The following is a 72089-nucleotide window of genomic DNA, read 5'->3' as shown; positions in this document are numbered from 1 at the left end:
TCCTTCTGGCAAGGACTGAGTGCCCTCAGTCAAAGAATCTGTCCCATGCCAGCAACTAGTGGCACTATCCAGCGCTGACCATGGACACTGATGTTTCAGAGGTCTCTGTACCAAAACTCACAGCCACACGATTAAACCTCGCCTTCCTGGCCAGTGGAAGAAAAAGCTGAGGCCAAGGGCATTAATCTGTGCTTTTCCATCAGCTGCAACAAAGCCAGAAAAAACTTTTGTGGAAGCCTAACTGGAAAATCAAAATGTTCTCCTTGGGGAACACTGCTTCACTCCTCAGCAAGGAGATGGTTCAGGCAACAGCTGGATACTCACTGAACAGGGCTGTGCATGGGGTTTCTGTGCGGGGCTCTAAGCCTTGCACAGCTCTCCATGAAGATTGAACTTCTGCTTGAAGCAACAATTCCTGTGCATGCATTCTGACCTCATAATAGCTATGTAATAATCCAGGATCCCACTTATTTACATTACTCCCTGGCAGTTTAAAAATTCATTAAGGGCCCAGTAATATATTCTCAGCAGACTTCCCTGAAGAGATGAAAAATGGGGGGACATCAGCTAATGAATTATCACAGAAATACTCTGAAAGGAGAGCCTGCTCTCCTGTTCCACCCCATTCATACTGCTGAATGGAAAGAAGCTTGGGTTTTGTGTGTTTGTGCTTGGGTTTTTTTTATGATTTCTGCTTTTCTGCAGCATGTGGGAGGAACAGAGACGACCTTTCCATCTGCCACATGCAGTCCATATGGCAGACATATGATCTCCTCCCCTCCATTTCAGCAACCTCTGAACTGGAAGGGCAGCCTTGTCGGAGACCCAGCATGAGCACTCAGTCAATTCCAATTCCCATTCTCTTCTCCCTCCCTCTCGAGCAACTTATTTAACAGTGACAATTTACATATGGTGGTTTTACAGTGTGGAGTAGGATACCCCAGGGACTGATTTGAGACTCACACATCCATTTCAGAGTCTTTGCACTGAGGAGACAGCGGGGCAGAGCCAACGTTTAGCTGTGCTCATCTAAACCCAGAGGTGCTTCAGGGAAAGGAAGCCCTGCAGATTTACCTTGGTGCAGGAGAGCACTAGTGTGTACAGGAACAGTGTGGCCAGCAGGAGCAGGGAGGTCATAGTGCCCCTGTACACTGCACTGGTTAGGCTGCACCTTGAGTACTGTGTCCAATTCTGGGCCCCTCAGTTTAGGAAGGAGGTTGACTTGCTGGAATGAGTCCAGAGAAGGGCAACAAAGTTGGTGAGGGGTTTGGAACACAAGCCCTATGAGGAGAGGCTGAGGGAGCTGGGGTTGCTCAGCCTAGAGAAGAGGAGACTCAGGGGTGACCTTATTGCTCTCTACAACTACCTGAAGGGAGGTTGTAAACAGGCAGAGGTTGGTCTCTTCTCCCAGGCAGCCAGCACCAGAACAAGAGGACACAGTCTCAGGCTGCACCAGGGGAGGTTCAGGTTGGATGTTAGGAAGAAGTTCTATACAGAGGGAGTGATTGCCCATTGGAATGGGCTGCCCGGGGAGGTGGTGGAGTTGCCATCATTGGAGGTGTTCAGGAGGAGACTTGATGGGGTGCTTGGTGCCATGGGTTAGCTGTTTGGGTGGGTTGGATTGGTTGATGGGTTGGACGCAATGATCTTGAAGGTCTCTTCCAACCTGGTTTGGTTTATTCTAAATAAAGGTTTATTCTATTCTAAACATACCCAGCATACAAAATACACAGAACTTTTTAGCTAAAGATACATGACAAGCATGCATCACTCTGCATGCAAATACTGCAGAATGAAGGAGATCAAACAGATGGATTTGATTTTACTTTATTTTACTTTATTTTATTTTATTTATTTTATTTTAATTTATTTTATTTTATTTTATTTTATTTTATTTTATTTTATTTTAATTTTTACCTTTCCCATCTTCCTTATGAGGAGACACTGAAGGAGCTGGGGCTCTTTAGCTCAGAAAGGGGGAGCCTAAAGGGTGACCTCATTCATGTTTATAAATAAGCAAAGGGTGAGTGCCAAGAGAATGGAGCCAGGCTCTGCACAGTGATGCTCAACGACAGGACAAGGGGCAATGGGTGGAAGCTGAGGAAGCTCCATGCAAACATGAGGAAAACATCTTTAGAATATAGAATAAACCAGGCTGGAAGAGACCTTCAAGGTCATCGTGTCCAACCCTTCAACCAATCCAACCCACCTAAACAACTAACCCATGGCACCAAGCACCCCAGCAAGTCTCCTCCTGAACAGCTCAAATGATGTCAACTCCACCACCTCCCCAGGCAGCCCATTCCAACGGGCAATCACTCTCTCTTTTTCACTGTGAGAGTGGTGGAACACTGGAACAGGCCGCCCAAGGGGGTTGTGGAATGTCCCTCTCTGGAGATATCCAAAACCCACCTGAATATGTTCCTGTGTGATCTGGTCTAGGTGATCCTGCTCTGGTAGGGGTGTGTGTGGGGACTAGATGATCTTTCAAGGTCCCTTCCAACCCCTAACATTCTGTGAGTCTGTGATTCTGAAAAATGTGAGAGATTGAAAAAGAAGTGAAGGCTGAACTAAATGTCATCCTTGTCTTTCCCATGATGAAGTTATGCTGGAAGTCTTTTCCTATGTAATTCTTTGCTACGGATTGCACAGATGAATAACCCCCATGTAAACCACATTAATTTCTAAATTCACTAGGATTAAAGGGGAAACCTAGCTCAGAAATCACTGACAATGTGGAACTACGAATCTGACTGAAGGAAACAGTATTTTGTTAAAGTCGTGGAATGCTTTTTAGTCTGGGTTACATGGAGATAGTGAGAATGTGTGCTGGAGAAGGGAAGACCTTTCCCAAAAGAACTTTGCCAAGGAAAACTTTAAGCACCATTGCATTGGAGGCTGAAACAGCTGAGAGAGGGGAAGAACAGGAAAAATTTCATTGGCCTCTGTCACCTTCAAGCAGGCAATTAATTTTATATAAATCCTGACAATTAATTTTATCTAAACTCTGCTTTCTTTCTGTTGTGAAGGAGTTTGCAACAATGCCATGAAATTACTAATTAACAAGGGAGAAAAAGAGTTGACATACTGATGGTGACTCCATTTCTTTTCATGCATATAACTGGTTCAATTCCAGTCTCAGCAATGAAAATGGGAAGAAATTCAGATGTAGACAGCTTTGTCTAAAACCCAGCTATTTCCCTTAGGACAGTCACCCAGCTGTATCGTGCCATAGGCTGAAAAGAGCACTGGGAGCCATCTATTTTCATGTTGACAGCTTGATTACCATCAGGGGGCCTACAAGAAAGCTGGGGAGGGACTTTTGAAGGTGTTAGGTAGTGATAGGACTAGGAGGAATGGAACAGAAATAGGAATAGGTAGATTCAGATTGGATGTTAGGAAGAAGTTCTTCCCCATGAGTGTGGTGAGACACTGGAATAGGTTTTCCAGGGAGGTGGTGGAAGCCTCATCCCTGGAGGTTTTTAAGGCCAGTCTGGATGTGGCTCTGAGCAACCTGATCTAGTGTGAAGTGTCCCTTCCCATGGCAGGGGGGTTAGAGCTAGATGAGCCCTGTTAGAGCTAGATAAGACCAGCTCCCTTAGCCTTTCCTCATACAATGATCTGTGAGACTGCCCTGAAGCAGGAAGGCTTGAGGCAGCTTCATCTGTAGAAAATTACAGTGGCTTTTCTCCAGCATCCCCTGTACTCAGAGACCCACAGTTCTGCCAATGAACTTCCAGTTTCCAAGCTGCTCCCTGCTCAGATTCAGTTCTTTCTATCAAGCTGCAACCTGGAACAACCCTGAGATTACAAACTTTCAGCAAATGCCCTAAGCTCAACATCCAGACTTCAGTGGGACTAATTACATTCTCTGAGCTGGGTTTCTGGGAAAAGTTTTATGATTAAATAGGAAAATATTTTAAAACTACCTCTAGGTCAGATAAAAAAAGAAATCATGAACATTAATGCTTTCAGCAGATGTTTTCTAACAAAATTGCATCTGGGGAGTTCTATTTTCATTTTGCAGACCCATCAGGTGCTGTACACCTGTTGAACTCTTCATGTGATCCCAGCCCCCTCTCTCAGAATAGCCTAGCCTTACAAAAACACAATCCTAATTCCCCTAGAATGGGGCAGCATGGTGTACTCAGTGTGACCAGGATGCAGCAGAGAAAGAGGAAGGCAGCTGCTCAAGCAGTCCAAACTCAATTAGGTTGCATTAGTTCTTCCATCACTGCTACACGGTAGTCCAATTTAACAAACACAAAATCTCTGAGTCAGTGGAAAGGCAAAATAAAAAGCCATTTTCCATAGCTCTGTCATGTACTTAACAAGGTTATGTAACCAGCCATTAGTTTGCTCCTAAACTAGCCATTAATTTATTTTTTTCCCCCCTAAAAAGAAGTAGTGAGAGGGAGGGATGAATCATCTACCAACACTGAACAGTCTTCCTCCGAATCCTTGTGTCATCAGAAAATTATTTCTACTGGTTGGGTTCCCCAGTTCAAGAGAGACAGGGGTCTGCTGGAGAGAGTCCAATGGAGAGCCATGAGGATGATTAGGGGACTTGAGCATCTCCCCTATGAGGGGAGACTGAGAGCCCTGGGGGCTGTTTAGCCTTGAGAAGACTGAGGGGGGATCTGATCAATGCCTATAAATAGCTGAGGGGTGGGTGTCAAGTGGAGGGGACCGAGCTGTTTTCAGTGGTGTGCACTAATAAGACAAGGAACAACAGGTTCAAACTTGAACATAGAAGATTTCACCTCAACATGAGGAGAAACTTCTTTACAGTGAGGGTGAGGGAGCACTGGAAAAGGCTGCCCAGAGAGGTTGTGGAGTCTCCTTCTCTGAAGACTTCCAAAACCCACCTGGATGCAGTCCTGTGCAGACTACCCTAAGTGATGCTGCTTTGGTAGGGGCATTGGACTCAATGACCTCTGGAGGTCCCTTCCAACCTCTAACATGCTGTGATTCTGTGATGACTGGCCACGACCAGTTTTGACTTCCTTCATGACTTGCAAAAAATGTTCAAATCACTCAGTTCAGGACTAGTCCTGGTGAGTAGGAGATGTACAGGTTTGGAAACAAGAATTTCCACCCTCCTACCCCCTCCATGAATGTGCTTTTACACTGTCTCCTGTGAGAAGACACACACTGCTCACTACTCTTCAAAAGCCTGGGGACACATTAAAAAACCCTTAAAACAAACAAGACCTCCCATTCCTTAGCCTTGTAAGAAGCTCATTTGTCTTGGAATCTTCTCAGGTAATGCTTGAGGGTCCTTGTACTCTGCCTGCAAAATGCATCCTACCTGTCTTCTTTCAATTCTTTAAGAAATAAAATGTGTTTGTCAACGGTCTCACTGAAGCCATCCAAACGAGGAATCCACCTTACCCACGAATCCCTGCTCACTGCCTGGGGGTTGGACCTTTGAGGGTCCCCTCCAAGCCAATGCAATCTGTGAATCTGCAATCTGTGAATAAAGCACCAGAACAGGAGCCAAGAGACCTTCTCTCTGTCCCACTCTTCTGTTGATCCAGGAGGGACCCAGTCCTACTGGTGGGCATCTGAGATGGGCATGGTGCCTGGCTTCTCAGCCACAGCATAACAGTAATGTGGCTCTTGCGCATTCACCACCAGAGCACCCTCTGAGAACCAGAGGGCTTCTCCTCTCTAACCCTTATCTTCAAGTGGTTATCTGAGAGAAACAGGAACAGAAAGAATACCAAATGCTGTCCGTCATGTTATTACAGAAAACCATAGCTGGAGGCTTGTCCTTGTGCACAGAATCTACCACAGATTCAGATTGGATGTTAGGAAGAAGTTCTTCACCATGACAGTGGCTGCCCAGGGAGGTGGTAGAAGCCTTGTCCCTGGAGGTTTTTAAGGCCAGGTTGCATGTGGCTCTGAGCAATGTGATGTAGTGTGAGGTGTCCCTGCCCATGTCAGTGGGGCTGGAACGAGATGATCCTTGAGGTCCCTTCCAACCCTAACAATTCTGTGATTCTATGACTTGTGTCAATCATGACCCACCTGTACCACTCACACAAGCTACCAGGAAGCTCAGATCTTTGTGAGAAGGTTGGGGCTGACTTACAGGCTGCTCTTGGTCTATCTAAATGTCTTCAAGAAGTAGTAAACAAGGATAAGAATGTACAGGCTCTGTTTGGGGAATAAAACCAACCCTAAACTAAACAAAACTCTCCAAAGAAGTTGATTGTGTTTTGCTTTGTCTTCAATATGGAAATTTGGAAGGAATTAAATCTCTCCCCTGTTTCCTGGTCTGTGGTGTTTTGATACAGCCGTTTTGGAGCCCAACGATGGTTGTGCCAATCCAAACTCCAACATACTGGTATTTGGAAGGCTGAGGTTACTCTGATTTGCTGCTTTGCCATGCTGTTAGTAATAACACCAACAATAAAAGACAGAAGTCTGCTGTGCCATTCCTCAAATGCAGTGAGGAGGGTCTGCAGGGGTTACTCGCTCAGCCTGTATCATGGGCAGGAAGCTGTGACTGAAGAGACTCCTGCTAAATTGCAGAGTATTCCTGCTGGTGCCTGAATAATTGTCTGGTTAGAGAGGTTGCGAGGAAGGGAAGGAAGGAAGTATTTCTTTGCAGCTCAGAAAGTAGACATGCCCAGCATTACTAAAGTTCCCTATTGGGCTAAGAAGTCCAACACGGTCTACGTGAAGTTGCTGGGGGCTTTGTGCAGTGAGTCAATCTCCTGGGCTTCCCCCTCAACACTCCCTCTTGAGCAGGTAGATTAATTCTCTGAGTCAGCCTTGAATTTAAGAGGGTCATCATCAGGAATTTGTCTTACTGTGAATCGTGAGTTTTCTGTCCTCTTTGCATCCAGTTTTCCAAGGAATGGGACAGTTGAACAGGATTTGACAGAGCCCTTCACGAACATTGCCTTTGAGAAGCTTGAGAGGACAAGGAGGTGGAAGGCTGAGGTCTCTTAAGATCCATTTCCTTCTCTCCAAGTGATTTGAAAGTATCTTTGGGGGCTTTCTGCTAGCTACATCCCTTCTGTGGCAAGACTGGGAGGGGATGATCTGGCTTCGTGCACTTTTTAAAAAGCTTGAGAAGTAAGAGCATTAGCTTCTCCACGCTGGCCAAAAAAGGCTTGCTAAATCCCTCGAAACCAATTGAGGAGCAGAGCAGAGTTAATCCTGGAAAACGCTCGCACTAGCTCAGTGACGCACAACCGTGCCAAGGCAGAGCTGCTAGTGATCTGCTCAGAAAGGACTAGGAGAAGTTGCACTTAAATTCTGGGATGGGGGGTGGTCCTCAGGCTTGCCTGAGGGAAAATGAGGGCTGCTGCTCTGAAGCTTCTCATCCCAGAATCACAGGGGCTGGAAGGGACCTTAAAAGATCATCCAGTCCAACCCCCTGACAGAGCAGGACCACCTAGACAAGATCACACAGGAATGCATGCTGGTGGGTTTTGAATATCTCCAGAGAGGGAGACTCCACAACCCCCCTGGGCAGCCTGTTCCAGTGTCCTGTCACCCTCACACTGGAATAATTCTTCCTCATGTTTGCATGAAACTTCCTATACCTCAACTTCCACCCATTGCCCCTGTCCTGTCATTGGGCATCACCGAGCAGAGCCTGGCTCCATCCTCTTGGCACTCACCCTTTACATATTTATAAGCATGAATGAGGTCACCCCTTAGTCACCTATTCTCCAAGCTAAAGAGCCCCAGCTCCCTCAGTCTCTCCTCATAAGGAAGATGTTCCACTCCCTTCCTCATTTCTGTGGCTCTGCTCTGGACTCTTTCAAGCAGTTCCCTGAGGTCCTTCCTGAACTGAGGGGCCCAGACCTGGACACAATATTCCAGATGCAGCCTCACCAGGGCAGAGTAGAGGGGGAGGAGAACCTCTCTCCACCTATGAACTAGAGCCCTTCTAATACAACCCAGGATGGCGTTCTCATGCTGTGTCTTTACCATTGGGCATTTCTGACACTTTCCCATCTGAATTCAGGCTCATGGAGGACAGGCATAAAGTCCAGACACTCATTTACAAGGGCAGTCAGTTGCAGTCTCTTCTTGGAAAACCATTTGATCTTGTATTATCACAATTCATTGTTGCACAGTGGTACAAATAGCACCTGCAGATATGAAATGGGACTAAGGTCCTTCTATCCCAGACACTTACTTCCAAGGAATGAAAGGCAATCTCCATTTTCAATATAGTTTAAGCATCAGAAAATATATTTAAACTTGCAATAGCCTTCTGATTGGATTAAACATCTACCCTTCATTTACGGTGTGAGAAGTCATAAGCTCTTTATTAAGTTAGCTTGCTGAAGCAATAGCACCTTCCAAGCAAAACATGGGGTCATGAAAAGGCCCAAGTGAAAAAGTGTGAAGCTTCTGAGGAATCTGAATTGCCTGTAAGGATGAGGTTTGCTAGGCATAGTTTTAAGAGAGGGCTTTGTGTCTGTATGTATACAAATGCACAAGAGAAAGGTAAAATACAAATGAAGGAAAAAAAAAAAGAAGGAAGTGGAAGGCAAAACCTCAGAGATGGATACAGAATTGAAATATCTGAGGGAATGGATGTTTGGAGTTTCAAAGGGGCTTGGAAATTTGGCAAAGAGGTCTACTGACCTATCACAGTATCACTAAGGTTGGAAGAGACCTCGAGGATCATCAAGTCCAACCTATCAACACAGACCTCATGACTAGACAATGGCACCAAGTGCCACGTCCAATCTCCTATGGAACACTTCCAGGGATGGTGACTTCACCACCTCCCTGGGCAGCACATTCCAATGACGAACGACTCGCTTGGTGAAGAACTTTCTCCTCACCTCGAGCCTAAACCTCCCCTGGCGCAGCTTGAGACTGTGTCCCCTTGTTCTGGTGCTGGTTGCCTGGGAGAAGAGACCAACCCCTTCCCGGCTACAACCACCCTTCAGGTAGTTGCAGAGGGCAATGAGGTCACCCCTGAGCCTCCTCTTCTCCAGGCTAAACAGTCCCAGCTCCCTCAGCCTCTCCTCATAGGGCTTGTGCTCAAGGCCTCTCCCCAGCCTCGTTGCCCTTCTTTGGACACGTTCAAGTGTCTTGGTGAGTCTTTTGGGAACAAAGTCTTTGGGCAGTCCCTCTAAATTGAAGGAGTTGCATCTGAGAAGAAACTGTTGTGAATTCTTTTATCTGAGTCACCCCAAAGCTTTGTTAGTTAAAAAGAAATTATGAATCCTAGCATTAAAACCTACTATTTTTGCTCATGTACATTTTTAGTTCCAACAGCAATTCCTCAACAGGCACACTGAAGTGTCTGCAAGGGAAATTATCCTCTAGAAACTACACTGCTCCAATAACAAAGAGAGATCTTGCTCATGGCATGATGTATCCTATCAGAACTGTGCCATACAGCTTGAATTATAAGTTCCAAACAACTTAGCAACAGCAAGGAGAAATCTTCCACGTGGCATGATGTATCCCCATCAGAACTGTGCCACACAACTTGAATGTAAAATTCCTAATAACTTAGCACACCTCTGTTTCATTTTGGTTTCTTTCAATTAGTTTCTGTTGCTTTGCTGTAGAAGAATGACAGCCAGCTAAAGCTCACAAGAATCAAGCAAACATTATCCTGCCTATACAAACATCACTGAAATCCTCTGATGCTGTTTGTTCGTTGACATGGTTTCCACAGGGGCCACTCCTTCAAGTCTTTGTTTAATTTTCAAATTTGCCCAGGAACAAAATTATTCAATTATGTTTTGGCCACATGAGATTCTGCAAAGGCAGCTTAAGCCCAGAATTTCCCAACTCCAACATGGTAAGACACAAGGTGTCCTCTTCAGTGAGTCAGCTGCACATCTCAGTTCTCCATAGGTAATGAGGAGGATGATGACTCTGCAGCTTGGCTAATGGAGCTCTTAAGGATCTCAGCTGTCTTACTGGCATACTCAGAGATGCCAAGTATTGCTTCATATGTCACTTTGCCATAAATAAGACACCCTGAGTAATCACTAAATAGCCCTAACTCCCCACCAGGCTGACAGCTATAAAAAGCTGGAGCTCTGTCCAGTGTCTTGGAAAAGACTCCTCTTCTGCTGCTATTTCCTCCATATTTTGGGGTACAAGAGCTGAGAGGGCAAGATAGTCCTGACTCTTGCCACCTGCAGCATCACAAATGGCACAGACTTCGTGTAGCAGGGGCCCAGGGAAAATGGTCTGGCTGTTCGTGACACTGCCTTCTCAGAGGGTCAGGCAGTTTCTTCTGGCTCATTTCCAGGAAAAAAAATCACAAATAGAAGGAGGAAAATATAGCACTGAAATGACTATCTGATCAATGTCTGTACTTACTAGTCAGATGTGGTCTAAACACCACAGCTTGGACTCTTCTCTTCCTTTCTCTCCTGTTAAAACACTTCAGCAAAGAATAAATGATTGGTTCCTGTCATAGGTGACTCACTTCTGAAGGCAGCAGAAGGCTCCATATGCAGACTGGACCCCTTCCTCATGGAAGTCTGCTGCCTCCCTGGAACATGGGCTAATGATGTAAGGAGAAAGCTTCCTTCCCTACTATGGCCCTCACATTACTATCCACTATTGATCTTTCATGTAGGCAGCGAAGATGTAGAAACAAGAAGTCCAAGGACAATGAAGGGACACTTCAGGGCCTTGGGACAACTGGCTGTGAGAAGCGATGAAGGAGTAAATAGGAAGAGCCAGCAGATCAATGCCAGGCTCCAAGCTTGGTATCTCTGTCAGGACATTGTGTTCTTTAATCATGGGTTGATTTACAGGACACCAGCCTGCTGGCAACAGATGGGAGGCACCTGTCTTGAAGTGGGAAAAGGATCCTAGCACAGGGACTAGTAGGTTTCATGGAAAGAGCTTTAAACTAGATTTGAAGGGGGAAGGGCACAAAACTAGCTCTCTAGAAAGAAAAGAAATAAAACCATCCAGATGGGGCTTGGAAGTCTCCAGAGAAGGAGACTCTACAACCTCTCTGGGCAACGTGTTCCAGTGCTCTGTGACCCTCAGTGAAGAAGTTCCTCCTCATGCTGAGTTGGAATCTCTTGTGCTGTAGTTTATATCCATTACCCCTTGTGCTATCACAGGGTACAATGGGGAAGAGCCTGTCCCCTCCCCCTGATACTTATAAACATTTATTAAATTCCCTCTCAGTCTTCCCTTCTCCAGACTAAACAGCCCCAGGTCTCTCAGCCTCTCCAGTCCCTTAATCATCCTTGTAGCCCTCTGTTAGACTCTCCTGCATAGATCCCTGCCCTTCTTGAACTGAGGAGACCAAAGCTGGATGCAATATTCCAGGTGTGGCCTCATCATGTGTCCTGAAGGGACAAAAAGCCTCAAAAATGCTCTGAATCAGACAATGGGGCAGGAGCCATCAGGTCTGGTTTTTCAGGAAATTGCCCATGTTGCCCAGGCCTGTCTGAACGTGCCCTGGGGTCCTAGTGGGCCAGCTGTGTGTGCCTTTGGCCACATTTGGAGCAAACTCATTCTATAGGTTAAAGTGTCAGGGTTTTATCTCTTAATCTTTGTTGCCACTGGCCATCATTGTCTTGGGGAAATCTATAAATACCAGCCCAGAGAGTGAATGCCTTGCCTTGCAACTGTCCAAACTCTGGGAGAAGTCACAAACCTTGCTTGCCTGGCAATTTGGAATCTGAGCTGTGGTTCAGTTTATGCAGAAGGACTGCAAGACCCCTCACTGTAAGCGTTGTAAAGCCCAGAAGGAGCCAGACGTGTCCAGGAGCAGACAGACATGTCTTGCCGTGCCGAGAGATGAACCCCAGGAGGAGCTGAGAGTCCCTGGGACAGTTTCACTTTATTGGAAGAAGCAGCAAGCACTGCTGGGAAGGTTGCAGCTGAAGAACTTCTCCAAACAGGCAGAGATACAAAGCTGACAAGCCCTGCAAGCCTTGGCAGCAACCTCTTTTCTCCAATGCTTTCAGCTACAAAGCCTTTGGAGATAAACCCTGTATGTGCTACTGCAACAAGCTGCAGAAGCCAACACAACATGAATAGAATAGAATAGAATAGAATAGAATAGAATAGAATAGAATAGAATAGAATAGAATAGAATAGAATAGAATAGAATAGAATAGAATAGAATAGAATAGACCAGGTTGGAAGAGACCTTTGAGATCATCGTGTCCAACCTACCATCCAACACTATCTAATCAACTGAACCATGGCACCAAGCACCCTATCAAGTCTCTTCCTAAACACCCCCAGTGATGGCGACTCCACCACCCCCCAGGCAGCCCATTCCAATGGGCAATCACTCTATTTATGAAGAATTTCTTCCTAACGTCCAGCCTAAACCTCCCCTGGCACAGCTTGAGACTGTGTGCTCTTGTTCTGGTGCTGGTTGCCTGGGAGAAGAGACCAGCCCCCACATGTCTACAACCTCCCTTCAGGTAGTTGTAGAGAGCAATAAGGTCTCCCCTGAGCCTCTTCTTAACTGTGTTCCTGCAGCTTCCACGTGGTCGACGCCATTTTGGTTTTGTTTAAATCCCTCTGTGTGCTGGGTGGTACCAGGATCAGTGAGTAATTAGGAAAGCTGATTTTTATAAGCATCTGTTAAAGGTCTGTTGCCCTAGAGAATTCTAGAGTTCCCCCCTGCCCCCCTTGGGGGCAATCTCTGGCGTATCGTCGCTGCTCTCTTTTCTCTTTGCAGTTTAAATTACTGTTTGTTGTTTCTGGATTTTTTGCTCATATTGTTTAAGTTGTTACATGTTCCTGCTGCTGAAGTATCTGTTCCACCACTGACTATTTCGAACCAGTAAATAGGTTTTATTAATATTTTCTGCAGGGCTTTTTTTTTTTTTTTTTTTTAATCAATAAAGTTATTAATATTTTTATTACTCATTGTGCCTATTAAATATTAATAGCCTCCATATGCTCATAACACCAGGCCAGAGGAGAGGGGGAGGAGAACCTCTACTGATACAGTTCATCCATCAAGAGCAGCTAAACCAGGAATCTCAAATGGCCATAGGGCTATTGCCCACAGACTCTTTCTGCTGCCGTCCCTGTTGCAGAGTTAAAGGGCTCATTTTCCTGAGGTAGACATGGAGGAAGTTCCTCTAGGAGGCACAGAAGTTTTCCTGTTCTTCCCAAAGGAGGAAATACTCGTGAGCAGCCTTGGCAGGGCTGGCACTGCAGCACTAGTCCATCACATGTACTGCACAATGCCTCTCGTGATTGAGGAGCTTGCATACAGCTCTGTCTGAACCTAAAGAGCTCACTTGCTATGGCTGACTTGTACTATAAGATGTGGGCAGAGTAAGGCTGCAACCTGCCCTTCTTGCCCAGCAATACATACCCCGGACCTCTTTGCTGAGGCTGCTGACCTCTGTGGTGAGTGATTTTTCATCCACCATGAGAAGCCTGGAATGGCACAGATCCTGCTAGTGTAGGCAGGCAGAGACTTTTGTTAATTACTTGTAAATGTTCTCCTGGAAAAGCTGCAGCATGCTGGCAAGGTAAATATCGAATTCCCAGGCTAGCCAGAGGCTAGCCAGAACCCACACAAGACCAGGAATCTGACCAGCATGTTTAAAAGGAGTAAATTCACTCCAGAGTCTGCATACTAATGAGAACTTACTTACTAGTAAAGTCACCACTTAGTTTACTAGTAGTAAAGATACTACTTAAAACAGGATTGCCAGCAGCCCTGTCACTGGAACAATTAGCTGTCCTCCAGGAAGCAAAATAAATAAGCAGATGTTCATAAGCACTCTTTGAAAAGTGGTAATAAGTTCTTTTACAAATATGACCCTGGTTTAATCATCTAAACAGGAGGAAACTCCCTTGGGAAGTCTGGTTTATCAAAGTCTGGAAGAAGAGAAGGCTCTGAGACCTAATTGTGGCCATGCAGTATCTGCAGGGGGCACACAAGAAAGCTGGGGAGGGACTTTTGAAGATCTCAGGTAGTGATAGGACTAGGGGGAATGGAACAAAACTAGATGTGGGTAGATTCAGATTAGACGTTAGGAAGAAATTCTTCCCCATGAAAGAAATTCTTCCCCATGAGGGTGGTGGGACACTTTAACAGGTTGCCCAGGGAGGTGGTAGAAGCCTCATCCCTGGAGGTTTTTAAGGCCAGTCTGCATGTGGCTCTAAGCAACGTGATCTAGTGTGAGGTGTCCCTGACCATGGCAGGGGGGTTGGAAATAAATGATCCTTGAGGTCCCTTCCAACCCTAACAATTCTATGATTCTATGTGCAACCTGTGCTAGATTCTATGGTCCCACTCTGACAGGTTGGACTCGGTCTCTGGAGGTCCCTTCCAACCCTGACATCCTGTGAAAGCTGACACTAATCAGTGGTCACCACCAACTTGGACTGGCTTTAGCAATTTACCAAAAATTAAAAGATATGCACACCTGATCCATTGCATGTCTGTCTGACTCTCCTTATCACTCTCATTTCCCAAATAGCACAGATTATGCACCAGGACAAGATCTAAAGGCACTTGTTGGAACATAACACTTCATCATTGTCAGGCAGATAACTGAAAGCCCAATGCTGAGGTTACAGTGCACTTTTAAAAGGGCATAAACAATTTAGCACAAATGAAAAATAAATCTGCCCTGTCTTAATAGAGACCTCACAAATAAATTGATGAATTGCAATGAGATATGTTGGGGGGGGGGGGGGGCCCTCCACAATGGAGAAGGAGGAAAGATATCATTCTAATGCAGCTTTTTATTCATCACTGCTATTTTCCTACTTCAAACAAATAAGGGGAAGGGGGCAAATGTGTTCTTGTGGCCAAGAAGGCCAATGCTGTTCTGGGTTGTATTAGAAGGGCTGCGGTTAGTAGGTGGAGAGAGGTTCTCCTCCCCCTCTACTCTGCCCTGGTGAGGCTGCATCTGGAATGTTGTGTCCAGGTCTGGGCCCCTCAGTTCAGGAAGGACCTCAGGGAACTGCTTGAAAGAGTCCAGAGCAGAGCCACAAAGACGATGAAGGGAGTGTAGCATCTTCCTTATGAGGAGAGACTGAGGGAGCTGGGGCTCTTTAGCTTGGAGAGGAGGAGACTAAGGGGTGACCTCATTCATGCTTATAAATATGTAAAGGGTGAGTGCCAAGAGGATGGAGCCAGGCTCTGCTCGGTGATGCCCAATGACAGGACAAGGGGCAATGGGGGGAAGTTAAGGCATAGGTAGTTCCATGCAAACATGAGGAAAACATCTTTTCACTGTGAAGGTGACAGGACACTGGAAGAGGCTGCCCAAGGGGGTTGTGGAATCTCCCTCTCTGGAGATATTCAAAACCCACCTGGCTGCATTCCTGTGTGACCTGGTCTAGGTGATTCTGCTCTGGCAGGGGGGTATGGACTGGGTGATTTTCTGAGGTCCCTTCCAGCGCCTAACATTCTGTGATTCTATGAAATATGGCAGGTTACAAATATGAACAAGAGTAAACATTCTTAGTGGTACATCCTCTTTTTCAAAATAATCTTCTCCTTGATGCTAAAGAACATTGTTGAGGATCCTTGGAGATGCACATAAAGACACATTGAGGAATAGAGGCTACTCACTGTCCCTTAGAATTTGTGCATCGAACACCAGCATACCTACTTGCACATAGATACCCCTCTGTGTGTGTGTGCATGTAACTCCTGAGAGTCAGGGCTTCCCACAGGGAAAAGCAGAACCACCTTATCAATAGCTTCTTGCCTATCAATAGTTTCTCTTTGTTTCAAGGCAGGGAATGAGTGCAAGATGCCAAGACACTAATTGCCAGATCCATTTCTTTTTCTTCTTCTTGTGCTGGAAGGACAATGGGGGAAGGGGAAGATTGGCCACTTTGGTAATAGGCATCAACACCATCAAGCAAGAGAATCACTGCGGGGAGGTGTGTGTGTATCTAGACTTTTTGGGAAGTTAAAATGAGTCTGTATGAAAGAAACCAGCAGATAAACATCCTAGGGAATGCCAGCTCCATTCCTCAAGTGCTGCCCAGCCCAGGCACACACCGCCAATGCCTCATCTCCGTACAGCACTCTTCATGCAGCAAAGTCATGTGGTTTACAAGGAACAATTTTGCGAGACTCTACCCTCCAAATCCTATCTCTTTGTACAAAACAGATGGCAACAATTTTTACATGTTGATCAGCTTACACCACCAAGCCTTTTCTGCTAGCATCTCTGCAGCCAACCCTCCCTTGCAGCAGAAGCAAAAACTCCCTCAACAGACGTGAAACCCTCAGGTTTTAATGATCACATCATCTACTCCTGTTGCAAACAGCTCTACATGGTGTTTACAAATGGTAAAAACATTAAGGCATGGCAAAGCTTTACAGAGAGCTGTTGTATGCAGAAGTAGGAGCCTCCCAGTGCCAAAGCAAAAATTAGGTAGTTTACATGCAAGGTCTCCCTGGCGCAATGGAAGTGCAGATAAAAAATGAGAAAGGATAACATTAAAGTTTATTGCTTAATGCTAAGTTTGCATTCCTAGACCTTGACTGAGTTTGGTGTTGGAACAGGTCTTTCTTACAAAATCTACCAAGTATTCACTTGTGTTTCAGTTAACTTGCCAGCCATACCTTGATTCCAACACAGCATTGCTATGCTTGCTGAAGAAATTGATGTTGGGTTTTGTGTTTTATTTTTAAGTTCTCCTCGTGACCTATGCCTTGTCTTCCCACATAGGTCTATTGCTGAATCCTCACCTTTGGGCAGCTGCAACATTATGTGCCAAAGACATCGTGTGTCCTTCTACAGTGAAGCTAAGTAAGGAAGAGCTCCAACCATAAAATCATAAATTCATAGAATGGTCTGGGTTGGAATGGATCTCTGAAGGTCATCTAGTCCAACCCCCTCTGTAGTAAGCAGGGACAACTGGATTAGCTTGCCCAGAGCTCTGTCCAGCCTCACTTTGAATATCTCCAGGGCCCCAATCACCTCCCCAGGCAACCTGTTCCAATGTTCCACCACCCTCATAGTGAAGAACTTGTTCCTAACATCTAATTTAATTCTGCTCATCTCTAGTTTGAAGCTCCTTGTCCTATCACTGTAGGCCTTTGTAAACAGTCTATCTCCATCCTTCTTGTAGGCTACTTTCAGGTACTGGAAGGCTGTTAGTAGGTCTCCCCAGAGCCTCCTCTTCTCCAGGCTGAACAACCTCAGCTCCCTCAGCCTGTCCTTGTAGCAGAGCTTCTCCAACCCTCTGATGATTTCTGTGGCCCTTCTCTGGACCTGCTGCATCAGCTCCATGTCCTTCCTATATCGAGGGCTCCAGACCTGTACACAGCACTCTAGGTGAGGTCTCACCAGGGCAAAGTGTCAGAATCACCTCTCTGGATCTGCTGGCAACGCTTCTTTTGATGCAGGCCAGGATGTGATCTGCTATCTGAGCTGCAAGTTCACACTGCCTACTCATGTCCAACTTCTCATCCATCAGCACCCCCAAGTCCTTTTTTGTAGGGTTGCTTCCTGTCACCTCATCCCCCAGTGTGTATTGAGAGTGTTCCAGCCCAGGTGCTTCTCACTGCAGCTCTCTCCAATTTGACATAGTGGGGTTTTGTCTCTTTAGTTTACACTGGTTCCTCTTACCTGGTCACAGGAAAGATAAATACAATATGATCACATTTGGGAAGAATATGTGCAAGGAGATTTGACCAGAATTAGCACATAGTCCATAGAAACACACAATCCTTGTGTATCACTTCTTAATGGAGCAGAACCAATGGTGTAGTAGTTCTGGGAAAATAATCAAATTTTTAGCTATTGATGAGAAAGAGGAAGAAAGTGAGAAAAAGAGAGAGAGCATTCTTCTCCAGTGGGAAATAAGAAACTAATTGTTTTTTCCCTTAAGACCAAGCACTGACAATAACAATGTTTCACGAGGAGTATTTTCACATAAATATATATTGTGAATCAAAAACCTCCCACCTCAAACCAACTGCAGTGATTGAATCTCCCAAGCTAATTTTGCCTTAGAGATTTTGAGGTCCAGAAACAAATCCAAGACTTAAAATGGTAGAAAAAACCCAACAGTGCTAATTCATCACTTCTGAACTCATTTTCTTTTGCTTGTACAAACATCATTAGGTTTGCTTGGTTTGGATGCCTCCTGCATAGCAAATGCTGTGCTTTAAGAACCTTCCATTTCTACCACATATATAAGTTAACCCACCTTAAGATCTGGGGTGAGCTACAGTCATGAGGAGCCACCTGTATACCATAGTAAATAATATGGACCCTAGCAAGTGAGAAAAGGAGAGAGCAACCTATCTAATGAAAGGCAGAGAAGAGACCAGCATCCCTCTCATCCCTCATTAATGTGCAAAATGTACAAGCTTCTTGGATAGATTTTCATCAGATGAGTGAATTGGGGAAAAAATAATTGAATAACGTAAGGAAGGCTAGGAAGCTCCATGGGTTACATTTTGAGATTATAAACTACCAACAGTGCCTAATGAGGTTCTCCCTCATTTTTGAGAACATGGTGTATCATAGAGTGGCTTAGGTTGGAAGGGACTTTAGAGATCATCTGCTGTAACCTCCCTGCCATGGGCAGAGAAACCTCTCACCTAGACTTGGCTGTTAAGGCCCCATCCAACCTGCCTTGAACATCCCCAGTGAGGAGGCATCCACAACCTCCCTGGGCAACCTATTCCGGAGTCTCACCACCCATGTATTGAAGAACTTCTTCCTGAGATCCAGTCTGAACCTACTCTCCCTCAGCTTAAAACCATTCCCCTTGTCCTACTGCTAGACGCCTTTGTGAGAAGTCCTTCTGCAGCCTTCCTGTAGGATCCCTTCAGGTATTGGAAGAGAGCTAAAAGGTCCCCCTGGATTCTTCTCTCCTCTAGGCTGAACAATCCCCAACATACCTGCAATGTATCTATCTCTCAAAAATGAAAGGAATCAGCAAATTTTATGTGATGGGATTGCAGACAGGCATCTGAAGCATTACTGGAGGAAGCACCAGGCAGGACCTACAATGTCCTGTGCTGAGTAACAGTAGAATCTAATTTTATCTTTACAAACTTACAGGTGAAGTAAACAGGATAAACTTCTTTAGAGAAGCCCAGCAAGCAGATAGCCTGGACTTACTCACACACTGCACCTCTCAGGGTGGCTAGTTCAAATTAAATCATTAGCTGAGAAGGAATAATCTTGGTAGGTTCAGAAAACCAGTTTTAAATTTGGCCTGCTAGCAAAATTCTGAATGTATTTACTCTGGATTCCATTTCTCAACCCATATTAAAGCTCCATAGCATAATCAATTATGGGCTTATTGCAAAGTACAGTAGGATTCAATCTCCAGGAATGCCTCTGGGTATGTCTTAGAAGGATGATAAAGCTAACAGTAATGGGTCTACAGCTTCTAAGGCTAATTTCCACAGTTACAAATTTTATAAATAAATAGAAGGAATGTCAACTCTCACTCACTCAGCTTGAGGTCTCTCATGATGATAACTCCTCTCTCCTCAAATCCTCTCCTGTTTCTCAGATATATTCCTTTTTCTGTTCCAAAGCCCCTGGGACCTGTTCAAAGCACCTCCATTCCTACTTTTCACATCACAGCCAGGAATATGGAGCAAGCATGGGAGGAGTCCCTCAGGGATCAGTCCTGGGACCTGTCTTGTTCAACATCTTTGCGGGTGCCATGGACAGTGGCATTGAGTGCACCCTCAGCAAGTTTGCTGATGACACCAAGCTGTGTGGTGCAGCAGACACGCTGGAGGGAAGGGAGGCCATCCAGAGGGACCTGGACAGGCTGGAGAGGTGGGCACAAGCCAACCTCATGAGGTTCAACAAGAGCAAGTGCAGGGTCCTGCATCTTGGTTGAGGCAATCCCAGGCACAAATCCAGGCTGGGCAGTGACTGGCTGGAAAGCAGCCCTGAGGAGAGAGACTTGGGGGTGCTGGTGGACAAAAAGCTCAACATGAGCTCTCAATGTGCACTTGCAGCCCGGAAAGCCAATCAGATCCTGGGCTGCATCAGGAGAAGTGTGGCCAGCAGGTCGAGGGAGGTGATCCTCCCCCTCTACTCAGCCCTGGTGAGACCCCACCTGGAGTACTGCCTCCAGTTCTGGAGCCCCTATGACAAGAGGGATCTGGAGGTGCTGGAACGGGTCCAGCCCTGGAACGGGTTGTCCAGGGAGGTGGTTGGGGCGCCGTCCCTGGAGGTGTTTAAGAGCAGGCTGGCTGAGGCTCTGGCCAGACTGCTCTAGTGTGGGGTGTCCCTGCCCATGGCAGGGGGGTTGGAGCTAGATGATCCTTGCGGTCCCTTCCAACCCTGACTGATACTATGATACTATGACACTATGAGATGGTTCCCTCCCTGCTCTTGGAGCTGCATCTCAAGGAACAGTCACACAGCCCGCCACTATATCCTGGTCCTGGCTTACACTTCATCAGCCAACTCCCAGTGGTTTGATACGTGAGATCCCTTCTTGGCAGCCTGTTGTGGGCTGTAACAGAGAGGTTCAGGATTGCAATTAACCACTATTGCTTTGTGCAAAAGTCTGCAGGTTTTGGATTTGTAATTTATCATTATTTTTTTCCAAGGGTTTTGGGTTATGGGTATTTTTTCCCCCCCCTCACATGCACCAACTTCTCCATCCCCATCTCATGCTTTTTTGGCTGCACACCTGAGCAGGAGGCCGGAGGTGAAGGCAGCCACACTTTCCTTCAGTGCCTCACTGAGAGATTGGAGGTGGACAGCCCTTTGGTTTCATCCTTCATTGGCTTTTCCCAACCCCTTCAGTAGGAAATAACATCCCTACAGATGGGAATAGAGAGGTTTGGGGAGAAATTACGACTGTGCTTATCCCAAGAAAGGTTGGACCAGATGATCTTTGAGGTCCCTTCCAACCTGTGTTCAAGGATTCAAGGATTCTATGATTCCATCAGATCTCAACAGAAGCAGCATGAGGCAGGGGCCAGCTGGAGGAGAGGTTGCCTTGGAAAATTCAAGGGCTGCAGGTGGTGACACTGGTTGTTTTCCAGCAGTTTCTCTTCATCAGGCTAGATGACACAAGAAAAAAAAAACAATAATCCCCAATCCAGTGGCTATCTGCTGGAGTTCATGAGATTGTTTTATATCATATCAAGGACAAAACAACCCAGGCTTTCATGTCCCCTCCCTACCAAGACCTCCATGCCCTCCATACCACAAAGGCATTATGACACAGCAGGAAATTCAGCCTAGTACCTCCAGGTCCCAGTTAAACTGCCCCAGCCTAGTTGACAGCATCACCAAGGCTGACAACCAGGCCTGACTCCCCTGCAGGAGATAAGAACCTGGGCATCTCTCCCAGGAGTAAGGAGGAAGGCAAAATGGGAAGAAAATAACTTTGCAGCCAGATTTAGAGGGATTCAGAATTTATGGGTAGAAGTACACCATTTCCTGTGTCCACCCACTGGGCTGGACACTCTGGGCACTGGAGGTCTCAACTGCATGGCCCTCTTGAAAGCATCCATAGCCTCAAACTGCCACATTCAGCAAAACCTATGCCTCTGCATTTTGAGATATCTCTATGTGATAGTTTTAGGCTATGCCTTTAAAAATTTTTCACAGATCTTGAATAGAAAAGTAGTAAAATGTAAATAAATCACTATTGGGTGTCAAAAGGAAAAGAAAGATGATTCTAAACAATTCCATTGGAAGAGATAAGGGACTAAAAGTAGTTGTACCAAAACAATTTCCTCTCTCTTCTTGCTTCTTCTCTCTGGGAGAGATACTAACTTGATTCTGCTTGACATTGGCTGCATTGTTTTGGCTCAGTCTAACAGCAACTTTCTCTGCTCCTTTCTCTTCTCCCTTTTGTACAGGGGGGCAAGGGGGAAGCAAGGAGGAAGAAGCTGGCAAGTTCCCCTGGTCTTTCCCCTTGTGCTGTATATTAATTGTAAATATCTGTAAATATTGTAAATCCTGTATATTTTGTACCTATTCATTGCATTCCATTGTAGATTGTAGTTCTGCTTGTAAATACAGCTTTCATTTGCTTCCACCTGAACTGGTCTGGCAAATTTAATGCTGGGGAGGGAATTTCAACCCACCACACTCTACTATGTACACCTTCCAGCTGGAGGTACACAATGGTTGTGCATGGCAAAATACAGAACTGCCTGTTCATTACTTACAGCCTGTTTAAGGCAAGTTTCCAAAAAGAAAGAAAGGTAATTTTTTGCTTCTCTCCCCTTCCCCCCCCCCTTTTTTTTTTAAGAGATGAAAGAGGTGAGAGAGCATTCTAGCTGTTTCATAGCCTCCTAGTATCATGTTTGAAAGGACTGTGGGGTTGCAAGTCACAGTCAGCACCAAGGCTGATGAAAGAGTATTTTATGTGTCAGTCTACTACCCCACTGGATAGCCTTTTGGCTTCATTTTTAGCAGAACCCTACAGTCTGGGATTTGCTTAGATAAAGACTGATACCTGCTTCCCATCCAAGCAAACCCAGCTCCCTGCTAGTTCTGCTAAGCCAACAGCTGCATAAAAGGCACCCATTTGATTCTTCCTCCGGTTAATCCCTCCCAAACTGCCAATGGCTCTCTACAACTACCTGAAAGGACATTGTAGAGAGGCTGGTGCTGGTCTCCTCTCACAGGTAATTAGTGACAGAACAAGAGAGAATGGCCTCAAGCTATGACTGGGTAGGTTTAGACTGGGCAGGTTTAGACTGGGCATTAAGAAAAAAAAATTCATGGAAAGAGTGGTCAGGCATTGGAATGTGCTGCCCAGGGAGGTGGTTGAGTCACCAACCCTGGATGTGTTTAAAGGTGGTTTGGATGTGGTGCTTGGGGATATGGCTTAGGGGTGAACCTTGTAGAGTAGAGTAGGGTTAATGGTTGGACTTGGTGATCCTGAGGCTCTTTTCCAACCTGAATGATTCTGTGACTCTGTAATGGTAACATTTTGCATGGGAGGATGCAAAAGGTAGCACATTTTCTTCATGCCATTAATGTTGCTCTCAACTCTGGACCCAGTAGTTCCACCTTTGCTACAGAAAGATTGTCATTGCCCTAGGAGCAAAGTGTTACCCAGAGTAACTCCCTTTCAAAGGCTGCAATGGCCCTGCCAAGTACAAAGATCAAATCACCAAATTGCCCAGCATAATCAGTTATATCCACATTTATGGGGTCACCAGGAGAGTGAGAGGCAGTACAGGACAACATGGTGGTCCCTTGGGCCTTTAATATGTCTATCATGTGGAGTGTGGTAGAACTGAACAATACAGACCTTTTAATTAGAGGTGGAGACAGATACCTCATGCATCCATGCCAGAAATATCCAAGCTGCCTACTTTAAATAGCTTTTCACCCATGGCCGAGCTCTTTAAACTTTCTCCTTTTATTAAAACAGCTCAACTGAGACCATTTTAATGTGCCCCCATCTAGTTATTTTATTGGAAAATATTAAAAGTGTGGGCCAGGTGAAATTAAATGCTTTGAAAGTGGAAATCAAGCAGTACTTTCAGGTTTTAAAAGCAGCTTCCTTTCCTTGTGCTGATGCACTTAATATTATCTTCTTATTTAAGAGGTATTGTTTGAGCTGAAATTGTGAATAACACCATAATGGGCATGAACAAAGGAAAGGATAAGTAAGAAAAATATAGCTCATTAAAGAGAGTGTGATTAAAAGGATAAATGGACTTCTGAAGGCCTGGGACATTTTTCTCTGGTTATTAACCAAACCTCTTAGCATTCTTTTCACAATGTGCTAAGGGTAGATGGGAGTTTGGAGTTCAGTTTGGAGAAGTGAAGGCTCTGAGGAGACTTTATTGTGGCCTTTCAATATGTGAAAGGTGCCTAAAAGAAAGCTGGTGAGGGACTTTTTAGTGTGTCAGGTAGTGATAGGACTAGGGGGAATGGATCCAAGCTAGAAGAGAGGACATTCAGATTAGATGTCAGGAAGAAGTTCTTCACCATGAGGGTGATGAGACACTGGAACAGGTTGTCCAGGGACCGTGTTTTCAAGGTTAGGCTGGATGTGCTTCTGGGCAACCTGATCTACTGGTAAGCGTCTCTCCCCATAACAGGCAGGTTGGAACTAGATGATCCTTGGGGTCCCTTCCAACCCTGAAAATTCTATGATTCTATGATAATAAAGGCAGGAGAAGCCATAGCTAGTATACCCTCCCCCAACTGCTGAGACCAGCAGGCCACCTCCAGGGAAAGACTAAAAGGGACGCACAGAACAGACCCCTTCTAATTTGAGCAAAGTTGTGTTTCCTTTGTGGAAAAATACTATGCTGCTACAGATACCACTTTCCAGGCTGGCATGTCCTAGCTGAAAGCCTAGCCTGGATGGTTAAGACTTGTGTGTGGTGAGTCAGGAATCCATTGATGCGCTCATAACCATGTGGACAATTTAAAGCCCACAAGCAGTGCCAACATGCCTCTTGCCAAGGCAGCGAGGCAGCCAGCTTTCAAAGTATTTCTAATTTCAGATGAGAAGGCTAAGAGAAGAGGAGGATTTAGGACAGTAGTTGGCAAAAAAAACCCAACCAACCAACAAAACCCCCCAACTAAATGAAACATATACATTGAAAAGTTTTTTCATCCATGATAAAAATACCTCCTTCTAGTTCTCACTGAAGTACTGCTTGTGTTTGAGGTCCCATCTGACACTAATGCCATTTACAGAGGACAGGAACAAAAGCCATTATCATAGACACAGGATTGTCATCATGGCTGGACCCAGCCCTGTGCCATGCTGTGGACAAACCCAGGATAGGATTCCAACCATCACCCCAGTGAAGCCTGCCCCTGATTGGGCTTTGCCTTCTGGCATGAACAAGCACTGCAAGAGCTGTCTGGATGTTCAAACAGTTCTCCTAGGCCAAATAAGCATTCTCTTTGGCACAATTTTGAAGTAACTTGTGTATCAACCACTATCTACCACAGCTGACAGAACATCCCTTTCACAGTATCCACAGTATCAGAGTGCATTGGAGGTTGGAAGGGACCTCCAGATACCATCAAGTCCAACCCCCCCTGCCAAAGCAGCATCACTTAGGGTAGTCTGCACAGGAATGCATCCAGGTGGGTTTTGAAAGTCTCTCTGGGCAGCCTGTTCCAGTCTTCCATCACCCTCACTGTAAAGAAGTTTCTCCCTATGTTGAGCACAGGGCAACCTCATGAAGTTCAATAAGAGCAAGTGCAGGGTCCTGCATCTGGGTCGAGGCAATCCCAGGCACAAATACAGGCTAGGCAGTGACTGGCTGGAGGATAGCCCTGAGGAGAGAGACTTGGGGGTGCTGGTGGACAAAAAGCTCAACATGAGCTCTCAGTGTGCACTTGCAGCCCGCAAAGCCAATCAGATCCTGGGCTGCATCAAGAGAAGTGTGGCTAGCAGGTCGAGGGAGGCGATCCTCCCCCTCTACTCAGCCCTGGTGAGACCCCACCTGGAGTACTGCCTCCAGTTCTGGAGCCCCTATTACAAGAGGGATGTGGAGGTGCTGGAACGTGTCCAGAGAAGGGCCACGAGGATGATCAGAGGGCTGGAGCACCTCTCCTATGAGGACAGACTGAAGGAGTTGGGACTGTTCAGTCTGCAGAAGAGAAGGCTCCGAGGTGACCTAATTGTCGCCTTCCAGTATCTGAAGGGGGCCTACAGGAAGGCTGGGGAAGGACTTCTCAGGATCTCAGGTAGTGATAGGACTAGGGGGAATGGAATGAAGCTGGAGGTGGGGAGATTCAGGCTGGATGTGAGGAGGAGGTTCTTCACCATGAGAGTGGTGAAACCCTGGAATGGGTTGTCCAGGGAGGTGGTCGAGGCCCCGTCCCTGGGGGTGTTTAAGAGCAGGCTGGATGAGGCTCTGTCCAGCCTGATCTAGTGTGGGGTGTCCCTGCCCATGGCAGGGGGGTTGGAACTAGATGATCCTTGTGGTCCCTTCCAACCCTGAATGAAACTATGAAACTATGAAACTATGAAATCTTCTATGTTCAAACCTGAACTTCTTGTTCCTTGTCTTATGCACCTTGTCTGGTGCACTCCTTGTGCACCACCAAAAAGAACTTGGTCCCCTCCACTTGACACCCACCCCTCAGATATTTATACACATTGATGAAATTCCCTCTCAGTCTTCTCCAGACTAAACAGCCCCAGGGCTCTCAGTCTCTCTTCATTGGGCAGATGCTCAAGTCCCCTAATCATCCTTGTGGATCTCCATTGGATTCTCTCAAGCAGATCTCTGTCTTTCTTGAATTAGGGAGCCGAAAACTGGACACAGTATTCCAGGTATGGTCACACCAGGGCAGAGTAGAGGGGGAGAAAAGTCTCCTTAGACCTGCTGGTCACACTTTTCTTGATGCACCACAGGATACCATTTGCTCTCTTGGCCACATTGCTGTCCCTTTGTAACTAGAGGTGTGATATGGTGGTTGCAGCAGGATCCCAGCACTTTTTTGTTGTTCATGCTATCCAAAGGCTGAGAAACATTCCTCTAGGTAAAAGCACAGTTCAATGGCTGGAGCTGAAACTGCTGGAGGAGAAGGTAGAAAGTCAGTGAGGCAAAAGGGCATGTTCTGGTGTAATCAGACTGTAAAGGCTGTTTGTTAAAACATGCCTATCCTATCTACCCTGGCAGAGCACTAGTGTAAGCTGCATTGGTTCAGCTGGGAGGCAGGTGAGAGCTTCTTTAGTGGCATCATGACAAAGATATGACACCAAAGCTGGCCTTTCATGAACCTGATGCAATAGGCAGCAAATCCGTTTTACACAAGTCTCGCTGAAAGGACAGCTGTGTATGTTCCTAGCCCTGCACTTCCACACACACAGAGAGAAAAGAAAAGAAAAAGAAAATAAAAAGAAAGAAGTGTTATGGGAACAGTTCTTTAATGATCTGTGGTAGTTTTAGGTTATGTCTTTAAAATTTTGCCACAGATTTTGAGCAGAAAAGTAAAAGGATGTGAAAAAAATCACTATTGGTTGTAAAAAGGAAAACTAAAGATAATTCTAAACAATTTCATTGGAGAAGTATCTGCTATAAGACTGCTTCTACCAAAACATTCTGGGGGCTTCCCTTCCCTTCCCTTCCCTTCCCTTCCCTTCCCTTCCCTTCCCTTCCCTTCCCTTCCCTTCCCTTCCCTTCCCTTCCCTTCCCTTCCCTTCCCTTCCCTTCCCTTCCCTTCCCTTCCCTTCCCTTCCCTTCCCTTCCCTTCCCTTCCCTTCCCTTCCCTTCCCTTCCCTTCCCTTCCCTTCCCTTCCCTTCCCTTCCCTTCCCTTCCCTCGTGCTCTCAAGGGATACTAATCTACTTCTGCCTGACCTTGGCTGCATTGTTTTGGTGATGTCTAACAACTACTTTTCACTGCTCCTTTCTCCCTTTTGGACAGGGGGTGGAGGGGACAGAGGGACAGCTTCCCTGGTCTTTGACCAGGGGGGGTCTCCTGTGTTTGTTCATTGTAAATATCTGTAAACCCTGTATATTTTGCACATATCCATTGCATCCCATTGTTGTAGTTTTGCCTGTAAATACAGCTTCCATTTGCTTCCACCTGAGCTAGTCTGGCAAAGTTAATGTTTGGGGGGAAAATTTCAACCCACCACATGAACAAAGCGATAAAGACACAGCAATACAAATATAAAAAGGTAAAACATGACTCTGATTTGCCCTAAAGAGGACATGGGCAATAAATAAAATAGTTGTGAAACTGAAGAATAAATCTAGCTGTGGGAATTCTCAGGGAGGGGAGGGGAAAAAAAAGCATTCATAAAAATTCACTCCTCCCCGAGCCGCAGCCCTGAACCTCCCATGCACTAGATGGGAGACACTTGATAAATCTAGCAGGCCATACGTGCCAGCCAGCTCATATGTTTTCAGTGAGCAATGACAGGGAGCCAAATTGCTTTATTCCGATTAGTGAAGGTCCTCTGACTGCAAAACACACTGTGAGGAAAAAAAAAATATTGAGTTTTAGTTCGCTGACACATCAATTTAAGAGAATTATTGCTCTCACAAAGAGGCCAAAGCATGTATCTCCCTTCATGTATGTGCAGTAAAAACTAATTGTCAACTTTTATGTAGGGGTGAAAGGGAAAGGAGGGATGGGAATGGTAGCTCTCCAACCTGCAGCAGGGTGTTCCGACTCTCACGTGTTACCTCAGCGGTAAACTATTGGCATTTTGGTTTATTCCTAAGGATAAAACAAGCTCTCTGTTAAATAGCATAAGCATGACTCACAGGTTTTTTAGCTGTCTTCTATCTAAAGAAGTTTCTAGAAAGCTGTTTCATCCAGCTTCTTAGCCATAAAGTCTCACAGATGGCAAAAGAGACCACTAATGAAATCCACAACTAGACTGTCTCCTGCTGCGGCTTCTATCTTGCTTGCTTTGCTCACAGGAGTGATTTAACTGGGGGTGGGGGGGTGGGGAGGAGAGAGGAGGGGGAGAGAAAGTGAGATGCCAAGGTGCCTGGGATATGTGGTCATTTCAGAGCCACATCCAGGTGGGTTTTAAGCCCTGTCATGTGCTGGAGCCAATTCAATTATGTTATTTCCTTATTTGCCATGATGCTGCCCTCACTCTGAAGGAGGGGGTGGGGGTGGGGGGGCAGGTCCTAAGCAGACTAATACCACCCAGACAATAGGCATGCGAAATGGATGTTCATGCAATATCTTTAAGTCTCCAGAGATCTGTATTTTAGCTACTGCACTGAAAGCTTCCCTTTCATTGCCTCCTTCCTTCACCTTTGTTTCCCAGCTCACCGTCTCTAGCTTCCGCCTTGGCTGGGGGCTCCTTGGCTGCCGCGCGGGTTTCCTCATTGCATATGCAGGAGGTGGAAGCAGTGCAAAGCAACTCATTTTCACCACCTGAAATTCGCACCGTGAAGGCAGGAAAAAAAATAATCAAATATATTTTTTTGGGGGGGAAAAAAAAACCACAACCAGCAAAAAATCAAACCAAAAGCCAACCCACAACCCCAAACCTGCTGAAGCGAAATGCTGCACATTAATTATTGTGATCGTTATGGGATAATAACTAATTATTAATTATGCTTTCCAGCGATTCCTGCCGAGTATTTTGTTGAAATCTTCAGCTCAGCATTAAAATTGTTATTAATTTTTCTTCTTTTTTTTTTTTTTTTTTACAATCAAAATATGCAGTGTGCTTCCTTTTTTTTTTAATGTGGAATGTTTTTTCTCTGCAATAAAACAGGAACTGGCCTTTTCCTAGGAGGAGAAAAGGAATGTACCGCAGCTTGCTACTCTGGCACTACCTGCGCTAAAACCAGCGAAAAGCAAGAGAGAGAGCAAACCTGAGGTTTTGCTAATCCCAGCTTCCTCCTACCCCCCAGGCATTTCACCACTTTGCCATTTTTCTCACAAGAGAGAAGCCCTCGGTTTGCTTGCAAAATGAAGGCCTAGAGGACAAACTGTAAGAACAAAGAGGTCCAAAGAGGAGAGGGGACTGTGGGGAGGTGCTGGGCCTGGGGGAGGAGGGGGTGGCTAGGGAAAAAAATTTTCACAGCAAGAGAGGTCAGGCATTGGAATGAGCTGCCCAGGGAGGTGGTTGAGTCACCAACCCTGGATGTGTTTAAAGGTGGTTTGGATGTGGTGCTTGGGGATATGGTTTAGGGGTGGCCCTTGTAGAGTAGGGTTAATGGTTGGACTTGGTGATCCTGAGGGTATTTTCCAACGGGAATGTTTCTGTGATTCTGTGATTTTTGTGATGGGAGACAAGAGGGTTGAGGCAGCTGAGGGAAGGTCAAGCATTGTACACTGGCAAAAGGCAAATGAGAGATAATGGCAGGGAAGAGGGGGGAAAATGAAAAGCGAGGGAAGATTGGGGCAGTGTGTGGAGACATGAGATGTCTCATTGTCGAGCCAAAGGGAGGAAATGGAGAGAAGCATCATGACCTGCCTGAAGGAAGGAACAGCTGGGCCAAGCAGAGCTCCTTCTGTGCCTGCCAAGGATGAGTCCTGATCCACAGGGCTTGGTTTGATGTCCCTGTTGAGAGGGAATAAGATCAAGAAGGACAGCATGAAAATTACTTTGGAAGAACATCTTCTTCCTTTCTCTTGTATTTGAAAAGTGACCAGTGATGTGGGACGTGTACCCTCACAGCATGCTGCTCATGGAGGAGAATGCAGGGGAAGCATGAGAGTTCTCCCAGGCCACCCACTGATTCTGTCCTTTTGCCCAGGGCTGCTGGGCCAGTGCTTCCTTCTCTGGGGTCCTTTTAAAGACACAGGTCTCAGACTGGGGGTAGGTCACACAGGAGAACAGACACAGAGCTGAGGATGGGGAGAGAAGAGCTGGGGAAACACTACCAAGCCTTTACTGATCCTCCTGGCTCTTCCAGCTCTGGCAGCTGTTGACATCGTGTTCCTGAAGACAGAGGAGATCAGGATCAAAGGCTGCAACTAGGGTGGAGGTGAGTACCCTCGTGTGAGGGGTGTCTCATTCTCCTCATCTGCTGAGCTCAGCAGGGACAGGAACCAAGCTGTCGAAGGCTATGTCTGTATTTCATTTCCACTGGAGAAAACAGAGCCCTGCTGACTAGGACAGAGGTGAGAAGGAGCAAGTCCCCAGGCCACCCTGTGCAGAGGAACCATGGAAGCATGTCATAGAATCATAGAATCAATATAGGTGGGTTGGATTAGTTGATAGGTTGGATGAGATGATCTTGAAGGTCTCTTCCAACCTGGTTTATTCAGTTCTGTTCTGTTCAATAAGGTTGGAACAGACCTCAAAGATCAGTGTGAAAGTGACCTGGAGAGGATGAGGAGGCAGTGAGGTACAGACAGGGTGGAAAAAATCTGCCACGGGGGAGATTTGTGGGACAGCTCTGGACAGGAACAGGGATGACTGCTGGACTTTTGTTAGCTGCATGTTTGTGTTTCTTCTGCTGCTGGAGTTGCACTGATGGAGCCACACCTTGAATCTTGAGTTCAGTTTTGGGCCCCTCGCTCCAGAAAGTATATAGAGTGTCTGGAGGAGGTCCAGAGAAGGGCAACAAAGCTGGTGAAGGGTCTGGAGAACAGGTCTGGTGAGGAGCAGCTTAGGGAACTGGGGTTGTTCAGCCTGAAGAAAAGAAGGTGGAAGGGAGAGCTTCTCAATCTACTTGGCAGTGCTGGGTTAATGGTTGGACTTGATGATTGCAGAGATCTTTTGCAACCAAAATGATTCTCTGAATTCATGCTGGGATGCAGCAGTATTTTTGCTGGGCATTAGACAACATGAATTGTTCCATCTAGGGGCAACTGGTAGGAGCTGAAGCAGGCAGGCAAGTGTTTGGGAGAGATTAAAGCATATAAATAAAAGAAAATGAAATAAAATAAAATAAATTTTAAAAAACCCCAAATAAATAATAAATAATAAAAAATCTGAACCACTTTAGAGCAACTACTTGACATTGCTAAACAGCACACAAGCATTCAGACATTAATGGCTCTACCAGAAAGGGAAATTTCTTAATGATAGCATTTCCTACCCAGCCTTTTATCCACATAAGAGATGCATAACAGGAGCTGGGCAATCTAATGGAGATTAACTGCTCAAGAGAAATTAAAAACATAACAGTTCCACACAGCACTGGCTGCTGCCTCAGCTCCCCATCCCCTGGCAGCTTCCCAAACACAGAAGTTCACACCGTGAATGCTGAATCGGAAAAGCCGGAGGGCAGAGCTCCTTGTAGAAACCATAGGAGAGAGCATACACGAAGAAAAAGCTTTCTGCAGGATTTAAACTGGAAGGTCCTTCTATTGGGGAAATAGCCCCACAGTACCAAGAGTGAGCCAAGAAAAAATGGCCTTGCTAGAGCACTGTTGATTAATCCTACTGTGATCCAAAGAAGCAGCAATTTGCAACTTAATTGTAGCCAGCCACAAAGAGGAAAGGAAAAAAAGGAAACAGTAGGAGAGCATTTCCTCACTACACCTAGCTCAGCTCTTTAAAATTTTTGTTTGTGGTGATTTATTCCTCATGTAAAGTGTGGGTATTTATTTAAACAATAGATAGATACCCACCTCCAGGTACAGAATTGGGCGTGCTACAAAGTATGTAAACAAATTAAAGCTGGGCTCGGTGCCCAGATAATAAAGCTCCACAAAAACAAGCAAGCCAACCCCAAAAGCTCAGGTCTCAGCAAAAGAAAAGAGTCACAAAGTAATGTATAAAGCATGGAAGCAAAAAGCTGTAATGCACCTGACTGGAAATGTCTGATTAGTAGTATTACATCAGTCTATACATCAAGGCTTCCTTAAGATAAGCCCAGCACAACTATACAGTGAGAGATGATCCTTTCTGCATAGCAAGATGAGGCAGTCAAATCATGAAGGAGGAGCCTGAGATTTGAAGAAGATACGGGATTTGGCCCAAGTTGCATGCAGGGGTAGGATCAACTACAGACTGCTTTCCTTCCCAATTCCAAAACCAGAGATGGCAGCACTGCTGAGATTCATGGCTTGTCTCCTGAAATCCAGCATGGTATATCAACCGTAAGCCTGACCTTCTTTCTTTGACCTCATACTGTGCCTTCAGAGTTAGGGAAAGGAAATTGAGGGTTAAAGTCTGAAGCTGTTAAGGACAGGGTTGCGAGGAGGTGAGGAAAAAAAAACCCTGTAGAAGCCATGTCTAGTTTGAGAAAAATCATCTTGGACAGAAAGCAAGGACGATTCTCTATCTATCTCATTTGCCTTGGAAGGACATGACAAAGCAGCAGTCACTCAGCAGCCTCGGGCCCAGATAATTAAAACCTTTTTATAACATCAGGTAAAAGAGTAAACAGTCTTTCCACGGCATATTGAATTCAAAGCCCCCCTTCCCACTTTCAGCTCCGTGTTGTAGGTTGGGTTTTGGGTTTTTTTTACCTTTTTTTTTTTTCCCCCCACAGCATCTTGAACAGATAATCAGAGCGTGCTGACATTCAGCAGTAATCAATTAGCACCTACTTTAGATTAAATTGAGAATATGTAAATTGGGCTCCTCATCAGGCACCAGTCAACATTTCAGAGACACTCACCATGCTCTGAACATATCAAACAGATGAAATGCAGAAGTTGCTCCAAATTCTACTCCAAAATGGAAGACCAGGTGGGCTATACCGAGCATTTAAGATTATTTTTATCTGGTTTGGTGTGGGGCTTTTTAAACCTCATTACCTTGTGTTAAATTATCCTCTAAAAAGATTTTGCCAACCTTGGACAGCCATGACCTTTTATTTTAACGTGAATTGCTTGCATATGGAATATAATAAAACACACCACGTACAAATTAACACGAGGAACCTGATCCCCCCAAAAGGTGCATTACAGCACTCCCTCTAGTTGTGCTTTAGTCCTTGCAGTGAAAACGCAGCCCTGACCAAGTGTCAGGAGTTCATGCTGGTGCTGGCAATGGTGGGGATGATTTAACTTTTCTTATAAATAGATAAAAGAGAATAATCCTGGGTGTAGCTCTGCTCCAGCACCACAGCATCCACACCTACTGATTTGCTGAATTTCTGCTAGACCCAGCCCAGAAGTCCTACACTGAGAGATGTTCAATAGAAAAGGCTTGCAGGAGCCACTTCTCCCTTTAAAGTGAGCAAAGAGCTGCACTAGGGTGGTATAATTATTCTCATAATTGGGATTTTTTCCCTGTCTTCACAACAAACTTTCTGCCAGGCCCTATCTTGCATCAGTCTGCCTGATCTCTCACCATAAATTAAAAATGCTGATTCTTCACCACCTCACTTTCACAGCATCCATCCCTGGCTAATCACATGTCATAGAATCACAGAATTGTTAGGGTTGGAAGGGACCTCAAGGATCATCTAGTTCCAACCCCTCTGCCATAGGTAGGGACACCTCACACTACATCAGGTTGCTCAGAGACTCATCCACCCTGGCCTTAAAAACCTCCAGGGATGAAGCTTCTATCGCCTCCCTGGGCAATCTGTGCCAGTGTCTCACCACCCTCATGGGGAAGAACTTCTTCCTAACATCCAATATGAATTTACCAATTTCTATTTTTTTTCCATTCCCCCTAGTCCTATCACTCCCTGACACCCTAAAAAGTCCCTCCCCAGCTTCCTTGTAGGCCCCCCTCAAATACTGGAAGGCCACAAAAGGTCTCCTCGCAGCCTTCTCTTCTGCATACTGAACAACCCCAACTCTCTCAGTCTGTCTCCATAGGAGAGGTGCTACAGCCCTCTGATCATCCTCATGGCCCTTCTCTGGACACATTCCAGCTTGTTCAGATCCTTCTTGTAATAACGAAAGAGACAATACCTGGACCCCACCTAAAGTGGTTATTGTAGTTGGTGCTCATAAAAATTTGCATCTGACCTGTGTGAAGCTGAAGCAAAACACTGCTGTGTTAAAAACACGTACGTTTGAGTGAGCTTTTCATATCCTTTTTGCCTCTAGAGATCATCATCTCATACACGAGGGCTTTTCTTCTGGCCTCTGAATGCCCTGACTGGAGCGGTTTCGCATTTCATTCTGATTCAAAAATAAGTCATATGCTTCAGCCTCCTCTTCCCCCAACCCCCTTAGAGGTGAGATTGTTTCTCTAGAGACCAGTTGGTTTCCTCAAGCACATCCTATTTACATAACTCAGAAGGCATTAGCAAAAATGTACCCCTCGAACCCAGCCCCACACACATGCATCCGTGCCAAGCTGTCGTATTGCACCTACAACAGCACAACAATCTACAGCAGAGAGATTATCCTTGTCCCACAGTTTGTTTTTGCGATTAGCAGGCACGATGCAGCCCCGGCGGATATTAGCATGTCCGGGAAGCACTCACAATAAGCTGCAGAGCTACTAATAATTTAGATATTTTTATGACTGTTCAGTGGTGGCTAATTTCATCTAATAAAATCCCATTAAGTTGCTGCCTGGTCTTTTTCCTTCCTCCAAGTCCCCGAACGGGACTTATATGCTAATTGCAACCAGTATATGCTAATTAGACCTCATTTCCATTTCTTAAAGAGATAAGCGCTGTCTTGTGCCAACCAATCATTAAAACGTCCCACCTTTGCCGCAACCTTTCAGTCTGGCTCACGCAGAAGCGCGATAAAGCAGCGCTTCCCGCGCCGCGTCGGGGCGGAGGGGGGTGGCTGTCCCTGGGAAAGAGGGAGCAGGGACTGGGACGCCTCACCGGACAGCGCGGGAGGGCGGGCAGGGCTGCCTGGGGCAGGCAGCTCAGTGGAGCAGGCAGCACGGGGCGGGGGCGGTGTTGCCCGGGGCAGGGCAGATCGGGGGACAGGCTGCACGGGGCGGGGGCGGTGTTGCCCGGTGCAGACTGCACGGGGCGGGGGCGGTGTTGCCCGGTGCAGGCAGCGCAGGGGGCGGGCGGTGCTGCTCGGGGCAGGCAATGCTGGGGGGGGCGGACAGGGCTGCCTGCCCGGTGCTTTGTCGGCGGCTGGGGTAACGCGGCGCTCTCCTGCCCTTTCCGCGCTTTGTGTCGTTGCTGGGGCACTGGCAAGGGGTTGGGTCTGCGTGTGAGAAAGCAAGCGGGCCCGGGCTGGAGGTGGGTTTCGAGCCCGCTGCGCCTCCTGCCTGGCAGGAGCAGCCCCCTCTTCACCGCACCCCCCGGCTGGCTGCGGGCCGCCCAGGCAGCTCTCCATCACGGGCAGCCCAGGCGGGCTCATTAGAGCTTGGGGAAGCGATCAAGAGTTTATCATGCTTGAAGGGGCGGTGAGTCTCCTTGCGCTGCCTAATGCGATTCCGCGCGGCACTGCAGCGCAGTCACAACCGGATCCATATTAAAGATCGGTTAGTGGGGAGAGAGCGCGCAAGAGCGAAAGAAGCCAGCACTGCTCGGTCTCGACAAGCGCCAAGGTGCCTTTTCAGCTTTTGGCTGCAGTATCGTGCGCCTTGCTCTAGGGAGGGTGACCTTCAAATCCCCGGGACGAGACTCGTCAAGATTTTTGAGGCCGAGTACACCAGAGTTCACGCAAATGCCAGGCTGTGTTAAGCAGGCAGCCTGGCTTCGCCGTTTGGGGAGCAAAGCCTGAGCTCGTCGGCGCTGGGGTAAAAGCCCACCGGGAAGGAACCACGCGATGGAAGCTGGGAGGCCGGCTCCCAAGTTACAGGGGTTTAAATTCAGAGCAGTGCCACCAGCGCGGTGCAGCTCAATAGGGAGTTTAGGCGAGGGATTATCAGCACGTAGTTCTCCCTGTAAAAAGGGAAATTACTCAGAAATGACATTTCCCCTCTGCCCTCCCCAGAAAGCTAATTGTAACATTTTACTGTTTGAAAAAGACAATTGCAAAGTCAAAGGAGCTGGGAGCATTAGCGGTGCCATTGTTTGAAAAAGAAGCAGCCTTGAAACATCATTTGCAAATCCATTCATTATTCTGAAATGCTAAATGCAGTAAGAGCGGGCTTAGCATCTGTCTGCTAACAAACTCCCTTATTACCCAGTGGAAGAGCGCAGGCAGAGCATTACTTCAGGATACCCAAAAGCTGCAGACGCGAAGGGTTCCCCAAACACGCAGAGCCGTCCGCCCCCACCCTAGGCAAGGCTCTTCACAGCTTTTGTTTTGTTCTGCGCTTGACAAATGAGGGTAGCCCGGCTCCTTATTTTCGTGGCTAAAATGAATCCCCGGTGTTGTCTCCGGGAGCTCAGCGATGTTACGCCGGGGATGAATTTACCCACGAATGCCTCACACTAATGCAATTCCCCCCCATAACCAAAATCATTATCCACCCGATTTCCCCTCCAGCTCTCTTATCTCTCCCCTCAGTGCACGCACGCACACACACACACACACACACTCTTTCACTGGCACGTCAGTCACAGCTATCTATGCGGGATTGAACTTCATTCCTCAGTGTCTCTGGAGAGGTCACAAACGGCAGATGCAAATATCCGGCAGGTTGCTGGAATTCTCTGTCTGGGGCAACAGGACAAAAGGGCAGCAGCCCCCTTTGGTACTGGTACCAGGGCAACCATCCGCCGAAGGTAGCATTTAATCCCAAGGTGGGAGGGCAGAGCCAGAGCGGAGAAGTGTCAGCCATCCATGGTGTGATAGCCTGTGGCGGTATCAGCTGCACGCTGGTGCCACCAAGAAGTGTCGGCAGCGGCAGAGAGATGCTCTTAGGAGATGGAAGGAAAGAGAAAGGGTACGCCAGGCGAAAAATCCATCAACATGTAAAAAATTATCACAAAAGCTACTTTCTTTCAGTAAAATTAAATGGACTGGAGGGGGGGTTCCTGAAGAGCTGATCTTTTTATTGCTTGCACATCTTTCTTTATTCTTCTCCCTTCTGCTATTACTGATTATTTAACTTTGTAGCTGTGCTATAACTTTAGAAAGAGCTCCAGGATACAGTCGGTTTGAAGGAGGCCATACAAAATAAATTTTTATATTTTATTGCCTTGTATTGTTCAGCATTTTAAAGAGGTAAATTAATCACTAAACTGCTGTTCTGTGCTTTAAACTACCAGCTGTTCAGTGCTGTGAATTACAAGATTTATCCTTCAGGATTTTATTTTATTTTTTTAATCATTCCCCCCCCCCCCCCCCCCCCCCCCCCCCCTTTCATATGAAGACTTTATAGGGAAATAAGAACATGCCGGGGAGTGGAGGAGGGGATTAAGAGACAAAGAATCACACCGTGCTTTGGTCTTCATCCCACATCAGATGTCTTGGTGACAGCCCTTCCCCCGTGGGCTTTACAGTTTAATTACCTGGATTGTGGGATTTCCCATTTCCACTCCTTCCAATCACCCTTCGACTTTAGGAGCATTTAGACCATCTTGCTTAGTCTGTTTTCTTTTTACCCTGGCAGTTGTAGTGTTAAACACACACACAAAAGGCCTTTTGTGCACCCTCAGTGCTCTGAGCTGCGGTGAAATCAAACAACACAAAGTCTGACCACAGCAGGGACCTTTTTTCATTACAGGTGGAAGTGAGGCAATAAAAAGAAATGTGGGGGAGGGGTGTCACGTCTGGTGTGTGTGTTTGCAAATGCCTTCCAAGGTGTCCACGAGCCTCCTCCCTTTAAGAGATTGTGGAGGGCTGATAAACGGCAGGGAAGGGGGAATGTTGGAGTAGTGATTCTGTACATTCAAATTCTCATCTTTTCCTTTAGCTCTTCCTAGTCACTTCTCTGCCCTTTTCATTGAAGCACAACTTTGAGCCACAGGCTAAGTGACACAAGCCATTTGACCCCTCACCTTTCTGTACACCTAGTTGGTGGTTGCTCACCTGTGGTGTGAGCTCAAAGCATCTACATCATATTTAGGAAGTGTCAAGTTCAAGGTTTCTGCTGGGAAATGATGCCAGTATGTTGAGCTAAATTCCCAACCCATACAAATAGAATCAGAGAATCATAGAATTGTCAGGGTTGGAAGGGACCTCAAGGATCATCTAGTTCCAACCCCTCTGCCATGGGCAGGGACACCTCACACTACATCAGGTTGCTTACAGCCACATCCAGCCTGGCCCTAATAACCACCAGGGATGAAGCTTTCACCACCTCCCTGGGCAACCTGTTCCAATGTCTCACCACCCTCATGGTGAAGAACTTCTTCCTAACATCCAATCTGAATCTACCTGTTTCTAGTTTTGCTCCATTTCCCCTAATCCTATCATTTCCCCTAATCCTAATACCTGACATCTTAAAAAGTCCCTCCCCAGCTTTCTTGTAGGGCCCCTTCAGATCCTGGAAGGCCACAATAAGGTCTCCTTGGAGCCTTCTCCTCTACCGACTGACTAGGACTTCAAGGCGTGAGCTACAGCACAGAGTGTGGCTGGGCTCTTCACACAGTAGACAGGATAGACAAACTCTGAATCCTCTTTGCAGTTCCAACATGGCTTTATCAGCCATTCTGTCTCCACCAGTTTCTCTCTCTGGAGAAGACTTCTGTAGACAGTGGGATGTGAGAGGGAGGAGACCCAGGTCTCTGCCTCTGCACTGCTGCTCTGTTGTGCGTTGCCAGCCTGGTTTTGTGAAGTGCAAAGTCTGAATGGAAAGCCCTTGTACAAGTTTGAGGACTGGGTACTTTGCTACATAACAAGAGACACAAACACAACCTACATCCTATGACAGGTGAGAATGGAAGTGAATGGTTACAACATGTCTGGTAGCCAGAGCAAATACAGAAGATGGCAGTGTCTTGGTAGGGTCAGTCAAGAGACATCACACAGGCTTTCTGAGCATGAATTTGGCAGTATGTCTAGATTTATCACTAAGATACTGCCTTCAGATACCAGTGAAAAGCCCCAACTCTCAGCCACTGCCTTTTGAATCTCTTCTTACCCAGGGCTACCATCTTCCTTCTCCTCTAGCCAGAGACAGCTGGTAACTGAGTCCAGAGCCACCTTCTCGCTGCAAAGACCCCCTGAGGGCAACACCACTTCCTCCACCATCTTGTGGCTAACAGCTAAGGATGTACTCTGGTTCTGAAATGTCTGCCCAAACATCTTTCCTCATACACATCCGCAGAAGGCTTCACACGCTGGTTTCTTCATGCCTGCATAGAGCATCCTTCCAGCCATCTTCTCAGCTTTTTAGGCAGTTAGATCCAAAGCTGCCAGTTTCTCCTTTCTGTGCTTTGAAAGGGCTCACAGGTTTTGCTTTTAGGTGGCACTTGACTGTGCAGCTGTGTCAGTGCTGGGTCAGCAGACAGGCACAGGCACTGGACACTAGAAGATATCTACAAACCAAGCCAGAGGAATGCCGAAGGGAATACACTTTTCCTCAAGATAACACTTCTCCTCCTTCTCAGCATTTACAAACCCAGCCTTTTTCAGGGGAAGAAAATGAGCATTTTAGTACAATGCAGATCATCATTTTACATCTACCTGAAACCAAGGCAGAGGAGAAAGAAAAAACCAAAACATTACCAGTTCTTTTCATGTGCCAGACATTTATATTAAACAGAATCCACTATGTTTATTTAACATAACAAAATATAATCTCCTCAGGAGAATCTTTGTTTCCTTTACACTGGGTGCCCACACTGTCCAGTTTGGTCTAGGAGAACCTAGACCACCCTAAAGAAAAACTTGAGTATGTTCATTTGCCTTGGATAGCCATCAAGGCAACAAAAGAAAAAGCAACCTGGACCATCCTAAAGAAAAGCTTGGGTATACTACAGACATGAGGTGTGGACCCCTACCTCTGTGATAGCTCCCTTATTAAGAACTGTGGGGGTTTGAAATTACCCCCCAGCTACTTTGAGAGAACTACCCCCCAAAATGAAATTGACAGACTAGCTCAGTGGAATGGAAGCAAATGAAGTTGTGTTTACAAGCAAAACTACAACCTAGAACTATGAAATGCAATGAATATGTACAAAATATACAATATTTACATACATTTATGATTCATAAACAACAAAAGAACCCCCCTGAACAAAACCAGGGGTTTACCTGTAGCTTCCCCCTCTCTGCCTCCTTCCTCCACCTCTGTACATGAGAAAAGAGAAAGAAGAGCAGAGACTAGCTTGTTAGTACTTAGCCACAAGATTGCAACCAAGGTCAGCACCAGCCAAGCAAAAGCTACCAGTTAGTATCTGCTAGAACAAGGAGCTGAAAAGGAGAAAAAGTTAATTTACAAACCTAACTTTATGTCAGTTATCAGACCAATGGTATTATTCAGACCTTATCATTCTTTTCCTTTTATATCCAATGGTAATTTCCTTACATTCTACCACTTTCTACTCAAGATCTGTGGAAATTTTCCTAGGCATCAGCCTAAAACTGCCACAAGAACTGAACTAAAATGGGTGGTGAGAAAAAGGAGAAAGTATTGAAACAACCCCTGCTTCTCCAGTCCTCTGTTATGTGGGAATTTCATGCAGCACCTGTGTTTATTACACTCCCTAAGATACCTCCAAACACCTAGCTACATTCTCTAAAGTACCCCAAAACACCATGCCACTCACTATCACAAACACTACTAAGATTACAAGCTCACCCTGGTGGACTCCAGATAAACACACAGCAAGAAGCCATCTTCCCTTGAAATCTTACTGTTCACAGAATCACAGAATGTTAGGGGCTGGAAGGGACCTCAGAAGATCATCCAGTCCAACCCCCCTGCCAGAGCAGAATCACCTAAACCAGATCACACAGAAATGCATCCAGGTGGGTTTTGAATATCTCCAGAGAGGGAGAATCCACAGCCCCCCCGGGCAGCCTCTTCCAGTGTTCTGTTACCCTCACACTGGAATAATTCTTCCTCATGTTTGCATGAAACTTCCTATACCTCACCTTCCACCCATTGCCCCTGTCCTGTCATTGGGCACCACCGAGCATAACCTGACTTCATCCTCTTGGCACTTACCCTTTCCATATTTATAAACATTAATGAGGTCACCCTTTAGTCTCCTCCTCTCCAAGCTAGAGGGCCCCAGCACCCTCAGTCTCTCCTCATAAGGAAGATGTTCCCCTCCCTTGATCATCTTTGTGGCTCTGCTCTGGACTCTTTCAAGCAGTTCCCTGGGGTCCTTCTTGAACTGAGGGGCCCAGACAGGGACACAATGTTCCAGATGCAGCCTCACCAGGGCAGAGTAGAGGGGGAGGAGAACCTCTCTCCACCTACCAACTAGAGCTCTTCTAATACATCCCAGAATGGCACTGGCCTTCTTGGCCACAGGAGCACATTGCTGCCTCATGGTCAACCTTCCATTCACTAGGACTGTTCAAAGAGAACTGCACAAAACACTAACAAACCATGACAGGAAACGGGGGAAGGCAGTGTTGGCATAGCAAATGATGAGCCCAGCATGCTCTACTCTTATCCCACTGTCAGAAGGTTCTTGGGAGTCCTACTGTGTCAAAGCATGTGTGTGAGATTAGATGAGAGAAATCACCACTCCCCAAGTGCTGGAAAAGCATTCATTAGACAGTGTCCTGTGAGAATCAGGGTGATAAAAGCAGCTCTTGGTAAAAGTTATAGAAAGAGGTGTGAGGGTAGGCAGGAGGAGAGCCTGAAGCATGACTAGAAGCAGCAGCTTCAGTGATTCATGACAGTATGTCACAGAATCAAAGAATCATAGAATCAATAAGGGTGGAAAAGACCTCAAAGATCATCAAGTCCAACCTGTCACCACAGACCTCATGACCAAACCACGGCACCAAGTGCCACGTCCAATCCCCTCTTGAACACCTCCAGGGATGGTGACTCCACCACCTCCCTGGGCAGCCAATTCCAATGCCTAACAACTTTCTCTGTGAAGAACTTTCTCCTCACCTCGAGTCTAAAGTTCCCCTGGCACAGCCTGAGACTGTGTCCTCTTGTTCTGGTGCTGGTTGCCTGGGAGAAGAGACCAACCCCCTCCTGGCTACAACCACCCTGAACTGTGTGCTACAATGCAAGTCAGTAGGTTACTTGGTCACTTCAAAACCACTGCAGAAAAGCTAGCCTTCATCATGGCATGCTCTGAATTTTAAGTAACGCCCCACCCCCAAAATAAAAACAACCTATTTGAAACCTCTCTAAACTATTTAGATGCAGAAGGCTTTGTGAACTGAAGTATGGAGATAATGCAGCAAGTTTTCAGATAACTTTATTAATCTTAAAACTGTCTATCTGCTGAGCTTGTTATCGCTGTGCTTTTTAGACTTTGGATAAGGTAAATCAAAATATATCTGCTCAAAAAAGAGTTTGCCAGGCTGATAAGAGAAAAAAAATTAAACAAATAAAAATGTCATGGCATTTCAGTTTCCAAATCTTTAACATTCTCTGTGTTACTAGCAAGTTTGGATTGGTTTCACAGCCCTTTGGAGGGAAAAAAAAATCATCTACAATTATTAACTTCAATCAACTTACCGACAAACTGTAAAGAACATTTATATCAACTTCCCTGATGTTTGGAAAAGTCAGTCAAAGGCATGCATCCCATCACCCTATGGCTCCTGCTGAAGTTTTACCTTGGAGAAAGCAGATTTAAAAGAGCAGTAAAGGGTTTCATGCACTACAACCACATGTGCAGTATAAAGTTGATTGTGGTGGTAAGTCTGGGCTCAACAAGGCATTACACGAAACATAAAGAGCCCAGTTCTCCGTTGTTTGCATCTTGTGCAGCCACTTACAATGCTGCAAGCTGCACTATGTCATTCTCTGCATTCTTTATAGCTGCTTTGCATAAGAGTAAATCAGCCTTTCTTAAAATTTCTCTGTGTGTGAGTGTTGTGCATTGTGCAGCAGCAGCAGAGCTGTGAGTCCTGCGAAGGCTAATGTAGCAGGTTGGTGGGCTCAGAAATTGCTGTGCTGCACTGCAATTGTACAATCATAGAATGGCCTGGGTTGGAAGGGACCTCCAGAGCTCATCTAGTCCAACCCCCTCTGCAGTAAGCAGAGGCATCCTCAACTAGATCAGGTTGCCCTGTAGAGCCTCATCTTAAATATCTCCAGGGAGGAGGCCTCAACCACCTTCCTGGGCAACCTGTTCCAGTGTTCCACCACCCTCATGGTAAATAAGTTGTTCCTAACATCCAGTCTAAATCTACTCTTCTCTGCGTTGAAGCCATTGTTCCTCAGGACACTTACCACTTTATGGAGCCCTTCAAAGCCTAATGTAATCCCCAGATTACATCGTTTGGCTTCTCTAACCATCATGGGCAGAATCTGGAGGCTGCCAATAGCCAGGGAACAAAGCAGTGGAGATTTTCCACATGACAGCCCAGCAATGAAACAGTGAAGCTGCCGATGGATCAAGACATATTGGAAGACTCAGTCTGGAGCATCTTCTGGCAGCTGCAGAGTTCATATGAAGAAAAGATGTGTAGCCAAAGGCTGCCACCATTAGATACATGTATTTAAAAAAGTGAAGAAACACAAAATATGTAAAAAAGTCTTCACACAGAACCTTACCCATAGTGATATTGACACAGAGATATGAGAAGCTATGCAAAGAAGCAAGCAAACCACTGGGATCACAGAAACATTCAGGTTGGAAAAGACTGTTGGAAAAGACTCTCAGGATTACCAGGTCTAACCAATAACCCTGCTCTACAAGGTTCACCCCCTAAACCCCAAGCACCACATTCAAACCACCTTTAAACACATCCAGGGTTGGTGACTCAAGCACCTCCCTGGGCAGCTCATTCCAATGCCTGAACACTCTTGCTGCAAAATTTTTTCCCCCTAATGATTCAAACCAAACCTGGAGAAGGAATCCTTAGGTGAGCTGTGCTTGTGAACAAGAAAAGACTGAAGTTCACCAGCAGTGAGAACAGTACTCAGAGACACTCAAAACTTGCTACTTTTTCTCATGTTAACCCGGAGAAAGATCTGGAAATAAAGCCATGGGTACCCATGCTATGATCTAGTTGCCTAGGGGAGGGCTGAGAAGATTTTTTACTTAGGTGGTAGACCTGACTACCTCAAGGCGTGATATGGAGAGCATATTGCACGCACACACACACACACACACACACACACATAGATTTACCATATCCATTCACAGACTGTTCTTCCCTACACAGATGGTGTTTACCACCTGAAATTTTTTAATGGGGAATTAGTGAATAACCAACTTCTCTCTCCCATAATCCCTTCCTTATTATCCAAGGTAAACCCCACTTGATCAAAGAGAAGACCTGCACACAAAGGGCAAATAATGTTCATCACAACAGAACAGAAATAATTCTTTCTTTAAATCTCAGCTGCTCCACTCCACAATGATATTGTTTTAAAATCTATTGCTACATTGAAATCTTACCAGATAAAGAGAAGTGGAATTGGCCCCAATATTGTATTTTAGAGAATTAAGAAACCATAACTCCTGAGATCAAATGGATTTCACAAGAAAGAAACCCCACTAGATTTGCCTATCCCGAATCCCCAAATGAAAAGCTGAACACGATGCATATTCATAATAGAGGAAGCAATAAGATGTTCTTATTGAACATAATGGCTTGAGAGCAGCCCTGAAGAAAAGGACTTGGGGGTGCTGGTGGATGAGAAGCTCAGCATGAGCCAGCTGTGTGCACTTGCAGCCCAGGAAGCCAATGACATCCTGGGCTGCATCAAGAGAAGCATAGCCAGCAGGTCCAGGGAGGTGATCCTCCCCCTCTACTCCTCTCTGGTGAGATCACACCTGGAGTACTGCATCTGGTTCTGGAGCCCCTGTTACAGGAAGGATCTGAACATGCTGGAACATGTCCAGAGAAAGGCCACAAGGATCATTAGGTGGCTGGAGTTCCTCTCCTATGGAGACAGAGAGAGTTGGGACTGTTCAGTCTGGAGAAGAGAAGGCTCCGAGGAGACCTAATTGTGGCCTTCCAGTATCTGAAGGGGACCTACAAGAAAGCTGGGGAGGAACTTTTTATGGTGTCAAGTAATGATAAGATTAGGGGGAATGGAACAAAACTAGAAATGGGTAGATTCAGATTGGATGTTGGGAAGTTCTTCCCCATGAGGGTGGTGAAACATTGGAACAGGTTGCCCAGGGAGGTGGTAAAGCCTCATCCCTGGAGATTTTTAAGGCCAGGCTGGATGTGGCTGTGAGCAACCTGTTGTAGTGTGAGGTTTCTCTGCCCATGTCAGGGGAGTTGAAACTAGATTCAGTGTTCAGTATTCAGTATCACTAAGGTTGGAAGAGACCTCAAAGACCATCGAGTCCAACCTGTCACCACAGACCTCATGACTAGAGTAGGGAGGACACTACTGCCCACTGCAGGCTTGAACTCACAACCTTCCCATTAAGGGTCTTATGCACTACCAATGATACTTGAGGTCCCTTTCAACCCTAACTATTCTATGATTCTCTGAATTCTAGTTCACCAAATGTCTTAAGGATGCTCCAGTTTACCAATCAAACAAGAAAGCAGTGCACCATCAGAATTAAAATATACAGATGACACTGATTTGTTTATTTATTTCCCTTCTGCAGCCCTGTTCTTAGGTTTTCCTGCAAGTAATGTAATTAGTAGCATGGGTGGGATGCTGCATGGTTACAGAAATGGTGCCAGAGTCCTGTAACCAATTATTTCTCTGAAACATTAAATAGCCAGACAAGTAAATGCCAAGGGTTTTCAATGCACAGATTGAGCTGCAGAAAAGCAGATCTGTGGGGTCTGAAGCTCATGCAGCACAAAAGGAGCCCTTTCATGTTACATGAAAACACCCTGCAGGGTTTGAAATTAATTCCTTTGGATCAGGGGGAATCAATTTTGGTCAAATTACCTTCAATCAAACAACTAATGGTTTTGTTAAAAATCTCATTGTCAGTCTTGAAGAGAGATGTTGATCTGGATAAGCTGTGCTGAGCTTCCCTTCACTCCCTTATCACTCATGGCTTGAGAAGACTCTTCAGCAAAATATCCCATGCAGCAGATAGTGAGGTTACCATGTGTTGGCACATCTCCTTCACAGAGATAGCCACTCTGATTTGAAGTTGCACCTAAATCTTCAACTAAATCTAATCCAGATTTCACATTGTTTTTGTGTTTTCTTCCTCTATACCTGTTCCTACAGTATCATAGAATCGTAGAATTGTTAGGGTTGGAAGGAGCCTCAAGGATCATCTAGTTCCAATCCCCCTGCCATGGGCAGGGACACCTCACACTACATCAGGTTGCTCACAGCCACATCCAGCCTGGCCTTAAAAACCTCCAGGGATGAGGCTTCTACCACCTCCCTGGGCAACCTATTCCAGTGTCTCACCACCCTCATGGGGAAGAACTTCCTAACATCCAATCTGAATCTACCCGTTTCTAGTTTTGTTCCATTTCACCTAGTCCTATCATTACCTGACACCCTAAAAAATCCCTCCCCAGCTTTCTTGTAGACCCCCTTCAGATACTGGAAGGCCACAATTAGGTCTCCTCGGAGTCTTCTCTTCTCCAGACTGAACAGCCCCAACTCTCTCAGTCTGTCTCCATAGGAGAGGAACTCCAGCCACCTAATGATCCTTGTGGCCTTTCTCTGGACATGTTCCAGCATGTTCAGATCCTTCCTGTAACAGGGGCTCCAGAACCAGATGCAGTACTCCAGGTGTGATCTCACCAGAGAGGAGTAGAGGGGGAGGATCACCTCCCTGGACCTGCTGGCTGTGCTTCTCATGATGCAGCCCAGGATGTGATTGGCTTCCTGGGCTGCAAGTGCACACAGCTGGCTCATGTTGAGCTTCTCATGCCTCATATTTGAACTGTTCTGACTGCATTGCCTTGAGTAGATGTTGATGTGAAGAAAGAATCAAACTCTATGCCAGGCATCCCAGGCTTTTGGAAGCACTTTCATGCTGTCCATGCCATCTTGAAGTACTGCATGACTCAGTACAGAGCAGGGACGTGTTGTTTGGCTAAGGACAGTTGACAATAGCAGAGACTGCCATAATGGGACCCCAATGGTGTGCATGCATCCTGGGACTTTTTGTTCCAGCTGGTGTGATTTAGAACATGGCACAACTAAGCTAGCTCTCAGAAGCTGACAGCTATGTTAAGATGAGTATTTCTGGCTTTTAACTTTGTGGTTTGAGCACTGTTGGGGAGGCTGTGGATTTCAGTCACTTTGGCAGAGCATTGTGAATGAAGGGTAGGCTACTGAACCTTCCCCTGCACCTTCTCCTGCCAACTCTCAGAAGAAAAGCAAGATTTCCATTTTGTTTGGATTCTACATGCTGGATGTGCTGTGACAATACTTAGCAGCCTAGGTAAAGAAACACTGAGTGTGTGGATGCTGTGTTAAAGATGGGATCATAGTATCATAGTGTCATTCAGGGTTGGAAGGGACCACAAGGATCATCTAGTTCCAACCCCCCTGCCATGGGCAGGGACACCCCACACTAGATCAGGCTGGACAGAGCCTCATCCAGCCTGCTCTTAAACACCCCCAGGGACGGGGCCTCGACCACCTCCCTGGACAACCCATTCCAGGGCTTCACCACTCTCATGGTGAGGAACCTCCTCCTCACATCTAGCCTAAATCTCCCCACCTCCAGCTTCATACCATTCCCCCTAGTCCTATCACTACCTGAGATCCTGAGAAGTCCTTCCCCAGCCTTCCTGTAGGCCCCCTTCAGATACTGGATGGATGTTAGTCTGCTCATATTTCTCAGAACTGAGGCTTTTTTGGGCCATGAGCTTTGGCACAGCTTCAGCCAGTTGAGGAATATTAAAGTCAAAGTTTCTGGCATACAAGATGAAGTGGACACCTTCAGGTAGACAGCTTTGTGCTCAGGCACTGTATGCTGGTTTATATGCATAGGTCCTTTTTGGGATTGGTCCTTCATACCTTCCTGGTTTCTTTCACCTTCTTGGTTTCTTTCATGTTCTACTTTCCCAGAGGACAAAGGGTTTCAAGAATGTTTCTGATACAAACTGCATGAAGAATTATTTGCTTTTCCAGAATACTTTCATTCTTTCTTTCTGTCCTCATTAAAGAGTTTCATGTCATAAAGACAACTTTTTCTTTCCCTCATCAATGTGTTATCAATCTGGAGAATTCATACTCACACACAGCTCTTGGGGGTTAAAAAAAATTGCAGGAAAGAAAGAAAAAACCCAAACAATACAACAAACACAGCTTGAACACAGCTGTTTGCTAAAGATAGTTTCTAGCATACAAAATACGTTCTGTAGCCTTTCATTTTAGGATATACACTAACAATTAACTGCTTATCACTAGGAAGAAATTTCTACTGTTTAATTCCCAGATATGAAATGTCTATTTTCCCCCTCCACTTGTTTGATAGTTACTCTCCTGGTCACTGATTAACATGTGACCCTAGACAAGGAGATCATAGACAAGGGCACTGATGCAACTTGCTTATTTCCAGATGAGTACCAGGAACTACCATACCTTTTGCAAAGTCAATGGATAAAGAACAAAACTGCTGTTATCTGCTGTTATCTGCAGAAGTAGATAGTAGTAGTCACAAAGTAATAATTTCTGAGGAAAACCCACTCATTTCTGCTCAACTCTGAATCACTACTAGCTGATTCTTCTGGCAGCCCTTCAGCTCTTCAGGAAGGCGGTGGGGTTCTGTACAGAAAATGTGATAGTTGTATATGTGGAGCAGGAAGACAGCACAAATGGCAGGGATGGGCATGGGAACAGATGAAATATGCTGCTGGGATGAACACAGAGTTTAACATAACAGAAGAACCGAGTATACACACATCAAATTGCTGTAATGAACGGCCTGCTGTATGTACATGCAAGAGTAGCGAGTACTCTGCTCTGGTGGGGCCACACCTTGAGTATTGTGTCCAGTTTTGGGCACACTCAATACAGGAGAAATGAGGAGGTGCTGGAGCCAGTGCAGAGGAGGGTAACAAAGCTGGGGAAGGGCCTGGAGAATAAATCTTATGAAGAGCAACAGAAGGAGTTTGGGCTGTTTAGTTTGGAAAAGAGGAAGCTGAGGGGAGACCTCATTGCTCTCTACAATCACCTGAAAGGACATTGTGGAGAGGCTGGTGCTGGTCTCTTCTCACAGGTAATTAGAACAAGAGGGAATGGCCTCAAGCTGTGACTGGGTAGGTTTAGACTGGGCATTGGGAAAAGATTTTTCACAGCAAGAGTGTTCAGGCATTGGAGTGTGCTGCCCAGGGAGGTGGTTGAGTCACCAACCCTGGATGTGTTTAAAGGTGGTTTGGATGTGGTACTTGGGGATATGGTTTAGGGGTGACCCTTGTAGAGTAGGGTTATTGGTTGGACTTGGTGATCCTGAGGGTCTTTTTCAACTTGAATGTTTCTGTGATTCTGTGATTCTGTAATCTCATGTAAGCACCAAGGCCTGTAAGTGCACAAACACTACATCTGTCCCATCTCAGAAGAAGAGAAAACTTTAGAAGGGAAGACATCTCTTGCCCCTCCTCTGTAGGAATATGTGCTTACTAGATCTATAGCTAAGCTGGGTAAGTAGAAAAGAAAGACACGAAAGAGTGTGGCTGCACCACTGTTGCAGCAATAGTAGTGGTTTGTAAGTGAAGTTGAACATGTGGGGATTTCAATGTGAGTGGTTCGGGGATGTTACAAGTTCTTTACCATGAGGGTAGTGGAGCACTGGCACAGGTTGCCTGGGGAGATGGTTGAAGCCCCATCCCTGGAGATATTCAAGGTGAGGCTGGACAGGGCTCTGGGCAACCTGATTTAGTTAAGGAAGGATGCCCTGCTTACTACAGAGGGGGTTGAACTAGATGATCTTTGGAAGTCCCTTCCAACTCAAGCTATTCTGATTCTAAACCACAGTGTTGAAGGCTTCCTAAGTGAACATGCAGTATCTTACAGAAAGACTTGAAGCTCAGCTATAGCAGAGCAAAGGTAGGAATTTTAGCTGCAAACATCTCTACAGATTTTGCATCCTCTCTGTTACCCTAGAAATAATTTGCAAAGCAAAAGTGAAAACCTTTTTTCACTGATGTTGCTGCTGGGCCTCTAAGACACAATCCTTTGCTACTAAGGGAAATTATCTTTGTAATTAGTGGGAAAAAAGGACAAGGCACTTAGGCTGGATGTTAGGAAGAAGTTCTATACAGAGAGAGTGATTGCCCATTGGAATGGGCTGCCTGGGGAGGTGGTGGAGTCGCCACCATTGGAGGTGTTCAGGAGGAGACTTGCTGGGGTGCTTGGTGCCATGGGTTAGTTGTTTAGGTGGGTTGGATTGGTTGATAGGTTGGACGCAATGATCTTGAAGGTCTCTCCCAACCTGGTCTGGTCTATTCTATTCCATTCCATTCCATTCCATTCCATTCCATCCCATTCCATTCCATTCCATCCCATTCCATTCCATTCCATCCCATTCCATTCCATCCCATCCCATTCCATCCCATCCCATTCCATTCCATTCCATTCCATTCCATTCCATTCCATTCCATTCCATTCCATTCCATTCGACAATTAATGCAGGTTGTGCAAACCTAGTCAAAGGGAACCCTTTGCAATCTTTAAGGCCCATGTAGCCTTCATTAGCAGTTTAGAAACACATGCAGTGATGTGGACAGATAGACTAGGTAGTGTGAGGTAGTACAGCCTTGGAAAAAATACCAGACTTTGATACAGAGAAATGTGAAGTGTTTTACAGAATGTGAAATCTCTTTTGAAGTTTACTAGAACCACTGGGCCCTCACTGCATGCAAAAGAAATCTGATGTGCAGTATCAACTCACATCCAAAAAGCTTAATTCAGTATTGTAGCCTTTTCAGAGAAGTGACCCAGAAGGTGAGAAGCAGCTCAAATATTAAGCTGAGAAAAGATCCCTTCTTTTGTTGTAATTTACAATTGGGAAGAATTTGAGAGCTAAGTGGTTCAGTGTGCCTGAGGTAACTTGGCAGTTTAGGACCCAAGATCTTACTCTTGAGGGTATGGTGCCCACCTCACGTCAATCCATCTCTTTTTCTTTCCCCACAGAAAGTGGTGCAGTGCAACTTTGCACTTAGAATTATGTAAACCTGGTACCAGCTCTGATGGACTTTTCTGCCATGTATCATAATATTCAGTGGAGTATATATTCAAGTTCAAAGGAGAAGGAAAGGGAAGAAGAAGGAAGAGGTGAGAAAGGTCTGTAGAAATGCTTTGATACCTTATGGAAAAGCCCTATTGTCTGTCACAGAAAATAAAAGCTATCAAACCAAGTTCTAGCAGCATTCCACAGGGTTTAAGAAAACCGTATCTCTGCCCTTTAAAGTCCACTTGAACAGGACAACATGGAGAAGATCACATTAGCTGTGACAAAGGAACAATTCTTCATCTGAGGTGCTTCTACTAATGTAAGATTTCAGTGTCTCCCACTTGTAATTGTCTAAACTCCAGGTCTGTAAGGCACAGCAATCCTCTTACACCCTTTTACAGATGAAAGAGTTGAGGGATAGTGCCAGGTTCTGGCTCAGGAGCAGGATGGGTCTACTTGGGTCAGCAGTTGCACGACACCTGCACGTGCTACAGCTGCTCTCAGGGTTGCAACTTCTCCATCTCAGGAAAGGTTTATCTGTTCATGTAGCAACCACCAAATCCCTGCTGCTCTCTATCTTGGACCTCATAAGCCATGTGGTTTTACAGCTGCTATGCAAACAGGTGAGCTATCTCTGAACCCCTGTTTAGAGGGGAGTGGAATCAATGAGGCGTGGAAGAGTGGCTGTGGATGTACTCAGTGACTCACTGCAAGTGATAAGGAACCCAGGGCAGGGAAGGAAACTAAATTTTGCAAGGCTACTTTCTTCACTGCCATGCCACCCTGCCTCTCTCAAGATCACATTTCTATTTCCATTGAGTGTTGTTCATCTTCTCTACCTGTTCCAGCATCCTTTATAGCAATGGCTTCGACTGGGGTCTGGGTCTTCTTAGAATATAGCACTTCCTCAAAGGACTGTGAGGAACTGTTTAGATGCTCGTGAAACCATGAAAATTGCAAGCAATATAAGAATTAAATTACAGCTCTCCATATACTCCAGACATCAAAATGGTTTCTTTTCTAGTTTTGAGTTTTCTGTTCCTCTGATAAAAGCTTGCTGGACTTCTGCAAGATATCAGACAAAGACCTACTTGATACCCTTCAGGTCAAGTTTCTTTTGACAACTAGTCCCTACCCAAGAAAGACAAACTCCAGTAGGAAAATACTCAGTGCACATTGAACCTCACAGCTCCAGATATGGACCACAGGAAAACAAACACCAACCCAAACCTTTGGACTTATGCCCCTTTAGAATGCCCATTAGCTACAAGCAAAGGAAGGTTGCTACACAAAATTCTGTACAATGTAGAGTAATACCTGGTACAAAACAATGCAGCACTACTGGTTAGGCTTACAGCCAAAGGGGAGCAATATCCCTCTGCCCCTGTTCCTACCCCAGTCACTGCTTTAAAACTAAGGCTATCTCCTTTTGGTTCTGGTGCAGCCCCAGCTATAGTTCTGATGCTCAGGTACATGTTTGACCACTTGTCTTTCATCTAGGTGAAAACCTCACTGCTAGCTAGCAAAAAGCCAAACTCTATTGCACATACCTGTGATGTAACTAAAAGGTTCTTAGTCAGGATGCCAGAGGCATAAAAACATTGGCAGCACTGCTGCTTTTGCAATCCACAGTGGCAAAAGGATTGCTGCTAGTTTACAAAACACAGCAGCTGAAACAGTCCTCTTGGTTGGCTGCCAGCATACTGTCCTGAGAAACCCTCTCACAGTCTTTTTTGACTTTGACACTATTAAACTGCAGTACCTGTCCCTTGACTGCACTCAGGCCTCCTCCTCTAGAAAATCAGATTGTCAGTGCTGGCACATCTGAGGCTGAGGGTGGGATGTTGAGGAAGTCATGTGAATCCTGACTCATGAAGGGTGATGGCAAAGAGGCAGAAGACAGGTGTATTTGGTTTGGCTGAGCTGGAGTTAATTCTCCCCAGAGCATCCTTCTAGTTTCTACTGCTGTGTTTAGCAGTGCTGTAGCTGGGTGTTGATAACACAGCAGTGTTTTGGCTGCTGCTGAGCTAGGTACCCAGGCTGTGCTTTTACAACATTCCCCTGCCCCAAGGGTGTGCTGAGGGTTGGGCAAAATCTTGGGATGGGACACAGCTGAGCCAAACTGACCAAAGGGGTTTTCCATGCCATAATGATGTCAGCTCAGATATATAAGTGAAGGGAAGTGAAGTGAAAGAAGGAAGTGGGGGGACATTCATTGATGGCATCTGTCCTCCAGAGCGACCGCTACATGTATTGAAGCCCTGCTTCCCAGGGAGATGCTGGACATCCCCTGCTGATGGGAAGCAGAGAATGATATCTTTGTTTGCTCCTTCTTCCACTTGTGGCATTTGCTTTGGCTTTACATCTTATTAAATTGCTTCTATCTTGACACCTGTACTTTTGTTTTCTCTCTCTGTCCATCTAAGAAGGGGAGTGGTAGAATGGCTTTGGTGGGCATCTGGCCCCCATCCAAGGCCAAACCACCACCTCTTCCCCCTCTACTGTTCTCCTCCTCCTCTATTATGCCCTGGTGAGATCTCACTTGGAATACTGTGTCCAGTTTTGGGCTCCCCAGTTCAAGAGGTACAGGGATCTGCTGGAGAGAGTCCAATGGAGAGCTACCAGGATGATTAAGGGACTGGTGCACTGTCTTATGAGGATAGGCTGGGAGCCCTGAGGCTGTTTAGACTGGAGAAGAGAAGACTGAGGAGGGGATTTGATATATGTTTATATCTGAGGGCTGGGTGTCAAGAGGAAGGGGTCAGGCTCTTCTCACTTGCACCCTGTGATAGGACAAGGGGTAATGGATATAAACTACAGCACAGGAGGTTCCACCTCAACATGAGGAAAACCTTCACTGTGAGGGTCACAGAGCACTGGAACAGGCTTCCCAGGGAGGTTGTGGAGTCTTGTTCTCTGAAGACTTTCAAGCCCCATCTGGATGTGTTCCTGTGCAGCCTGTGCTAGATGTTCTGGTCCTGCTCTGGCAGGGGGGTTGGATTGATGCCCTTCAGGGGTCCCTTCCAATCCCTAATATCCTATGATCCTGCGACCTTGTGAACAAATCAAGTCGGAAAGATGCTTGGCTACCATAGGAGGAGTTTGTATTCTACCTTGTATTTAAATGTGATCGTAATTGAATCATAGAGGCCTAAAATCCTTCCCTTGGCCATGTATCTGTGAGTAATTCCTAGCAGCTCAGAAAGGGAAGAGTTATCTCAACTCCAAGGTAATTAAACCCCCAACTTTTACAGCATTTGACTAATAGAATTGTGGCCTTCCAGCAAGCCTAAAGGAACCACAGGCTTATCAGGGAATGCCAGATCTTATGTCATCATTAACTAATGGCCAGCTAACTATTCATACCCACCTAGAGATGAAAGTAAAAATGTGCACATGTAATATCTGCTTCTTCTTATGTTTCCCTAACACATTTAGAACACAGAAAATTGCAGCAGGACCTGATCCTGCAAGCACAGTAAATTCCTGTGGGTGCCAGCGTGGTATGAGGGCACTTAAAGAATGCAAACCTGGGAATCTGCTGTGGGAGAATTTCATGCTTTGGGTTCTAAAATAAAAAGGTGCATTAAAGTATTAGTGTATTGTAAGTGGAGATGGTCCTGAAGGCTTTCAGAAATACAAACCCACTTGGCCTTCAATCCCACGCTAATCCCATTGTTAGCTGATGGTATCTGTGGATGTCTTTAACTTCTTAATGCTGAACTTTCTATGTAATTTTTACCCTCTTCCTTTTATCTCTCTTTTTATTTTTTCCTTCTGTCCTTGCTTTTCTTTCTTTGGGACACATGGAAAAAACCTCTGCATAAGTATGAGGCCCTTCCTGACCCCTGCCATGCTGTGATTCTGTGATATCCAAATGTTGTTGTTGTTGTTATTATTATTATTATTCTTATTATTATTATTATTATTTTGGGGGGAGAAAATGTATGTTGTAAATATTGTGTAAGTAGCCATGCAGACAAGTTGGCAAAGAAAAAAAAGCCTGCAGCTAAGATGTTCATCACCTCCAGGCCAGTGTGAAGGGCTAGTGTAAATTGCCACCGTTTGACTTCTGTGCAGGAAAGCGGCAAGGTTTATATAAGCACTTATAAATCTGGGCACAAGCTTAAAAACTTCACAAAGCAATCACCAATAACCACGAGAATCACAAGTTGGAATGGCACACCTGTATGCTGTGGTGGGTTGAAATTACCCCCCAAAATAAAATTGCCAGACCAGCTCAGTTGAAAGCAAATGAAGCTTCGATGACCTTTGGAGGTCCCTTCCAAACCCTAACATGCTGTGATCCTGTGAAGCTATATTTACAGGTGCAGCCTGAGACTGTGTCCTCTTGTGCAGGCAACCAGTACCAGAACAAGAGGACACAGTCTCAGGCTGCGCCAGGGGAGGTTTAGGCTGGAGGTTAGGAGGAAATTTTGCACAGAGAGAGTGATTGCCCATTGGAATGGGCTGCCCAGGGAGGTGGTGGAGTCACCATCACTGGAGGTGTTCAGGAGGAGACTTGACAGGGTGCTTGGTTGCATGGTTTAGTTGGTTGGGTGGTGTTGAATGATAGGTTGGACACGATGATCTTGAAGGTCTCTTCCAACCTGGTCTATTCTATTCTATTCTATTCTATTCTATTCTATTCTATTCTATTCTATTCTATTCTATTCTATTCTATTCTATTCTATTCTATTCTATTCTATTCTATTCTATTCTATTCTATTCTATTCTATTCCATTCCATTCCATTCCATTCCATTCCATTCCAACCACAATCTAGAAATATGACATGCAGTGAACATGTCCAAAATATACAACATTTACAGGTATTTACAATTTATAAACAGCACAAGGACTCCCCCCCTGGACAAAACCAGGGGGTTACCAACAGCTTCCCCCTCCCTGCTCCCTTCCTCCCTGTACAAGTAAAACAGAGAAGAGCAGAGAGTAGCTGCTAGTATTTAACCACAACAAAAGAACACAGACAAGGTCAGCAAGCCAGCAGAAGCACCAGCTAGTACCTGGCAGAGTGTGGAAGGAGAAAAGAGATAGAGATAGCTTATAAGACTAATTTTATGTTAGCTACCAGGCTAATGGGATTATTTAGACCTTATTCTTATTCCCCCTTTTACATCAATGGTAATTTATTTACATTCTACCCCTTTCTGTTCAAGATCTGTGGAAAATTTTCTAGGCACAGCCTAAACCCACCACAATATGTAAATTCTACTCTGGTATAGATATTTAATTTGCCTGTGCAGGTGTACAGCAAAAATAAGGATGCTGCTACTTTCCTTATCCTTGCAGTGAAGATTTTCTTTATAGTTAGGGTTTGGCTTAGGAAAACAGTCTTCATGTAGCCAGAAACACAAGGTAAGGTTTGGTCAGTTGTCTCTGACCTTTGAAGAAGTACACTTAAGTTGTTCAGTGGCCATTTGATGTGAGAAAAAGTAGTCAAAAAGTAGTTTTGTGACATGGGTAATGAATCAGACAATCTGTTTGCTGTGCATGTGCATTAAGTGGGATTATTTGGAAAAGCACTGCTGATTTATTTAAGAAGGAATTTTAAGGTAATTTTCTCCTGTGCAAAGATTTTTCCCCCTGAAGGGTTTTATCTTCCTCTCCCTTGCCAAACACTGCTCTCTAGCTGCTTCCCCATTTGAACACTCCTAAACTCACTGGGTAGCTTTTGATTTTTGTTCCAAGATCAACTGGGAGGGAAAAAACAACCCCCACAACTCTCTCAGGCTTACTATTTTCTGAATCTGTTCTGCTCTTCATCAGTGGTAAAAGTGCTAAACACGAAGCTACGCTCGCTTATTTGTTCCCTGGCAAAAGCCGTCTGCAGTATGTCTGTCTCTTGAGTTGTCAGCCCTTCAGGGTGGGGATGGTTTTGTTTGTACTGTCCAGCACTGAACTCCTTGGAAGGACATCAAGCAGAAGAATTAAACAACATTATCACATAGTACCATAGTGTCAGTCAGGGTTGGAAGGGACCACAAGGATCATCTAGTTCCAACCCCCCTGCCATGGGCAGGGACACCCCACACTAGATCAGCCTGGCCAGAGCCTCATCCAGCCTGGGCTTAAACACCTCCAGGGACGGGGCCTCGACCACCTCCCTGGACAACCCATTCCAGGGCTTCACCACTCTCATGGGGAAGAACTTCCTCCTCACATCCAGCCTGAATCTCCCCACCTCCAGCTTCATTCCATTCCCCCTAGTCCTATCACTACCTGAGATCCTGAGAAGTCCTTCCCCAGCCTTCCTGTAGGCCCCCTTCAGATACTGGAAGGCCACTATTAGGTCACCTCGGAGCCTTCTCTTCTCCAGACTGAACAGCCCCAACTCTTTCAGTCTGTCCTCATAGGAGAGGTGCTCCAGCCCTCTGATCATCCTCATGGCCCTTCTCTGGACACATTCCAGCACCTCCAGATCCCTCTTGTAATAGGGGCTCCAGAGCTGGAGGCAGTACTTCAGGTGGGGTCTCACCAGAGCTGAGTAGAGGGGGAGAATCACCTCCCTTGACCTGCTGGCCACACTTCTCTTGATGCAGCCCAGATGACCTCCAAAGGGACAGTCATATGTTAGATCTAAAGAGAGGACATTTATCTTCTATGCTGCTTTTGAGTACTGCTTCCATTTAAAGAATGTGTGTGACCAGGCTCTTGGCTGGAGTTCAGTACAATAACATTCTGGTGATCTGCACCAGCTGAGAATCTATCTGCTGATGGGGATGTGGGGGCATCACCAGTCTCTCTTTCTTCCTTTGAATGTCAAGAAAGCAAATAAAGTAGAATCTCCTTGAGCGCTACCCTGCAGAGCATGCAGCCCAGGTACATGAGCCCAGGCTCCTTCTACAGATCAGCCCCAGTGACTGCAGCACTCTCCAAGAATTAGAAACACCAGTCAGTCCAGGCCAGAGGTAACCAAGGCAGGGCTGGATGGAGTCAGCCATGCCTGGGGAATGTGGTGGCAGCTCCAGGCCAGGGAGCAGCAGTAATGAGAACTGGCTCAACCAGCTTGGATTTAGGGGTTCCAGCTTCACCACAGGTTCCCAGCCAGCGAGAGTGAGAAAAGCAGAGGCTTTCTTCACAGGATTTTTGGAAACCTTTTGTGGAGAAATACTGGCATGTCCTTTAATCCTTTGACGTGAGATAAGATTTGGGATGGGCTACCAAGACTCAGAATTACAGGAGAATTTTGACAGCCACAGAGATTGTCCAGTGGGATTCCAGAACATAAGAAGAGCTGAGAAAGAAGCACATTCCCATTCACCACATCCTCTTGTGCAACTGTGCAATTCCACACCTTCAGAGACAGGAGCAGACTGTTTTTCCCTGTCCAAACCTTGCTGAGGTTGTGGACAAGGTTTGAGTGCAGCTGAATATTCTCTAGACCTAGTGAAAGCAGGGTGAGGACGAGGGCTTCCTTATTGCTTTCGTGTAGCAACTGAAGGAAACAGGCTGAGGGAGAAGAGAAGAAAACAAAACAAAAGAAAACAAAACAAAACCAGGATTAGTTTCAGGGCTACAGCTCAGAGCAAAAAACTGAGCCTCTTGTTGGTCAATGAGTTTCCCCTAATGGCTGACTATTTGCAGTACCTGCAGGCTCTGAAAAACAGTATGTGTGAGGGGTACAGGGGGAGAGGCGGAAGCTAGAATCTGACCGAGGTGCAGTAGTGTTAGAATTGCCATTCTGCAGTGATGACTGTAATAAATGGCATTTATTATAAGCTGCACAAGGGGTGGGAGCAGCCATGTAAGGTGAATGCACGAAAAACTATGCTCATTTGAACTTTGGCCTGATTCTTCTCACTGTTGGCTGGGTTTACACTAAGGTAATAACCATAACACTAAAGAAGTATCTTGATAAACACTCGTGCCAGTGAAAGGGGAGTCCCTCTCCTCATCCTTCATACACTCTTCCTGCTTGTAATCACACTGGCCTTTTCAGTCTGTGATTGACATCTGCTCTGCATGCATTTGAGTGCAGTTACACAGAATCATAGGATCACAGAATGTTAGGGGCTGGAAAGGACCTCAAAAGATCATCCAGTCCACCCCCTCTGACACAGCAGTATCTCTTGTACCAGATCACACAGGAACGGATCCAAGCAGGTATTGAATATCTCCGGAGAGGGAGACTCCACAATCCCCCTGGGCAGCCTCTTCCAGTGTTCTGACACCCTCACAGTGGAAAAATGTTTCCTCATGTTTCCATGGAACTTCCTATGCCTCAGCTTCCACCCACTGCCCCTTATCCTATCATTGGGTATCACCAAGAGCCTGACTTCATCCTCTTGGCACTCACCCTTTACATATTTATAAACATTAATGAGGTCAGTTAAATGTCTCCATTTAACTTCTGTCTAAGCCAGGAGGTAACACACAGGGAGCTTCATGTCACAGATTCATTTTCTTCAGAAAAATACAGGAAAATGAGCTGCTGCAGCTCAAATCTGCTCCTGTTTCTGCCAGAGTAAACTCCAGGCACTGCAGCAAACTCAGAGGAGATAATTCAAAGGGAAACAGGGCAACAGCAGCTTGGCTGGATAAACATAAACAAAAGAATATCTGCCTTCTTTTACATTTAAATGAAATGAAATAAATGTATTTCTCAAGGCTCAGTTCCTGATCTCAGCTCCCTGTCTCCTGTCACCCTATGAAAAGGCAGCATTGACAGACAAGCTTGCTGCAGCTGGCAGTGCTGGCTTAGTGGACTTAGTTTCTTCTCTCTTCACCACTGACTCCCTCCTCACACCACCCATCTGCTGTGTTGGGCCAAATGGTGACTCTGTTGTGTAGGAAGTGGATCAGGGAACTGATGTGCCTGAAAAATCATACAGCTTCCCCCATCCTACCAAGGTTGCTCTTAGGAGAATCAGTTCCCCAAGCTGCTGTGAGGGTGCAAAGGATGGGACCCAGCTTAACAAAGCTCAGAGGGTGAGGTGCCTACATGAAACCTGGTGTAAGCACCCCCCCTTCACCTCCCTCACCCACCCTTTCCCAGTTTTGCCCTGTCAAAACAGATGTGCCATCCCCACTGGTAGGGCTGCAGGTGCCCCTCTGGAATCTCTTAAATTCAGACTACCATTCTAAAGGAATTTTAAAGCTGGGTTAATATCCTTGTCTTGAACATCCACCTTTAACACAGGATCACAGGATGATAGGGGTTGGAAGGGACGTCTGGAGATCATCAAGTCCAGAGCAGGACCATAGTATCTAGTGCAGGTCAAACAAGAATGTATCCAGACAGGTCTTGAAGCCTCCAGAAGAGACTCCACAACCTCTGTGGGGAGCCTGTTCCTGTGACCCTGCACAAACTAATGCTTGCCTCATCACTGCTGTCTTCTCACTGACATGGGCCCAGCTAGCAGTACCTGTTGGTTGGCCAAGGCTGCTTCACTATCAAGTTCAAGCCTTCCAACTTTCACCCTGAGAACACCTGTGAGGAACCATGTGTGGAAACAGGAGAGGCATGCCGAGGGTAGTGCCTTGCTGTGCAGGCTTTCCAGTGGAGAGACTGGTGGTTATGTTTCTGCAGGGATGTAGTTTGGCCCGTGTGACATCCAACCTAGGTGGCTTTTTCTGACCATTAGGAGGAAGCTAAAATTAAAGCTGATCCCCACTACTGCCTGGGCTGAGATGGATGAGAGAGCCCTGAGGATGTGAGGGGGTAAAGCAGTACTGTGTCCAGTTCTGGGCCCCTCAGTTTAGGAAAGATGTTGAGTTGCTGGAACGAGTCCAGAGAAGGGCAACAAAGCTGGTGAGAGGTCTGGAGCAGAAGCCCTGTGAGGAGAGGCTGAGGGAGCTGGGGTTGCTTAGCCTGGAGAAGAGGAGGCTCAGGGGAGACCTCATTCCTGTCTACAACTACCTGAAGGGTGGTTGGAGACAGGTGGGAGTTGGTCACTTCTCTCAGGCAACCTGTGACAGAACAAGAGGACGCAGTCTCAAGCTGTGCCAGGGGAGGTTTGGGATGGATGTTAGGAAGAAATTCTCCACAGAAAGAGTGATTGGCCATTGGAACGGGCTGCCCAGAGAGGTGGTGGAGTCACCATCACTGGAGGTGTTTAAGAGGAGACTGGATGAGGCACTTAGTGCCATGGTTTAGTTGATTGGATGGTGTTGGGTGGTAGGTTGGACTTGATGATCTCGAAGGTCTTTCCAAACCTGGTTAATTCTGTATTCTGCACACCTCCTGCATATCACCCTCATCCCTAGTAAAGGGCATGGACAAATTAGTCAATCTTAAGGGCTAATCTAATTCACAGCAGCAAAGAATGGCCCTCTGAGAGCCATTATTCTAGGCAAGGGTAATTGGAGAGCTAACACCCTTTAGCTAGATGTCCAACTCTGAACATTCTTTGCATGTGGGAACTGCCAAGAAGAAGTCAGATGGCACCAGTCTGGGTAAAATCCCTAATGGGCAGATCCTCTGTCCCTCATGCATGGCAGCATTACATCTCTTCAGGTAAAAAGCACTGGCATTGCCCCATGTGTGCATAGTACGGGTTTGTTCTAAGACTGATGCTAAGTTTCACCTCCCCCCTTTTACACAAAGTACCTCCTTGTGAAGAACCAAGGCTTCAGTTCAATTTATACACAACCAGCCTGCCTCCTGCATTTCCCACTGTCACTCCTGCCCCCGATTCTTACAGCTGCTGACTTGGGCTCTCATGTTTGATCTCCAGCACCTCTTCTACTGTTTTGCAATGATCTCAGCCCCAGAGATGACAAATTGACCAGGGCACATCACCCCATCTACCTACTCTGTTCACAGGATAAATTTGCAGGAAAAGAGAGGAATCTGTAACACACAAAGAGCATTTTCAGGACACAAAGGTGTAAGCTGACCACCATTTGAATAGTAGATACTTGATAACTTAACCACAACTTTACTTTAGGCACTATTGCAACAATTAGCAGTTTTGCCTCCCTGTAAACCTGATGGCTGACTCAGTGTGGGACAGTAACTCTTTTGTTAACTATAGCTAGCTCAATGGCCAGTCAGTAGGATGTCTGATGGTCAAAACTCTGTAGCAGAAGACAGTACAGCACACAGAAGTAAATGCTATGATATGAAATCAGCTGGCCTGGATAATTTTTACCAACTGTAGGCATTTCCTTGCATCTGTTTTAACAACCCCAAGCCCCACGTTATACTACAAATATGGTAGCTTAAATCTAAAGTAAATTTCACTGGAATAGATTTCCACTGATACCAGATGGAAGGAGATAAGAATTAGGCTCTTCTGCCAGATTTACACCAGAAGAACTAACAGCAGACTGTACAATTTTCTTCCAGTAATATCTAAGGATTAAATAAAGCAAAAATGAAATTTGACAAGCAACTGGTTTGATAAAATTTATAGGCACAGAATCAGATTCTCTGCCTCTTGTAATTTACATAGTCATTTAGACCAACACTAAGCAACTTCATCTCTCTACTATTCCAAGCTAAGGGTGTCTTCCACCCAGCATGGTAAGAGTAGAAATGATTGTACAGTGAATGAAAGTATAGAATCCCATGCATCCTTCCTTGTGAAAATTTACATCCATGAGGGTTCTAATGTTGCAGGTGTGACAGGGTGTTAAACAGAAGTGCTTACAATCATTCTGGAAGAATGGAGCATAAAAAGGGATATTAATGAAAATCATTTTACTCTATTCACCACCACTCCCCCTCCCCAGGTATAAGGCTGTATTTTTAGTTTCTGTATACTGATCTTAACCCAAAGAGCACTCGACTCCATTACCCCTTGTCCTCTGTTGCACACTGTACCCTGAGTTGCACACTGTACCAGTTCTGGGCCCCTCAGTTTAGGAAGGACGTTGAGACACTTGAGCGTGTCCAGAGAAGGGCAACAAGGCTGGGGAGAGGCCTTGAGCACAAACCCTATGAGGAGAGGCTGAGGGAGCTGGGATTGTTTAGCCTGGAGAAGAGGAGGCTCATGGGAGACCTTATTGCTGTCTACAACTACCTGAAAGGTGGTTGTAGCCAGGAAGGGGTTGGTCTCTTCTCTCTAGCAACCAGCACCAGAACAAGAGGACACAGTCTCAAGCTGTACCGGGGGAAGTTTAGGCTGGAGGTGAGGAGAAAGTTCTTCACTGAGAGAGTCGTTAGCCATTGGAATGTGCTGCCCAGGGAGGTGGTGGAGTCACTGTCCCTGGAAGTGTTCAGAAGGGATTGGACGTGGCACTTGGTGCCATGGTCTAGTTGTGAGGTTTGTGGTGACAGGTTGGACTTGATGATCTTTGAGGTCTCTTCCAACCTTGGTGATACTGTGACCTACTGTGACCTAAACACTGTGATAGGACAAGGGGTAGTGGATATAAAGTACAGTACAGGAGGTTCCACCTCAACATGAGGAGAAACTTCTTCACTGTGAGGGTCACAGAGCACTGGAAAAGGCTCCTCAGAGAGGTTGTGGAATCTCCTTCTCTGGAGACTTTCAAGACCCATCTGGATGTGTTCCTGTGTGACCTGTGATAGATTCTATGGTCCTGCTCTGGGGGGTGGGTTGGACTTGATGATTTCTGGAGGTCCCTAACATCCTGTGATCCTGTGACAATAATAATTACAATGTGTCAGGAAACAGAGCTAATAACTCACAGCTTTGTCTACCTTAGTGTATTTTTAATGCTGCTAAAATAATAATTTGGCTTCTAATATTTAAAGTATGACCCTTGGAGGGAGATTCTGAGAAGGCATGAGATTGTGCCACTGCAAAATCCTGACACAAGAAAAAGAAGTGAACAGGATTCCTGGGATCAACAGAGCTCTGTGTTCTCATCTCTAGAAGGTGTGCCAGAAGAAGCAAAAGAAGTTGAGTGCACTGGCCACTTCAGACCAAGTGGTGCTTAAAAGCATGAAGAATCAGGAAGCTGGCTCAGGCACCACATCCATGTGTACATCTGGCAGGGAGGCTTCAGTGGGCCTTCAGCATTTTGTAATCAGTGTTTAATTTGATTAGATAGGAGAGCTAACTTGTCAGGAAGGGGAAAGGATAAGCACTGAGAAGATTTGCAACAAGCAGCAGGTACACTCCACATAAAGCAACACAGTGTTGCTTTCTCCACTAACCCCTTGGTTTTTAATGCTATAATTATCCTAATTTATCCAACAGTCTGATTACAAGCAAAAATATTAAATGAAAGTATACACAAGTTGCTGCAAGACAAGATGGAGCAGGGAATACAGAGCATTAGGTAGTTTGTGGCTGATCTTAGAATCATAGAATCACCCAAGTTGGGATTGGACGTGGCACTTGGTGCCATGGTCTAGTCATGAGGTCTGTGGTGACAGGTTGGACTCGATGATCTTTGAGGTCTCTTCCAACCTTAGTGATACTGTGATACTGTGTGATACGGTAATATGTACAATAGACTCATCAAAGTTGAAAGGGACCTCTAAAGGTCATCTAGTCCAACACCCCTGCAGTGAGCAGAGACACCCTCAACTAGATCAGGCTGCCCAGAGCCCTGTCACGCCTTGTAGGAGAAGGGTTGCTTTCAGGTAGCTTTGGAACAACTGTGTTTTGAGTTAGGAATGCACACCTTATCAATAATTGAGAGAAAGAAAGAGGGATATGTAGGGGAAGATTTGCCCTTGCCTGAATTAGAGAAGGCCATGTTTAATCTTTGACTTAGCAAAGAATGTAAGCATCTTGTAACTGAAGAGAAAGACTTGGCAGAGTTTGTTTGGATGTGTTGAAATACTGTTTTGTTCTTTTAACCTATTGTATGCCTTGATTTCATGCATGCCAGTAGAAAATAACCAATTAAGGTGTGACACATGTGCTTTCTTAAAGAGTATATAACCTTGCTGTATAGCATAATAAACATCTTTGCCTGCTAAGACCTTGGCCTGGAAGCTGTGCTTGTAGTGCCTTTGGGGCGATCAAACACCTACACCTGTATTACCACAAATGGTGACCATGATGTGCACTCTGAGCAACTACAGATAACAACTCCAGCTTGCACCCAAAGCAACTACAGAGCATAACCAATAACAACTACTTACTACAGAGCCTCACCTTGAATATCTCCAGGGCTGGGGCCTCAACCACCTCTCTGTGCAGCCTGTTCCAGTGCTCAACTACCCTTGTTGTAAAGAACTTTTTCTGAACATCCAATCTAAATCTACTCTTCTCTGATTTAAAACCATTGCCCCTTGTTCTATCCCCACAGGCCTTTGCAAACAGTCCCTCTCCAGCCTTCTTGCAGGCCCCCTTCAGGTACTGGAAGGTGGCAATTAGGTCTCTTGGGAGTCTTCTCTTTTCCAGGCTGAACAACCCCAGCTCCCTCAGCCTGTCCTCATAGCAGAGGTGCTCCTTCTTATCTTGCACACCTTCACTAACTCCAAGGCAGCTTTTCTTGTGGAAAGATAGCTCACAAATACCATAGAGCTGAGGTCCAAATGCAACACTGAAGCACTGCAAAATTATGTATAGCATTCCCATGGAGATAAAGCCCTCAAGAGGTCATTGAAGTAACAGTTCAGTTCAGATTTTTGTCCTTATTATTTCTAGGGACTATTTTTGGTGACAAAACCACTCTTCCATAATGTGATAAATATATCATGGCAAATTGTATTAGTTGCTTATATCACATAGAACTAACATTAGAAAGGAGCTAAATTAGATGGTAGAAAATAAACAAGGAAAGTAATTAATTAAAACTAGGAAAGTACAATAATCTTATTCTTCATGCTGAAATTCACACACAGAATCACAGCGTCAACCAGGTTGGAAAAGACCTCAGAGATCATCAGGGCCAACCTATTACCTAATACCTAACACCTCATGACAACTAAACCATGGCTCCAAGTGCCACATCCAAGCCTTTTTTGAACACCTCCAGGGACAGTGACTCCACCACCTCCCTGGGCAGCACATTCCAATGGCCAATTATTCTTTCTCTGAAGAACTGTCTCCTCACCTTGAGCCTAAACTTCCTCTGGTGCAGCTTGAGACTGTGTCCTCTTGTTCTGTCACTGGTTGCCTGGGAGAAGAGACCAAGCCCCATCTGCCTACAACCTCCTTTCAGGTAGTCTACCTCTCCCACATTTCTCTTAATATTTCTCTAGCAGGGAGGTCATTCTGCCCCTGTACACTGCACTGGTTAGGCTGCACCTTGAGTACTGTGTCCAGTTCTGGGCCCCTCAGTTTAGGAAGGATGTTGACTTGCTGGAACGTGTCCAGAGATGGACAACAAAGTTGGTAAGGGGTTTGGAACACAGCCCTATGAGGAGAGACTGAGGGAGCTGGGGTTGCTTAGCCTGGAGAAGAGGAGACTCAGAGGTGACCTTATTGCTCTCTACAACTACCTGAAGGGAGGTTGTAGACAGGCAGATGTTGGTCTCTTCTCCCAGGCAGCCAGCACCAGAATAAGAGGACACAGTCTCAGGCTGCACCAGGGGAGGTTTAGGTTGGATGTTAGGAAGAAGTTCTATACAGAGAGAGTGATTGCCCATTGGAATGGGCTGCCCGGGGAGGTGGTGGAGTCACCATCATTGGAGGTGTTCAGGAGGAGACTTGATGGGGTGCTTGGTGCCATGGGTTAGTTGTTTAGGTGGGTTGGGTTGGTTGATATGTTGGACATGATGATCTTGAAGGTCTCTTCCAACCTGGTTTATTATTATTATATTATTATTATTATAATAATATTATTATTATATTAATATTTCAATTACCTGCTTGTTGATCAACAGCATCCATGCTTTAGGTTGCTGCAAGGAGAAATGGCAAGAATGACAAAGGGTCCACACTACAGGGAGTGGTTGAAGCTCGGTATACACTGAGCTGTGCAATGAGAGAAGGTTGATTACACTGCCATGAAAGTTCACTTTTCTCTGACTTGTACTAAGCACCACCCAGAGGCATGGAGCATGTCTTCTTCAGGGTGACTCTCTGATGTTAAGGAAATGAAGGGCGATGGAGGGAAGCTCATGCTGACTGTGGTGTTCAAAGAGATGACCGACAGCAAACACATCCTTCTTTACCTTATGATTCAGAATACTTGGTTCATCCTTCCCCAGCATCACTTTTGTGGTGATGGGAAATGTGACTGCTTGCCAGTGTGTGCTGGGTTAACACAGCCCGCTCTCACAAGCCTCTCTCACCCCACACAGATGTGAGAGAAAGTAACACAAAAGAAATAAAAACCAAACCGACCTCTGGGTTGAGATAAAGAGTTTGCTGAGGTCATTATACAGTTACCTTAAGAAGACAGCAATAAAATGGTTCCCCATACCCAAGCATGCAGCAGCCCCCAAGCACACAGCAGCCAGACCAGTGGAAAAGACCCACACCCCAAAGCCAGAAACTGGAAGCCAGAACTGTAGGAAGAAGCCTCTCAAGTTACAATCTGAACTTCAAGCCCCATGACACTTTGCTCCAGCCAGCACTTTTGTTTCAAAGATGGCATGACAGTAGCATGGTATTGGATAGTCACATCAGCAGATGCAACTCAACCCATGACAACTTGGTCATGGAATACATACACAATGGTGAGCCTTTTGGTGCGCAGCTAGAGGCAGCACCAGGCTCTTTTTTTCCCCGGGAGTGGGCTGGGATATGGAAGTTCTTCCTCCTTCAGGCACCACTTTAAGTCTGTTAAGAGGGAAAAATTAAAATCCAGTTAAGAAACTCAGTTTCTCCAGGAAACAGCTTGAGATCATTTTATCAGACATCTCCTGGACAAGTTTTAGTTGAGATTATGAGGAACTGCAATCTGAGAATAAACCCCACTTAAACAGGGGGTCAGCAATCCATGACACAACCATCTTACATATCTCTGAATTTAAAAGCACAATTTGAATGAGTCATTGCTGACTTAGACTTTACAATACAAACAAACAGCCTTCAGCATAGAGTGAAGCAGGCATAATTTCCACAGCAGTGCTTGATTAAAACTCATTTTTATCACTGCTGAAAGGAAGGCAACCAAGCTGAGTGAAACATGCATTTCCCCAGCCACATGGCAAGCACAGCATCCACCTGCTGTCCTGTGTTCAGGGGCATTATGATTCTCCTGACAGTTAGATGAAATACTAAACAGGAGCCAAAACTAAGATACACTCCACCAACTTTTTCTGAAGTATTCTCTTGCTTCTGCAATAGAGGCTACCACACTGAGGCAGGCACCAATGCATGTCACCATCTGCTACTGACCCTGGATTTAAGCCACAAATGGTAGCTTAAGCCCTCTGACTGGTGGAGTCTGAGTCTTTCCTTAACAGAACAGAGATCTTCAGAGTACCTGATCTTGCTGTGCACTACAGTCTGGAAACAGGACCTAAGAGGCCATGTGAAAGCATTCATGCTGCTTACTTGGAAGCTGTATTGAAGGAAAAGGCAGAGAGCAGGGTGAGTGCCTCTTCTGCACCCAGGCTGGAACAATCCTCACTATCAATGCAGACTGGGGGATGACGTGATAGAAAGCAGCCCTGTGGAAATGGACTTGGAAGTGCTGATGAACAAGAAGTTGGATATGAGCAGGCAGCGTGCACTTGCAGCCCAGAAGGCAAATCACATCCTGGGCTGCATCAAAAGCAGCATTGCCAGCAGATCCAGAGAGGTGATTCTGCCACTTTACTCTGGTGAGACCTCACCTGGAGTATTGCTTCTAGCTCTGGAGCCCTCCATATAAGAAGGACATGGACCTGATAGGGAGGGTCCAGATGAGGGCCATGAAAATGATCAGGGAGTTGGAGCACCTCTGCTATGAGGAGAGGCTGAGGGAGCTGGGGTTGTTTATCCTGGAGAAGAGGGGAGACCTAATATCAGCCTTCTAGTACCTGAAGGGGACCTACAAGAAGGATGGACAGAGACTGTTTAAAAATGCCTGTGGAGATAGGACAAGGGGCAATGGCTTCAAACTAGAGAAGGGCAGATTAAGATTGGCTATTAGGAACTATTTACTATGAGAACAGTGGAACACTGGAACAGGTTGCCCAGGATGGTGCCAGGGGCCCTATCCCTGGAAGATATTCAAAGTGAGGCTTGACAGGGCTCTGGGCAGCCTTATCTAGAGGAGGATGTTCCTGCTTACATAGAATCATTCCATGATTCTGCAGTAGAACAAACATTATGGTGTAGCTGCCACAGTATGCCAGCTCTGCAAGCTGAGGCTAAATCTATCACCAAGTCTTCTGGATTGTTTTAAATGAGCTATTAACAAGCTTGCCTTGGGGAAAAAGGCCTGGTCACAGCTTGAAGAACTGGTCATTTAGCCCTGCTGGTAGGTTGTCCATCAGCTCACACAACTCACTCTCACTGTCACAGAGCATGTAAACCCCTCCTCACATGTCAAAAGCCTTGTAACACTCCTAGAGATGACCCAGCCAGCAGCAGCACAGGCTGATACCTCAGGCCACATTCCGGATATCCTAGTCAGACCTCTCAGTTTTGACAGCAACAGAATCATGAGTATGACACACAGATCAGCAGCAGAAAAATACAACATCAGACAAAGGCTGGGGGGAGATTTTGTTGGAGTTTGTTTAATAAAAGCAGAAGTTGGTTATCACAAGGAATAAAAGATCATGTGAATAAAAAGAGCTCATTTCAGCTGTCTGTTCAAACTTTTCTGTACACCTTTTGCTCTGTAAAAACCTTGAAATATGCCTTCCTCCATTTACAATGTGCCGGTGTTGCAGTTTACATCCAGTCCTCCGAGGCACTTGGATGTTACTGAGTATTGCCAGGCAACTGCAGCTCTCAGTGACATAAAAGAAATTGGGGGTCTTCTGCAAAAGATAATTAGTATCTAGATGGATGCTCTAAGAACCTGATTCAAAGTGAGATGTGTGACTCTACTTAAACACCTCCTGTATACCTCGGAAGAGTGATGCATAAGTGCCTACTAACTTTCTTGGTGAAACCATTCACTTTGGTTTTGTGATCAGGCCCTTTCTGACACAAGCTGCAAGTCAAACAGAGAATTTCAAGACCGAAAGCAAAGCATCCACACGAAGCTCTGTCTTTAGCCTGAAACAGCAACGAGCTCATGTCCTGATAAAAGGCTAAACGCTGAGCAGAGCTAGCAAGATCAGAGGATTTCCTCACAACGTAGTCTCAGCCAGCTTTGACATTTTGCTTCATTTCATAGGAATAAAAACATCCACTAAGCAGGAGCAGAACAACCTGCTTCAGTGGCAGCCCACCCTCCCTCCAGATGGCAGGAAAACTTGTGAGGCAGCCAGGGACCTGCTCCATTTGCATGTTAAGATAGGCCACCAGCTCCCTGGAAGGGTAGAAGGTAAACTCCAGCAGCACTCATGAGGTAGCTAGCCTGGCACTTCTTTCACTCACACACAGAGACATGATGTGAGTCACTGCCCTCTCAAAGCAAGCCAGACAAAAAAACCCAACAAAACAAACCAAAACCAGATTTTCTGGTAAGGCAGGGATGTTCCACACAAACAGTTTCATCATCAGAGCAGCATTGCCAGAGGAAAAGGGTTCCCTGGCAATGAGGTGGGGAGGAAGCACAGCAGCACAAGGTAAAAGGCCAGGAGTGTATGTTGCCTGAGATGGCATCCTCTTCCTCTTTGTAGCTAGGTCAGGAAATACTTCCCAGAAAGGGTTTTTGTGCATCAAGTGTGAGCTTTTTCCCTTATGCAAGCAAGCCAGAACAGGTATGGCATGAGTGGGATGGCCACACCTAGCTCACAGAAACTTGTGTTGGAGCCAGCTGTGGCAAGTGCCACTAAAACCTGCAATCAGTGGCATTTTTTCATACTAAGTGTGTCCAGGCTGACTTTCCTTTCAACATATTAGGGGGTGAGACAGCAAAATGTATAAGCAGATTACTTTTCTCCATGACCTTTTAAAGCACAGGCCTGTCTTTTGTTGCAGTGGGTGAGATCCTAGGCGGCCTAGCACAGGGAGGAATTCTCTGATGGACATCGTCCAGCCCAGGGGACCAAGAAAGTGGGATGAGCAAGCATCCTGTCCCTGCCAAAGAGCAGTGCTTGTAAAAAGGGGTGAGGGGGAGGGTGCACACCCTGTGTTTAGTGCCTCCATCTCTTTGACTTGCTGAAACTAGTGACAGATTCATATCCCTGATACAATCTTGGGACTCTGCTTCGGATTGGAAGTGGCTGTTGCAAAAGAGCTGGGTGAAACACTGGTTCTGTTGCTTATTTCTCAGGAGCTGCAAGCTTCAAGCTGGTCACCAAGATGAGATCTATTATTCACACCCAGCTTCAGAGAAATTAAACATCAGTCAAGGCATCCTAACCAAGCAATTTAAAACAAAACCCAAACGTGAAAGTCCTCCAAAGCCTGGATAACGGAAGCATGAAAAAGCAACAGCAATATTGCCTGAGAGGTAAAACTATGTAGTCAGAAGAAGAGTTTGGCCACATTCTGTGTCCTGTCAGTATTTATTTCTTGTGACTCGCACTCTCTTAAATACAGTAGAAACTGTTCATTGAACATGGCCAAAAATCAGCTGACCTTGACTCCAACCTGGGTAAGAATTAGGCAGCCAGGGTAAGAATTAGGCAAGCTACATATCTTTAACTGTGTGAGACTAATGATTCACAGATTTCATTAGGTTGGAAGGGACCCTCAAAGGCCATCTTGGCCAATGCCCTGCAGTGAGCAGGGACACTGCCAACTAGATCAGGCTGCCCAGGGCCACATCGAGTCTGATCTTGAATGTCTTCAGGGATGGGGCCTCTATCACATCCCTGTGCAGCCTGCTCCAGTATTTTACCACTCTCACTGTAAAGAAATTTCTCCATACATACAACCTAAATGTACCCTGCTCCAGTTTAAAACCATTGCCTGTCATCCTATCACGACAAGCCCTTCTAAACAGTCCTTCC

General features: G+C 45.8%; 1 long non-coding RNA gene across 2 annotated transcripts; it reads right to left on the bottom strand.

The window, feature by feature from the left end:
- Window positions 1–25892: 25892 nt before the first annotated feature.
- LOC137449604 (uncharacterized) lies at window positions 25893–35009 on the bottom strand. 2 transcript variants are annotated; one of them, XR_010989433.1, is made up of 3 exons: window positions 34921–35009; window positions 28663–28767; window positions 25893–26440 (listed from the first exon to the last, which is right to left on the bottom strand). It is a non-coding gene; the product is annotated as an uncharacterized lncRNA (long non-coding RNA). The 2 variants fall into 2 exon arrangements; XR_010989432.1 differs by lacking the exon at window positions 25893–26440 and adding an exon at window positions 27208–27845.
- Window positions 35010–72089: the final 37080 nt, after the last annotated feature.

The sequence above is a fragment of the Melanerpes formicivorus genome, unplaced genomic scaffold (genome assembly GCF_026170545.1).
Source record: "Melanerpes formicivorus ecotype bairdi unplaced genomic scaffold, bMelFor1.0.p_v2 SCAF_30, whole genome shotgun sequence".
NCBI lineage: Eukaryota > Metazoa > Chordata > Aves > Piciformes > Picidae > Melanerpes > Melanerpes formicivorus.
Note: the sequence above shows the minus strand (reverse complement) of the source record. Positions and strands in the feature narration are given on the sequence as shown.